Genomic DNA, 72,089 nt, shown 5'->3' on the forward strand with positions numbered 1-72,089 from the left:
TTTGAAAATCAATGCGTCTCTTTAACAGTTAATGCAGAATGACGACTCCCAGCATGCCCCGCTAGCCAATGCTGAGTGTTGTAGTTTTGCAACAGCAGTGGGTCACATTATAAAGGTGTCGACCCCCGAAATGTGGAACTTTGGTATGTTCCACTTCTACACTGCATAGAGCTACAGCAGGGCAGAGACACTTCCATTCACCCCTGGGGGGGGGGGGATGTGAAATAAATGGAATACCTTTAATTAATGTAAATCATTAATAACTTGTCTGTAAATGACCTGACACATGTATAGGTAATAACTGCAGCCAGAGAACCCCGCAGCCTGCGTGCATCATACTATATAGTGCTGTGTACATGGTATATAGGGGTGTATATATACATTAACCCCTCATATACCGCATATCTGTTGCTGTACATCCGAATTTTATCCAGATTTGACATATTGCACACACCTGGATACAACTGTAACAGTTATGCCCCCCTAACACCGGAATACAGGCCCAGCACCGCCCAGCAGCCCTATTCTTAGCTCATTCCTGTATCTCCCGCCCACAGACAGTAGCACCGCGCCCTGCAGCCGCCATAGTTGTCCCACAGCTCGTACACAGGACACATCGGGGGTCGGAGACCCCAAAACTCACCATAGTGTCTCCTCTCAGCGTCTCCCTCCAGTCATGTGACCTGCAGACACGGGCCCCGCCCTTCCCTAAGAAACCGCGCTCGTCATTGGTCAACTCCCGCAGACAACTGTGCTCTAAGCTGATTGGAGGAGGCACAGATGACAGACGGCGATTATAGCCAATCAGAACGCGGCAAGTCTTCCCGGCGCGTCAGACTGGTACTGTATTTGTCAGGTGTGTGTGCTCTGCCCGGTGGTATCCCGTCTGCACGGAGAGCGGTATCCAGAATAGACTACCTCTGAAATACACCAATAACGCTACTAAACCGCATCTAAGAATAAAAAAAAAAAAATGACTATGGACCTTGTCTCCTAATGAAGTGCCTACTTTTTCGTCTGAGTGCCACATTGTCATACTGATAAAATCCCAAGGGCAGTAAACAAAATGAAAGCTGTGCTTGTAAGAATATATCATCAGAATCGCTATCAGTACATGAATACATCACCACAACCACCGTCGGTAAGTCACTACAACGCCAGAACCACCATCAGTACATGAATGCAGTGCTAGAACCACCGTCGGTACATGAATACATCACCAGAACAACTGTCAGCACATGAATACATTGGTCAGAACCACCATTGGTACATGAATGCAGTGCTAGAACCACCGTCAGTACATGAATACATCACCAGAACAACTGTCAGCACATGAATACATTGGTCAGAGCCACCGTTGGTACATGAATACAGTGCTAGAGCCACCATCGGTATATGAATACAGCGCCAGAACCACCATGAGTACATGACTACATCACCAGAACCACTGTTAGTGCATGAATACATCACCAGGACCACCGTCAGTACACGAATACATCGCCAGACCCACAGTTGGTAAAAACAGTGCCAGAACTACCCCCAGTACATAAATACATCACCAGAACCACCTTCAATACGTGAACACAATGCCAGAGCCACCGTGAGTACATGAATACATCGCCAGAACCACGGGCGGTTAATACAGCACCAGAACCACCCTCAGTGCATAACTACATCACCAGAACCACCATCAGTATGTGAATGCAATGCCAGAGCAACCGTCAATACATGAATACAGCGCCAAAACCACCGTTGGTACATGAATACAGAGCCAGGCTCACTATCAGTACATGAATACAGTGCCAGAACCACCATTGGTACATGAATACAAAGTCAGGCCCACCATCAGTACATGAATACAGTGCCAGAACCACCGTCAGCACATGAATACATCACCAGAACCACCATCAGTTCATGAATACATCACCAGAACCGATTTAGAGAGTTTCTGCTGCAAAAAAAAAATGTCAACACTGTCTAACTTACACAAAGTTTCTGGAGCACAAACCGTGCAGAAATATTTCAAATCCTTCAAATACTCCCAAGCTTTGAGGATTTTTTAGAGTTTTAATATAGCCATGTTGCTTGACATCTGACCAGTTATGGATTGCTGCAAAGGTGGAAGATTAGAAATCTCATCAGTACATAAATCCATCACCAGAACCTCCATCAGTACATGAATGCAACAACAAAACCACCATCAGTACATGAATGCAGCATCGGAACAACCATCAGTACAGGAATACAGCCTCAAAACCACTGTCAGTACATCAATGCAGCACAAAAAAACCACCATCAGTACATGAATGCAACACTACAATCAACGTCAGTAAAGAAATACAGCACCATCATCTGTACAGGAATCCAAAACTAGAACCACCATCAGTACATGAATGCAGCCTCATAACCACTGTCAGTACATTAATGCAGCCTCAGAGCCACTGTCAGTACATGAATACAGCACAAGAACCACTATCAGTACAGCAAACAATTGTAATGTCAGATCAGCCCCATATTTCTTGAACTTACAACTCCCAGTATGTCTTTAATAATAGTAAAGAGATGCTGGGAGCTGTTACCAGTCATCATCAGACTGCGGGCCATACAGGAACCACAGTACTGATAAGACACAGGCAGTGTAACAAATAAACATTTACATCCAGGTACCTTATAGGTGACATCTCTGATTGTAAACATTCCCATCACTTTTGTCTCCATGTAGTAAAGACGCCATGATGAGATAACATGCCCAGAGCTCGTCTCTGCAGACTTCCATCTTCTCTGGTCTTCTGCCGCACGTCTTGACACAGTGCACTTAAAAAAAAGTATCATAATGACCCTCACGCACTATGGTCTCAACACTGTCCTCCCTCATGCCCTCCCTATTTTCAGTGTCCCGCTAAGCCTCCACCACTCCATACTGTCCCCCACACTCCGACCACTCCATACTGTTCCCCCATGCTCCCACCACTCCATGCTGTCCCAAACGCCCCTGCTACTCCATACTGTTCACACTCCCACTACTCCATACTGTCCCCCACACTCCCTCAACTCCATACTGTCCCCCCACACTCCCACAACGCCATATTGTGCCCCATGCTCCCACAACGTCATACTGTTCCACCACACTCCAACTACTCCATACTGTTCCTTCATGCTCCCACTATTCCATACTGTCACTCCATGCACCCACACTCCATACTGTCCCCCCACGCTCCTACGACTCTATGCTGTCCCAAACGCCCCCGCTACTCCATACTGTCACACGCTCCCACAACTCCATACTGTTTCCCCATGCTCCCACCCTCCATGCTGCCATACTGTTACCCCACACTCCCACCACTCCATACTGTCCCTCCATGCTCCCACTACTCTATACTGTCCCCCCACCACTCCATACTGCCATACTGTCCCCCACACTCCCACCACTCCATACTGTCACCCCATGCACCCACAATTCCATACTGTCCCCCCAGGCTCCCACCACTCAATGCTGTTCCAAACTCCCACCATTCCATACTGTTCTTCCACGCACCTACCACTCCATACTGTCCCCCCATGCTCCCACCACTCAACACTGTCCTTCCACGCTCAACCACGTCATACTGTCCACCCACACTCCCACCAATCCATACTGTCCTTCCATGCTCTCATCACTCATGCTGTCCACCCACACTCCCACCGTTCCATGTCCTTCCACGCTCCCACCACTCAACACTGTCCTTCCATGCTCCACCACTTCATACTGTCCACCCACACTCCCACCACTTCATACTGTCCTTCCATGGTCCCAACACTCCTTGCTGTCCCCACATGCTCCCACTACTTCACACTGTCCTTCTATGCTCCCACCACTCCACTCTATCACCCCAAGCTCCCACCACTCCATTCTGTCCCCCACACTCCCACCACTCCTTGCTGTCCTCCCATGCTCCCACCACTCCATGCTGTCCCCAAACGCTCCCGCCACTCCATGCTGCCATACTGTCCACCCACACTCCCACCACTCCACACTGTCCCTCCACTACTCTATACTGTCCCTCTATGCTCCTACTACTCCATACTGTCCCCCCACAACTCCATACTGTCCCCCAACACTCCCACAACTCCATACTGCCATACTGTTCCCCCACACTCCCACCACTCCGTACTGTCCTTCCACGCTCCCACTACTCCATATTGTCCCCCATGCTCCCACAACGCTATACTGTCCCACCACAGTTCAACTACTCCATACTGTCCCTTCATGCTCCCATCACACCATACTGTCACCCCATGCACCCACAATTCCATACTGTCCCCCCAGGCTCCCACCACTCAATGCTGTTCCAAATCCCCCGCTACTCCATACTGTCCAACCACTCTCCCACCACTCCATACTGTCCTTCCATGCTCCCAACACTCCATGCTGTCCCCACATGCTCCCACTACTCCACACTGTTCTTCTACGCTCCCACCACTCCACGCTGTCACCCCAAGCTCCCACCACTCCATACTGTCCCCGACGCTCCCACCACTCCATGCTGTCCCCCCACGCTCCCACCACTCCATGCTGTCCCCAAACGCTCCCACCACTCCATGCTGTCCCCAAACGCTCCCACCACTCCATGCTGTCCCCAAACGCTCCCACCACTCCATCCTGTCCTTCCATACTCTCATAACTCCATACTGTTCCCCCAGTCTTCCACAACTCCATACTGTTCCCCCACACTCCATACTTCCCGTCATACTTCCACCTCTCTATCCTGTCCACCCACGTTTCACCTCGCCATGCTGTCCACCCATGCTCCCAAAACTCCATACTGTTACTCCACGCTCCCACCACTCCATCGTGTCCTTCCACGCTCCCATCACTCCATGCTGTTCTTCCACGCTCCCCTCACTCCATGCTGTCCTTCCACGCTCCCACCACTCCATGCTGTCCTTCCACGCTCCCACCACTCCATGCTGTCCTTCCATGCTACCACCACTCCATACTGTCCTTCCACGCTCCCACCACTCCATGCTGTTCTTCTACGCTCCCACCACTCCATGCTGTCCTTCCACGCTCCCGCCACTCCATGCTGTCCTTCCACGCTCTCACCACTCCATTCTGTCCTTCCACGCTCTCACCACTTCATGCTGTTCTTCGACGCTCCCACCACTCCATGCTGTCCTTCCACGCTCCCACCACTCCATGCTGTCCTTCCACGCTCCCACCACTCCATATTGTCCTTCCACGCTCCCACCACTCCATGCTGTCCTTCCACGCTCCCACCACTCCATGCTGTCCTTCCACGCTCCCACCACTCCATGCTGTCCTTCCACGCTCCCACCACTCTGTACTGTCCTTCCAAGCTCCCACCAATCCATGCTGTCCTTCCACGCCCCCACCACTCCATGCTGTCCTTCCATGCTCCCACCACTCCTCCCACCACGCTCTCTGGGCATCGGCGTCGCTCTCTGGGCATTGGCCGTCGCTCTCTGGGCATCGGCCGTCACCCGTCGCTCTCTAGGTATCACCCGTTGCTCTCTGGGCATCAGCCGTCGCCCGTCGCTCTCAGGGCATCGGCCGTCGCCTGTCGCTCTCTGGGCATCGGCCGTCGCCCATCGCTCTCTGGGCATCGGCCGTTGCCTGTCGCTCTCTGGGTATTGCCCCGTCAGTCTCTGGGTATCAGCTGTCTCCCGTCGCTCTCTGGGTGTCGCCCTCCATGCTATCTTTTCACACTCCCATCACTCCATACTGTCCTTCCATGCCTCCACCAATCCATGCTGTCCTTCCACGCTCCCACCACTTCATGCTGTCCTTCCATGCTCCCACCACTCCATGCTGTCCTTCCACGCTCCCACCACTCCATGCTGTCCTTCCACGCTCCCACCACTTCATACTGCCTTTCCACGCTCCCACCACTTCATGTTGTCCTTCCACCCTCCCACCACTCCATACTGTCCTTCCATGCTCCCACCACTCCATGCTGTCCTTCCACGCTCCCACCACTCCATACTGTCCTTCCAAGCTCCCACCAATCCATATTGTCCTTCCACACTCCCACCACTCCATGCTGTCCTTCCATGCTCCCAACACTCCTCCCACCACGCTCTCTGGGCATCGGCCGTCGCTCTCTGGGCATTGGCCGTCTCTCTCTGGGCATCGGCCGTCGCCCGTCGCTCTCTAGGTATCACCCATCGCTCTCTGGGCATCAGCCGTCGCTCGTTGCTCTCAGGGCATCAGCTGTCGTCCGTCGCTCTCTGGACATCGGCCGTCGCCTTTCGCTCACTGGGCATCGGCTGTCGCCTGTCGCTCTCTGGGTATCGCCCGTCGGTCTCTGGGTATCGCCCGTCGCTCTCTGGGTATCGCCCGTCGCTCTCTGGGTATCGCCCGTCGCTCTCAGGGTATCGGCCCGTCGCTCTCTGGGTATCGCCCTCCATGCTGTCCTTTCACACTCCCTTCACTCCATACTGTCTTTCCACGCCCCTACCACTCCATGCTGTCCTTCCACGCCCCCACCACTCCATGCTGTCCTTCCATGCTCCCACCACTCCATGCTGTCCTTCCACGCTCCCACCACTCCATGCAGTTCTTCCATGCTCCCATCACTCCATGCTGTCCTTCCACGCTCCGACCGCTCCTTTCTTCTACGTCCCACGCCCCACACCACTCCATGTTGACCTTCCATGCTCCCACCACTCCTCCCACCACGCTCTCTGGGCATCGGCTGTCGCTCTCTGGGCATTCGCCGTCGTTCTCTGGGCATCGGCCGTCGCCCATCGCTCTCTAGGTATCACCCTTCGCTCTCTGGGCATCGGCCGTCGCCCGTCGCTCTCAGGGCATCGGCCGTCGCTCTCTGGGCATCGGCCGTCGCCTGTCGCTCTCTGGGTATCGTCCGTCACCCGTCGCTCTTTGGGTATTGCCCATTGCTCTCTGGGTATTGCCCTCCATGCTGTCCTTTCACACTCCCATCACTCCATACTGTCCTTCCACACTTCCTCCACTCCATGCTGCTTTCTACGCTCCCATCACTCCATGCTGTCCTTTCGCGCTCCCACCACTCCATGCTGTCCTTCCATGCTCCCACCACTCCATACTGTCCTTCCACGCTCCCACCACTCCATTCTGTTCTTCTACGCTCCCACCACTCCATACTGTCCTTCCACGCTCCCACCACTCCATGCTGTTCTTCTACGCTCCCACCACTCCATACTGTTCTTCTACGCTCCCACCACTCCATGCTGTCCTTCCTCGCTCCCATCACTCCATGCTGTCCTTCCACACCTCCTCCACTCCATGCTGTCCTTCCTCGCTCCCACCACTCCATGCTGTCCTTCCATGCTCCCACCACTCCATGCTGTCCTTCCATGCTCCCACCACTCCATGCTGTTCTTCTACGCTCCCACCACTCCATACTGTTCTTCTACGCTCCCACCACTCCATGCTGTCCTTCCTCGCTCCCATCACTCCATGCTGTCCTTCCTCGCTCCCATCACTCCATGCTGTCCTTCCACACCTCCTCCACTCCATGCTGTCCTTCCTCGCTCCCACCACTCCATGCTGTCCTTCCATGCTCCCACCATTCCATAATACGTGAATACATCTGAATACAAGAAGATCTCTGAGGGCTGCGTTTCAGTAAATATTTCGAGAGATCGGACGTTTTCGGACACGACAGCACCACTTGTTTATTTTTAAGAAGAGTTGTGCTCACAGATTATCTAGACTGGATACAATTGGAAAAATCTAGCACAGATTATCATTCACGGACTGCAAAATGAGATCTTGACGATACTGAAAAATTTACTCTCAAAGGACATGAGAAAATGAATATAACAAGAGCTGAAGGGGGCTGGTTATGGAGTGGGGGCTTTTTTTTTCAGTATGGAGGTCCTTTGCTGTTGTTGGAGCACACTGGATTTTGTCATTGGGAGAGGCCAAAATTTAAAGGTGATTTTTTTTGTGAGAAAAAAAAAACTTATTCCATGTCCAATCTCCTTGTTAGCACTCACAAGTGAGCAGAGCAGCCTCCCTTATAGAGCAGCTTCTCTTTCACTTGTGCTATAGTGCAGTAGCTTCATAGAGCTGACCATTTCCGGGTTCTGGCATATCACGTGATGATATTTCCATACCGCACTGCACGCCGGGCACTTCCTTTTTCGAACGCTGCCGCACAAGATTCCATTCACAGTCCGGCTGGCCAATCAGCGCCGGGGGGCACGGCTAGCGCGGACCAATCAGCAGCGGCTGCGAGGATTTCCCGCGAAACCTGCAGCAGAAGCACAAGCTGATGATGGAGGCTGAGACTCTGAAGAGGCTGGCACCGAAACTGGGGATCACTTCTGCCAGGGTGCTGGGGTACGTGTGCAGCGGCGATGCCCCCAATGCAGGGAGGGGCTGCTGCGACTTGTAGTTCCACACATTCATTTAAGACTTGTGGCTCCAGTCAGCTGTCATTAGATCTAATGGGGGTAGTAGTGATCCTGTGTCCTGCAGTTTGCAGCAAGTGCTGCCATTTAAAGGGACACTGAGCCTGAAATCTCTGTGTTATCTATTTTTCTTTTCAAATGAATGTAAGCTATTGATCTCTGTTATCAGCTATCACCTGTCGCCCCCCTGGGCGTCGTTCCGTCGCGCCCCTGGGCGTCGTTCCGTCGCGCCCCCCCCCCCCTGTGCGTCGGGCCGTCGCCCCCTGGGTATCGTCTATGGCTGACCAGTGCTCAGCAATGATTGACTTTTCTGTAAGTGATCACTGGACCCTGTATTATGGTGGCCACAAGGTGTTACAGAACTACAAGTTCCAGCATGCCAGGAGAAGTCTAATTAAAAGCGTTAGATGGGGACAAGTGTTGAGGACCACGGTGCCTGCGGGGGGCGCACTCTATCCAGGCGTCTACTTGCAGCATCCGCCATACATGTGTGCACTGCAGGTCTGGAGCTGTGTTCCACAGCCGGCACCTGACTATCTCCTGCCAGCGGTGTAACCTCCTACATGCCGCTGTCAGTGGTGCCCGTGGTATCGGAGAGGTTGGATACGGTGGGCAGATCTGATACACAACGTTTTTGGGTGCAAGTTGCTCCGTGAAGCTTAATCCGTTTCCTCTGATGTCTTGTACGTGAGCCGTGACTCCTGCTGCCGTTTCAGGAAAGCGGAGGAGTTCCTGCGCCTGTCCCAGGTGAAGTGCACCGGACTGTCATCACTGACCACAGCGACCAGCAGCGCCGTCATGTGTCTCCAGCTCGCAGCCGCCTCGCTGAATCATCCCATCGACAAGGTGCCGTCACCCATCAGTCTCAGAGATCGCTGCGGGGCGTCTGCTCCGGATCTCCGGGCCGTCGGCTGAGCGATCCTCTGTTCTGTAGTTGTGATTGCTCCTCTATAACTTTGATGTGATTTTTAATTTAGTTTTTTCTTTTCTTTCCTTTTTTCAGGACTATCTGATTCGATTATCCGGATTGAACAGGAAGGTTTACCTGAGCTGTGTGCGGTCGTTCGAGTGTTTGCTGGGGGTGGACGCACGGCTGAGCCTGAGGGACCTGGCGATACAGCACGGCTGCCTGGAGGCTGTGAGCGTCGCCGCCAAAATCCTCAACAGGTTAGAAAAATGCAAATGGCGGAATAGGATATGTGATCTGAGCAGGACGTGCCATTTAAAGGGTTAAAGAGATTTGGTTCATGGGATGAATCCACTCGGGGATATTTGTAAAAGCTTTTGGCTGTCGAGTCAGGATTCGGCGCGTTTCTCACTGATCTTTCCATTATCCGCCGTTCTTCCCTGTGCAGGTACGAGTCCGCCCTTCCCCAGGCTCAGCAGGAAGACCTTGATTTATCGAAACCCTTGTTCATCACGGCCGCTCTGTTCGCAGCCTGCAGGTGGGAATGATTCATTTAACTGCATACAAGCTGATTTCTTACAGTTTTTCGGGGCTTTTCTGCCACCCCACAAAGCAATCATGGGGGTATATAGGTGCACGGACCTATGTGGCCTCTTGACCGTTATCATACACTAATGGGAGTGATCCGTCCAGGGAGCAGTATAATCCGAGTACAGTCGTGTAGGGGGCATCACCTCTATAAAAATCGCCCCTTTAGTGTCCTAATCGCTGCCTCGATTTATGAATTTTATGCAAATTTGAGTGTTTGGTGCGCCCTGGGTGTGGCCAAGAGGCTTGGTGCGCCGTTCTACCCACTGGCTTTGCATGTCTCCACCTAGTTCTCTGGCTTTCCTGAGTTTTCCTTACAGACGGTGCACACTCCAGACAAGGCTGTGATGTCGATCACCAGTGAAGGAGGTAGAGACATGCAAAACCAGTTGGTGGAACGTTGCCTCTTGGCCACACTCGGGGTGCACCGAGCCTCAGTAACAATGTATCGGCTACTGATACAATGAGCTGCTATAACTGAATGTATGTGTAGATAGAACCAGGATTCGCCTCCTGGTCATTCACTTCTGAATTGTGTCCCAGGTGCCTGAAGTTTAAAGTCGAGAAGAATAAATTACTGGCCGTCTCGGGAGTGAAGAAAACAATATTCGAGCGATTGTGCGTTCAGCTGGAGAAGATCGGAGCCGAGATCTGCCGTGAGTTCAGCCTCAATTTCTCCACTTTAGATGGAAAATTATTATGGGATTTGTTATTGTGACGAGCAGCGCACAGTTTATAGCCGGGATAGTGATCTCGGGTCTGTGGTGCACAGGTTATAGCCGGGACGGTGAGCCGGTGTGATCCCGGGTCTGTGGTGCACAGGTTATAGCTGGGACGGTGAGCCGGTGTGATCCCGGGTCTGTGGTGCACAGGTTATAGCCGGGACGGTGAGCCGGCGTGATCCCGGGCCTGTGGTGCACAGGTTATAGCCGGGACGGTGAGCCGGCGTGATCCCGGGTCTGTGGTGCACAGGTCATAGCCGGGACGGTGAGCCGGCGTGATCCCGGGTCTGTGGTGCACAGGTTATAGCCGGGACGGTGAGCCGGCGTGATCCCGGGTCTGTGGTGCACAGGTTATAGCCGGGACGGTGAGCCGGCGTGATCCCGGGTCTGTGGTGCACAGGTTATAGCCGGGACGGTGAGCCGGCGTGATCCCGGGTCTGTGGTGCACAGGTTATAGCCGGGACGGTGAGCCGGCGTGATCCCGGGTCTGTGGTGCACAGGTTATAGCCGGGACGGTGAGCCGGCGTGATCCCGGGTCTGTGGTGCACAGGTTATAGTCGGGACGGTGTGCCGGCGTGATCCCGGGTCTGTGGTGCACCGGTTATAGCCGGGACGGTGAGCCGGCGTGATCCCGGGTCTGTGGTGCACCGGTTATAGCCGGGACGGTGAGCCGGCGTGATCCCGGGTCTGTGGTGCACAGGTTATAGTCGGGACGGTGTGCCGGCGTGATCCCAGGTCTGTGGTGCACAGGTTATAGCCGGGACGGTGAGCCGGCGTGATTATGGCTACGTGATGACAAGCGATTTGACTTCCATTTGTTTTTACAATTTAGAGGAAAACGCAGCAATCACACAGCAGCCGCGGAGGAAACCGAGAACCTTACTGGAGAGTATAGAGCGAGGTGAGCGAAGGGAACGAAACCGCAAAATGTCCGAAATTGTATGTAATGGTCATTGTACAGGAGGGGGAGGAGGTGAGCTGTGATATCACCTATTGTGAATGGTGAATCCTGTATTTACTGTATATAGAGGTGTTACCAGTCATTGTACAGGAGGAGGAGGTGGTGAGCTGTGACATCACCTATTGTGAATGGTGGATCCCATGTTATCTACTGTAAACCAGCAGTCCCATGTAACTGCGATATTGCGTTCTCTCCCCTGAACAGCATCCGATGAGGAGGAAGACGAGGAGATCCCACGTAAGCAGTCGCGCACCGACACCGCAGACAAGGAGGAAGACTATGAGGAGTGGAAGAGAAAGATACTGGAAAATGCGGCCAAAGCTGCCAAACCAAAATAGCCGAATACAGGGATGTGACTGAGCATGGACCTATGAGGAGCGTCTCCATCCTGTCCCCACGTTCGGTGCCACGATGGAAACTCTGCAGTTACTGTGAATCTCCTCCGATGGAGAAGGAACGGACTCGGTTGTGAGAACCCGGGCGTCTTTTTCACCGCTCAATTCCAACTTATTTTAAGTTCTGATCTCGTCAAGTTTCTGTTTTTTGTTTGGTTTTTTTTTTTTTTTTTTTTTTTTTTTTTTTTTGTGCCCGCCCGAGCCCTATTCTCGAGCAGTGGGACCTGTATCCATAGAAGAGACGACTCCTGTCCATCGATTTTTTTTTTTTTTTTTTTTTTTTTTTTTTTTTTTTTTTTTTTAATAAAACATGGCTGCTTCCTTTTGAGAAACTACCCCGGTCCCATTGATGGGTTGTGCCTGTTATTAGTTTAGCCTCATTGAAATGAATGGGGTTAAACTGCAATACTGCCCACAACCATAGATAGGGGGTGGCGCTGTTTTTGGAAGACCAAACTTTAGCCCTGTGTTTTAAAGGAGTTGGTGGCCCAGAGGGATCCCTTTTAATCTTGGGGGATGTTAGATTACACCCTTGAATTGCTGTATGATTGGTTTCTCCAGTCCCTTGTGCACGACGGCTACTTATTATATCGTTATTTAGGGGGTTTTTTGTTGGTTTTTTTATGGTTGAATTTTCTGTTAAAAATAAAAAACTAATTCTGTGCAGATATACGTGTTTTTGTTTTTTTTTCCCCCTATCCTGTATCCAAGGCTCCTTGTTCTGCCATCTGGCACAATAAGGTCATGATCCGCGAGGATTGCCGGAGACATAATACAGCTGTGTCAGGAAATATCTTGATCAGACAGAACAGAATCTGTATTCGGCCGCTGTCACGTCGAGCGCAGACACAGTGATTTATATGGGCCGTGTAAACATACCGTTATCACATTAAATAAACCTGATCCCCCGCAGCTCGGCTTAATCGCGGCTCTTCTCTCCGCAAATCTGCGGTCACCAATCACTCACTGTTGCAGCAAGAGAATACGGAAAGTACTGGCACCCTTGAAATTGTCCCATGACCTAGGACACAAACATAGCTTTCTGACATTGAGCACTATATTGCGACCCAAAATCCTTTTGGTGATCTTCAGATTTCATAATGTGTTGTACACAGTCAAGGCAGCCAGTGCCAGAGGCAGCGAAACGACCTCAAAACATCTTTGAACCTCCACCATATTTGACTGTAGGTACGGTGTTCTTTTTTGTAGGCTTAATTCCGTTTTCGGTAAACAGTAGAATGATGTGCTTTACCAAAAAGCTCTATCTTGTTCTCATCTGTCCACAAGATGCTTTCCCAGAAGGATTTTGGCAAACTTCAGTCTGGCTTTGTCTGTCAGCAGTGGGTCTCCTGCCATAGCGTTTCATTTCATTCAAATGTCATGGATAGTTTGCGCTGGCACTGATGCATCCTGATCCTGCAGGACAGCTTGGATTTCTTTAGAACTTGATTGCGGCTGCTTATCCACCATCTGGGCTATCCTGTATTACAATCTTTGGTCAATTTTTCTCTGCCGTCCACATCCAGGGAGATTAGCTACAGTGCCATGGGTTGTGAACTTCTTGATTTAAGTTGCACACCGTGGACAAAGGAACATCAAGATTTCTGGAGATGGACTTGAAACGTTGATATTGAATTTATTGTCTATACATGTCCCTGCTTAATTGTAAAGTGCTGTGGAATATGTTGGTGCTATATAAATGAAAATTATTATTCAACAATTTTGGTTCCCAAGTCCTCAGACAGTTCTCTTCTCCTCTTTCTGTTCTCCATGCTTAGTGTGGTACACACAGACACACAATGCAAAGATTGAGGCAACTTCTCTCCTTTTTATCGGGTTTCAGGTGTGATTTCCATATTGCCCATACCTGTTCCTTGCCACGGGTGAATTTTAGCGAGCATCACATGGTGGAAAGTTGTTTACCCCCAATTTTGTCCGGCCCATTTTTGTGGCTTTGTGTGAAATGAAGTCCAATTTGCCTTTTTTTTTTGTGTGTTCCAATACACACAAAGGAAATAAACCCAGTAAATTATTGCAATTACACGAGAAATGGTAAACTTTCTGGAACAATTTCAAGGATGCCAACACTTTCGGCCATGACTGTAGGATGTTTACATTTGAAAGGTGTTTTGTTTTATTTTTTTATGCTGGGATTTAAAAAATAATTTAAAAATCCCTTTAAAGAGGACCTGACACTTCCCACATGTAAATTTTTGTTATCTGGTGTAAATGCCGCTGTTCTCCTGAATCCGGCGATGTTTTTCTTTTGCTCCTGCGCCTCTCAGTTCCTGAGATACGGGCCCTTCTTCCCGGTATATAAATTTAGACTTGTTTTCCAAGTGGGCGTGGCACTCAACCCCTTTACTGCTGCCTACTTGGCAAATAAGACTAGATGTATTGCCAGGGAAGAGGAGGTCATATCTCAGGAACGGAGAGGCGCAGGAACAAAAGAAAGACATCGCCGGATTCAGGAGAACAGCGGCATTTACATCGGGTAAAAAAAAAAATTACATATTTGTCTTTTATAAGATGAGGGTGAGTTACATCAGCATGGGCCAGGAGGTGAACTTATGTCTTTACAGTAGCCGGTTATTATTCAACAGGACCAATTTTTCTGACATTGTGCTCATTCGTTGAGCGATCGCTCATTTGTGCTGCTAGGTTTTATAAATATGGAAACTATACACATAGCAAATACGTACTCATGTATATACAATGGATATAAAAGTCTATCCATCCCTGCTAAAATGGCAGGTGTTAGACATGTAAAAAGGAAAAATTCAGAACTTTTTTTTCACCTTTAATGTCACCCATAATCTGCACAAATTCATTGAGAAACAACTAAAATAATTTTGAGAGGGAAAATAAATGTAAAAATGTGGGTGCATAAGTGTGAACACAATCAGATTTACCCTCATGTTCCATAGTAGTCAGAACACGGCCCACATTATTTACAGGGATTCTGATTAACCCCATAGAACATTTCGCTGTTCTAGGAGGATTTTCCTGACATTTTCTTAGTTGCGTTTTATAGCACAAATCCATGGTGTGTAAACAGCTGACAACACAGCAAAAGGATCTCATTGTTGAAAGTTAAGTCAGGATTCAGGAGAAGAGTACAAAAAAAATTCCAAGGCCTGCCATGTAACACTTGAGAAGTCATCAAGAAGTGGCTCAAAATGGCACAACCGTGACATTACCTAGAATTGAACATCTCAAAAAATTTATTAAAAGAGAAGAAAACTGGTCCAGGAGGCTGCCAAGAGGCCAACTGCAACATTAAAGGAGCTGCATAAATGTCTGGCAAGTACTGGTTGTGTACTGCGCATGACAAAAATCTCCTGTATTCTTCATACGTCTGACTTTTTTTGGGGTACGGGGGCAAGACCAAAGCCTTTTCTTACAAAGAAAAACATCTAAGCTTGGCTATGTTTTGCCAAAATCTACAGAAAGTCTACCAGAAGCATGTGGGGAACGTGTTATGTCTGATGAGAGCAAGGTGGAACTTTTTGACCATAGTTCCAAAAGGTGCAAAGCCAACATTGTGCATCGTTGGAAGATCACCATCCCCACAGTGAGGCATGGTGGAGGCAGCATTATGCTATGGGGCTGTTTTTCAGCAGCTGGAACTGGGGCTTTAGTCAAGGTGGAAGGAATTATGAACAGTCCAAATATTAGACTATTTTGTATCAAAAACTTTCGGCCTCTGCTAAAAAGCTGACGTTGAAGAGGAATTTCATCTCTCCGCATTATTTTGCCCTTAAGCAGCCTCCAAATATAAAATAACGGCTTCACTGGAAAAAGATTACTGTCCTGGAATGGGCCAGACCTGAATCCAAGTGACAATATGTGGGTGACCTGAAGAGGGCGCTGTACACAGGAGATGCCCCCGTATGACAGATGTGGAGCTACTGCAGGGAACAGCTGGCAAAGATCGTCAATTCTAGATGTGCCGTGTGATAGACCTTGACCCAAAAAGACTGAATGATGCCAGAAATTCACATGGGACTTAAAGTATTATGGTGTGTATACTTATACAACCACATTATTTTAACTCTTTATTTTTATTTTTCCATCTTTCCTTTGATTGTGCAGATTATGGGCAACATTAAAGGTTGAAAAAGTTCTTAAATGACAAAAACCTGGTATTTTAACAGGGGTGTGTAGACTTTTTTTTTTAATATCCATTGTTTACAGAGTGCACACACACTATAGAGGACTTACCAGTCTCTCTCCTCCTATTCAGTTCATCTAGACCCCCTGCAGGATACAGGACCTTTGGTCACATGACTGTCACAAGGTCCTGCTGCACTTTTAACATCGGAAACTGCAGGACTGCTATTATTTTTATGAGGATGGAGCCCTTGACAGTTGCCCATTTTGCCAGTCTTGCCAATTTGTTAGAAGGCTCCAGAAATAATAAACTGATCACAAATTGTTCCTCTTGCTGCGATTCCCAGTGATCACCTAATCTGTGGCCTGCAGCATCACCACTGGTGGAATGAGGAATTACACCGTGCCCATTCGCATCAATGCAGGAGCGAGAGAAGCTCAATATCAGGATTCTGGAGGACCACACTATTAATGCAAAAACTTTTTTGTAAATTAGACAACTCCTTTTAAAAAATAAATAAATCTCCGGTCTATTTCATCAGTTTATTAATTTACAAAGAACATCGATTTTTCACCAGAACGATTGCACACAACAATGGCCTTTATATCATCTAAACTTCACAATAAAGAAGGAAATGTCTTAAAAGTACCGAAACCTAAACAAAATGTCTCTAAATTTCTATACAGCCCCCAACAGCGCAAGGCTAAGCCTGTGTTCACATTCACCTGTACATGCCACATAGCTATAGGCTTCCAATCACCCAATGGAGGCCAAAATAGTATTCTCATGGTCACCATGGCGTTGCATGTGTGGTCACCATGGGGTTGCATGTGTGGTCACCATGGGGTTGCATGTGTGGGCACGCTTGTACAGTGGTAAATGTTGGGAGCTTCTGACGCATACCTTCGATGTAATGTGAACAGAGACTTAGGGGTCAGGCCAAGACCCCACTACAAGTAATCATCATACTAATGCAATAAAAAAGGCAGATTTCATGCATTTTTGGGGGGCTTTTTTTATTTTATTAAAGTGCATGCATCTCTTAAACCCTTTGCAATATGTTGCAAATGATCCTCTAGTTGATACAATGTAGAAGCCATACTGTTATTGTTCACTAAAGGAAATGCAGATATGATGTTGGGTAGCCCAAAAGGCTGCTTCTTCTCGGCCGTGGGCTGACAATGCACTCGCTGTCCTCACAGTCCTTACTGGAAAGCCGAGAGTTTGGCTGGTAAAGTCTACTGATACTATAATCCAAAATTACTATGTTTGTTCTGTGTTCCTGAAGCTGCAAAGGAGCCAAACTCTCAATGTCTTTGTGTCGCTGCAGTTCTCGCAGCATCCGGTGACCAGACGGCTGCTCTGTGTGTAGCCCCCCCATCCGTCCTTATTCTAGGAGGGCTTCAGGGAAAGAAGCTGGAACTTCCTGAGACGATTTGCAGCCGTGACCACGTAGAAATGTTTCTGGAGAAGACAGTCAGCAAGAGGTTAATATATTTTATCTACATTTATGGTTTACAGCCCAAAGGATGGGACAAGTGACATTAATGTAAGGTGCAGAGACCACCGACCTACTGGTCATCACCCACCACAGAGCGAAACCATACAGAGTAATGCAGAGGAAGTGCACTGTGTATGGGGAGGACTCTCGGGCAGGCACAGTGTATGGGGAGGACTCTCTGGCAGGCACCGTGTATGGGAAGGACTCTCGGGCAGGCACTGTATATGGGGAGGACTCTGACAGTCACTGTGTATGAGGAGGACTCTCTGGCAGGCAATGTGTATGGGGAGGACTCTCTGGCAGGCACTGTGTATGGGGAGGACTCTCTGGCAGGCACTGTGTATGGGGAGGACTCTCTGGCAGGCACTGTGTATGGGGAGGACTCTGGCAGGCACTGTGTATGGGGAGGACTCTCTGGCTGGCACTGTGTATGGGGAGGACTCTCTGGCAGGCACTGTGTATGGGGAGGACTCTCTGGCAGGCACTGTGTATGGGGAGGACTCTCTGGCAGGCACTGTGTATGGGGAGGACTCTCTGGCAGACACTGTGTATAGGGAATTTTATTGTACCCTCCCTGAAAAAGTCCACATTGGCATTGGCGCTCTCTGAACTATAAGTCTGTGCACTCTTCTCTAAGAGTTAACCACTTACTTTCCATTTCTTCTGTGCCATGTATCTCTGAAGCAGGACCTGCGATTTAAGACGCACTTTGTATTTTTGGGCTTTTAAAGGCAAGTTGACGAGCCACTCGTGCTTCAGGCACTGACCGGCGCTAAGTCTGCAGCTAGAAGACAGGAAAAAAGAAAAGCTCAGAAGCGAGGAGCTGGTGCTTAGTCACAGGGTCACCCAGGCTTTATAGAGATGCGCAGCCCCTGCTGGCTCCTCCCCGCTGGCTCCTCCTTGCTGGCTCCTCCCTGCTGGCTCCTCCTTGCTGGCTCCTCCCTGCTGGCTCCTCCCCGCTGGCTCCTCCCCGCAGGCCCCTCCCTGCTGCCTCCTCCCTGCTTGCTTCTCCCTGCTGGCTCCTCCCTGCTGGCTCCTCCCTGCATGCTCTTCCCTTCAGGCCCCTCCCCGCTGGCTCCTCCCTGCCGGGTCCTCCCCGCAGGCCCCTCCCCACGCTCTGTGACTCCTCCCCTCACTCTGTGACTCCGCCTCCTACACTGATTACAATGTAGTCCTGAGCGATGGTTGGACATCCCCTTTAAGCAGATGATTGGGGTCATCGCTGCTTTACCTTTTCTCCTTCACTAACAGTCTGGAGATGAAATCTTTGGCTTCTTCCGACACTTGATCAAATGTCTCGGAGTCAAAGTCCCAGTTACAGTTCACGATGTAGTTCATGGTCTCAGCATCACTTTCACCCAAAAACGGAGACAGACCACTGAGGCTACAAAAGAAACGGGCATGAGTGCAGGGGAGGTAACAGGGAAACAGTCAGTAAGTTCAAACTTTACTCCAAGCTGGGTCTCTCTAGGAGTTATAAAACTACTACTCCCAGCATGCCTAGACTACAGCACTGTGGAGTCAGCCTTAAAGGGGTCTAATACAAGATCTAGTATTAATGTCTAATAGATGCCTCCAGAATGGGGGTCCCATGTAGCAGCGGCTGCTGTAAATCCTAGGTGGGACAGGGTTGGAAACCTACATAAATGTCTAAGGTGTGAATACCCTTTTAAAAGGGGTCTAGCTCAAAAACAGCGCCACTCTTGCCTAAAGGCTGTGTCTGGTAGTGCAGCTTATCCCTAATAAAGAGTTTTTTTTGGAAAAAACTTTCTTTCTAATAACGGAGAACTCATTTAAAGGGGTTGTCCAGAAGTCAGAGATTAATGTCCTAGACTTAAGGATAGGTCATCAATATCAGATAGGTGGGGACCCTCCACCAATCAGCAGTTAACAGGAGCAATGACCACAGGAAGTTTACAGTAAATAGATCTGGAGTGACTCAGCTGCATACACTCAACTCCCATTTACTTCAAGGGGAACTTAGCTGCAGTACCTAAGTTTGGCCACTACATGGTGAATGGCGCTGTTCTGGCCTGAACAATCCCTTTAATGTGCTACACCCCCCTCCCCGCAAGGTTTTGTGCAGATGATGTTGAAAATCACTAGAATATGTGACTCCCAAGCCAGCAGATGACTCACAGCATGTAGGTGATGACTCCCACACTCCACATGTCCGTGGGGAAGGACACAAAATCGTAATTTACCACTTCTGGAGCCAAAAACTCCGGAGTCCCAAAATTCACTTTTAGCTTTTCTCGTGGCTTGTACCTAGAAATTACCCCCCCCCCCCCAAAAAAAAAAACATTAATGTCTCAAGTGGTATCTCAATCGGGTCATGGGACGCGGTGGGGGGTGCGACCACTCACCTCCTCGCCAGCCCAAAGTCAATGATCTTGATCTGGTTTCCTGTGCGGCTGACACATAGAATATTCTCCGGCTGAAGGATACAAAGTATCAGAGTCAGGGCATCTTCTTACTTAACTCCTTTCTAAAAAAAAAATCTCATTCGTTTTTGTGTATACAGCTCCAGTGCAGAGCTATGTGCCCCTTTCCGTCGATTCATACGCTACGTACTTTTTCCCTGCAGATGTCACAGTGGGATTGTGGTGTGGATTTCACCCCAAAAATTGAAAGGGTGTAGCAAAACCAGGAGGAAAGGGAGTGGAGGAAACACATGATTGTATTAGTCTTTTACCATGGAGACACATAAGTCTGCATAGGAGCTGCATACACAAAACAGTAGTGAGGTTTCTAAGAATTAAAAATATTTCTAAAGTTGGTTCATTTTTTTTTGTTACATTGGATCTATACCAAAAATAGCTGCAAGAGTGGACATTCCCTTTAAGGTGAATTAAAGGGGATGTCTTGCCAAGACATCCTTATTGCAGTGCATTACCTTGAGATCCAGATGTAGAATATACTGTTGGTGCAGGTAGTAAATCCCTTCGCAGATCTGCTTGGTAAACATGATGGCGTCCAGCTCTGTGAGGTGGTAACTCTCATCTGTGATCCTGTCGAATAATTCGCCTCCGTCCAGACTGGAGAGAGACAAACAGAAAACTGATTGAAACTTCTGGAAAATCTTATTGACTTCCAATATGGCCAACATTAAGATATGTCTGATCACTGCTATAAAAAAAAATAGCATTCTGGCGCTCAGTTGTTGTCCCAGTAGCTAGACCTCCACTGAGCGCCAGAATACTCCTAGACTGGAGAGAGACAAACAGAAAACTCATTGAAACTTCTGGAAAATCTTATTGACTTCCAATATGGCCAACATTAAGATGTGTCTGATCACTGCTAGAAAAAAAAATAGCATTCTGGCGCTCAGTTGTTGTCCCAGTAGCTAGACCTCCACTGAGCGCCAGAATGCTCCTAGACTGGAGAGAGACAAACAGAAAACTCATTGAAACTTCTGGAAAATCTTATTGACTTCCAATATGGCCAACATTAAGATATGTCTGATCACTGCTAGAAGAAAAAAAAATAGCATTCTGGCGCTCAGTTGTTGCCCCAGTAGCTAGACCTCCACTGAGCGCCAGAATGCTTTTTTTTTTCTAAAACCATTTTGAACCTTTTTAGAACAAAAAAAATCACATTTCCTTTTAAAATGTCAAATGTTAGTTTCAACTAATGTATCAGTGGTTTTTGGTTTCCAGATATTTGCAGCTGATTCATTAATTGCAACTTTTTAAAAAGTCACCAAACTTTGGCCCAAATGTACTTTAAAACCCCCCTTGATTGACATTTTAGTGGATCATTTTGCTCTAAAAAATGAATGGTGTCAATCAAAACAGATCCAGACATAGAAAAGTTATGGACTCTCGGATCAAAGATGAAAAAAAATATGAAAAATTCCACGTGTCATTTTTAATTTTTCATATTCTCTTAAAGGGGAAGCGTTCTGTAATGCTGCGGACCCCCTGCCCAGATGATACATACTACTCCATGATTAACGTCAGGTCGTTTTTGCATTCGAAGGCGTCGTATAATTGTATCAGGTTGACGTGATTTAACTGGTTCATGACATTAATTTCATTCTTCACCTCGTCCTGGAAGAAAAATAACAAGTCACCATGAAAATAAAAAATTCTGACGGTCTCCCTCCTCCAAGTAACGAGATGAGGGGTCTGGAGATCCAGGTGTCTGTGGAGGGGTAAATAAATGGATAATTAGGGGCCGGCGGGGGCCCGGATGACTAGCGGCAGTGCCAGCGTGCCCTTTACTAGACCCCCATCTGCGGAGCACTGACAGCATCTCCCGCTAAGAGGCTCATGAATATGCAAAATGTGTTCCAAGAGCTTGTCAGAGCCCCCCGGCCCCCCGCCATACACCTCTGCATTAAAGGGCAAGTGCCTCCCCCCCCCGGCAGCTGAAGTGCACATCAAACTATTAACATGCCCAATAATTCAAGAAAAATGGCCAAAACTACAGCGAAACTTTAGTGCATGTCCGAAATAAATAAAGGAAAAGCAGTTTTATACTATTTCCGCCTCCAAATTCATTAGGTATGGAGAGGAAATGTAAATAAGTGATCACCGTCGCTGCTGCAAACGCTGCATAAATCAATAGTACAAGCGGAGATAAAACTTTATAATACTTCTTTATCAGAGAAATACAATCTTTCTCCACTTATGAGCCCCTTCTCCTCTCTCTACCTCCTGAACTCATTATTCACTTCAGAAACAGGCAAAATCCTTCTTGCCTTACACAAGACTGCCAGCTTACTGAGGAGTCAGATTACAGCTGCCTATTGCAGGCTATGTAGAGTAGTGTGAGAGTGGTACAGACACACATTGCAGACTTCTAGTAAGCGTTTTATGTCACCACAGAGCTGGATTCATGGCTACACTGCTCACTACTGCTATATAATGTCCTCCATGCTGCAGGTTTTTGGTAAGTGTTTTATCTCACTCCAGTGCTGGATTCAAACCTACACTGCTCAGTACTGCTGTATAATATCCTACATGCTGCAGGTTTCTCATATTTTATCTCATGTCAATGCTGGAGTCACAGCTACACTGCTTAGCACTGCTGTATAATGTCCTCCATACTGCAGCTCTCCAGTAAGTGTTTTTATCTCACTCCAGTGCTGGATTCACATTTACACTGCTCAATAGTGCTGTATAATGTCCTCCATGCTGCAGCTCTCTAGTAAGTGTTTTATCTCACTCCGGTGATGGATTCAAACCTACACTGCTCAGGACTGCTGTATAATGTCCTACATGCTGCTGCTCTCTAGTAAGTGTTTTATCTCACTCCCAGTGATGGATTCAAACCTACACTGCTTAATACTGCTGTATAATTTCCTACATGCTGTGACTTTCTAATATTTTGTCTCACATCAATGCTGGATTCACATTTACACTGCTCAGTAGTGCTGCATATTGTCCTCCATTCTGAAGCTCTCTAGTAAGTGTTTTATCTCACTCCAGTGATGGATTCAAACCTACACTGATCAGTAGTGCTGTATAATGTCCTCCATTCTGCAGCTTTCTAGTAGGTGTTTTATCTCACTCCGGTGATGGATTCAAACCTACACTCAGGGCCAGCGTCAGCACCCGGCGCACCCGGGCGAGTGCTGGGGCCGTGAGCAGGCGGGTGGGGCCCACTCACCGTCGGGCACCCCTCCACGCTATGGGACTCGTGAGCTGAGGAGAGCGGTGTCAGCGCCCGCTCCCCCCCGCTTGTTCAGGACCCTGGCAGCCGGCACAATACTTACCCCTCTCCGTGCCTCCGCAGCAGGTCCGGTCTCTTCCGCATCCTCTGACTGGCGTCTCAGGTCACAGGGTGCGGTGACATCTTTACACCGCGCTCTCTCCTGAGCCGTCACAGCACAGAGCGGGAAGACGCCGGCGACGCTGAGGAGTCCGGAGCAGCGGCAGCAGGTGAGAAGTGAGGTGAGTGTTTGATTTTTTTTTTTAATGTATGGAGTCATGGGGCATTATAAGGAGGGGAGAGGTGACATCCTGCATGGGGCATTATAAGGAGGGGAGAGGTGACATCCTGCATGGGGCATTATAAGGAGGGGAGAGGTGACATCCTGCATGGGGCATTATAAGGAGGGGAGAGGTGACATCCTGCATGGGGCATTATAAGGGGGGGTGACATCCTGTATGGGGCATTATAAGGAGGGGAGAGGTGACATCCTGCATGGGGCATTATAAGGGAGGGGGGTGACATCCTGCATGGGGCATTATAAGGGAGGGGGGTGACATCCTGCATGGGGCATTATAAGGGGGAGTGACATAATGCATGGAGCATTATAAGGGGGGGGTGACATCCTGCATGGGGCATTATAAGGGGTGTGACATCCTGCATGGAGCATTATATGGGGGGAACAGCCTGCATGGGGCATTATAAAGAGGGAACAGCCTGCATGGGGCATTATGTGGGGGGAACAGCCTGCAATGAGCATTATGTGGGGGCACAGGCTGCATGGAGCGTTATATGGGGACCAGTATCCTGTATGGAACGTTATATGGGGGCCAGTATCCTGTATGGAGCTTTATATGGGGGCCAGTATCCTGTATGGAGAGTTATATGGGGGCCAGTATCTTGTATGGAGCGTTATATGGGGGCCAGTATCCTGTATGGAGCGCTATATGGGGGCCAGTATCCTGTATGGAGCGTTATATGGGGGCCAGTATACTGTGTGGAGCGATTCGCCGGTTTCTGAGCTATTGTAGAATTTACAATAGATATCACTCATGTAATGTAAGAAGTGAAATCTTTGTCCTTGTACTATATATATATATTTCTCTGCGGTATCTGTGCATCATGAATCATGATATGTGTTAAAGGGGCCCACTGAGACTCTTTCACCCAGGGCCCACAAAAACCAGGGACCGGCCCTGCTTACACTGCTCAGCACTGCTATATAATGTCCTCCATGCTGCTGCTGAACATGTGTTACATGAAGACAGGAATCCCTCATGTCTGGGTGTGCTGTGTATGGTTTACATTATAGCAGCTTGTCTCCACCCACCAGCTCAGAGACAACTGAAAATTAGAAAAAGACTCTGCAGAAAGGAAAGCTTGTAAAAAATTCAGGATATAAGTTATATAATGGCCATAAATGATCTTCTACAAGCCTATATTTATCTGCATATATATATATATATATATATATATATATATATATATATATATATATGTTAAAAATAATGTTACAAAGAAGAGATGTTTGCATCATTTATTTTGTTCACAGACTGGATACAATTGTAGCGAACCCTTTATTGTAAAAAGGTTTGAACAAGTTATCAGCATCTGGATGTAACTAATAGGTTGCAAGCAGGTAGAGATCTTGGAAACGGCGCTGAATACAAAGTTAAAGCATATGATAAAGTTATCAAAGCTGGAAAACCCTCGTAACCAGTTCCCGTCACATAAATATTGGTGACCTCAGTTTCACCACTACTTACCCTTTCTTTGGGCGCTTTCACTTTGATGATTTTTGCAGCCAGACGGAGCCCAGATGCAACCTCCACACATTTGTGAACTTGACCAAAGCGCCCCCTAGTGACCAATATATGAAAATGTCAAAAGTAAATTCACGGTATAAGAAAGTTTATGTCAATATTCACATCCCTCCCTTGCATTTTAGTTTTTAACTTTTTCTAACCACCAGATGGCGCTGTTGCTGTGACAGCAAAATAATTAAAAAAAAAAAAACACTTAAAGGTAAAGTCCACCTTATTAATTTGGAAACTTCAGGATTGTTGCAGTGCATAAAGCTGAAATAAAGAGCAGTTGTCAGTTTGAAGAACCCTTTGCATTATACATTTGGTCCATTGATATGGATGGGTGCTGCGTAACGCTTCATTTTCTGCATAATGCCAATGCATTGCTGTCCCAATGATCAGCACTTTAAATAGTAGCAAAAACTTAAAGGGATTGTCCATAATTAGAAAAACAAGACTGCTTACTTAAAAAAAAACAGTGCCACACCGGTCTGCAGTATGTGTGAGGTCCTACAGCTCAGCTTCATTGAAGTGAATGGGCTTTAGCTGCAATGTCACACACGACCTGTAGACAGGCATTGGTTTTGGAAAAAAGCAGCCATGTTTTTCTAACCCTGGGCAATCCCTTTAAATAAAAAAAGAGCAACAGGCTATTACATAGATATAGTCTAAACAAAGCAATAGGGGCAGTGCTCATTTTGGGCAGACTTGCTCTTTAAAGAAATCCTGTCATTTGTCGTTAATATGTATTTTTTCTTTTGCCCGGTGTAAATGTCGCTGTCCTCCTGAATACAGAGGATTTAGTGAGATCTTATATGTGTTTGACTTTACTACATTTTATATATATGTTTCTCTTAGTAACAGGTAAAACACTGACTTAAAGGTGACCTATCACTTGCCATAAATATGTATTTTTTTTTACCCGGTGTAAATGCCGCTGTTCTCCTGAATCCGGCGATGTTTTTCTTTTCTTCCTGCGCCTCTCCGTTCCTGAGATATGGCCTCCTCTTCCCTGTATATAATTCTAGCCTACTTAGCTAAGTGGGCGTGGTCCTGTCAAACACGCCCACAGAGAAGAGTGGATGACCACGCCCACTTAATAAGCAGACTAAATTTATATACAGGCAAGAGGAGGCCATATCTCAGGAACGGAGAGGCGCAGGAAGAAAAAAAAAACAGCGCCGGATTCAGGAGAAAAGCGGCTATTACACCAAATACAAAAATGACATATTTATTTTATATCACAGTTCCCCTTTGAGTCAGTGTCAGAAAGAAAGAAAGTCAAACGCATGAATAAGATCCAATCGAATCGTCTGTATCCACTGTGGGGGGGAGTGGCAAGATGTAGGATGGAACAATTTAACCCCTCCTCTGCCACAGAAACAACGGAACGGAAAAAGTTGCACAATCGGTGTGTGTGCTGTTCCTATGTTTAAGGCGAGACCTCAGAGATGTTTTGGGAGTTTGTCAAAGTGCTGTTGTTATCGCTGATTATAAATAGCCCCGGTACATGGTAAACACCATTGAAAGACCAGAAGCATAAATCTCGTCTTTCTCATGCTTTACAATGGATTAGCCCCTGGGCCAGCTGTCCACTAACCGTGTAATGCAATGTTACAGTGCTTTCTGTATGCCACGGTCACATGCCGAAGGGTGTAAATATATCCACTGCCGAAAAACAACTTTACAAGAACATTATGGCCCATACACAAAGGCGGTGATGTATCAGAGCCGGTATCCATTTCCAGCATAATGGTCCCCCCCACCCCCCCCACCCCCCGAGTACACAGATAGCGCATGATTAAATCTTTCACATATTTCCCCCCTTTCCTTGCCTGTCTTTATCCTGACGGGGTTAAAGAAGCCTGTTCAGCATAGAGAGGCAGTCTACTGTATAGCTTATAAATGCTGCATGATTTTTTTTTTTAACCAGTCTTTTTGTAATCCACATAGCCTGAATTAGAGGGAACTTAAACAAGTCTGTGCACAACAGAGAGACAGTCTGTTGTATAGCAGATAAAAGGAAGCTAAATCATTTCATGTCCAGTCATTTCTTAATTCACGACGCCTGCGTTACAAGTCTGTGTACCATAAATAGGCAGTTTATTGTGTAGCGGATACAAAGAAGCCGATCGATTTCTTAAATAGTCTTTTCTTAATTTTTTAAGAGGGAACTAAACAAGTCTGTGTACCATAGAAAGGCAGTTCATTGTTTAGCAGATATATAGAAGCCGATTAATTTTTTGAACAGTCTTTTCTTTTTTTTTTTCTTAATTTTTTTTAAGATGGAATTAAACAAATCTGTGTACCATAGAAAGGCAGTCTATTCTATAGCAATAAAATAAAAGGCTAATAAATTCATCACTAGACTTTTCTTAATTTCTTAACTTATGATGCCTGAATTAGAGGTAAGTTAGACAGGTCTGTGCACCATGGAGAGGCAGTCTGTTGTATAACAGATGAAAAGAAGCTAAATGATTTCTTAACCAATCATTTCTTAATTCATGTTGCCTACATTAGTGGGAACTAAATAAGACTATGCACAAAAAAAGAGGCAGTCTATTGTATAGCAGAAAAATAAAAGCCACATGAATTCACCAGAATTTTAATTTTTTTAACTTATAATGACTAAATTAGAGGTACAGTGGGTGCGGAAAGTATTCAGACCCCTTTAAATTTTTCACTCTGTTTCATTGCAGCCATTTGGTAAATTCTAAAAAGTTCATTTTTTCTCATTAAAGTACACTCTGCACCCCATCTTGACTGGAAAACCCCCAGAAAAGTAGAAATTTTTGCAAATTTATTAAAAAAGAAAAACTGAAATATCACATGGTCATAAGTATTCCGACCCTTTGCTCAGACACTCATATTTAAGTCACATGCTGTCCATTTCCTTGTGATCCTCCTTGAGGTGGTTCTACTCCTTCATTGGAGTCCAGCTGTGTTTAATTAAACTGATAGGACTTGATTTGGAAAGGCACACACCTGTCTATATAAGACCTCACAGCTCACAGTGCATGTCAGATCAAATAAGAATCATGAGCTCAAAGGAACTGCCCAAGAAGCTCCGAGACAGAATTGTGGCAAGGCACAGATCTGGCCAAGGTTACAAAAGAATTTCTGCATTACTCAATGTTCCTAAGAGCACAGTGGCCTCCATAATCCTTAAATGGAAGAAGTTTGGGACCACCAGAAGTCTTCCTAGACCGGGCCGTCCAGCCAAACAGAGCAATCGTGGGAGAAGAGCCTTGGTGGAGAGAGGTAAAGAAGAACCCCAAGATCACTGTGGCTGAGCTAAAGAGATGCAGTAAGGAGATGGGAGAAAGGTCCACAAAGTCAACTATCACTGCAGCCCTCCATTAGTCGCGGCTTTATGGCAGAGTGGCCCGACGGAAGCCTCTCCTCGGTGCAAGACATATGAAAGCCCGCATAGAGTTTGCTCAAAAACACATGAAGGACTCCCAATGAGAAATAAGATTCTCTGGTCTGATGAGGCCAAGATAGAACTTTTTGGTGATAATTCTAAGCGGTATGTGTGGAGAAAACCAAGCACTGCTCATCACCTGCCCAATACAATCCCAACAGTAAAACATGGTGGTGGCAGCATCATGCTATGTGGGTGTTTTTCAGCTGCAGGGACAGGACGACTGGTTGCAATTGAAGGAAACATGAATGCGGCCAAGTACAGAGATATCCTGGATGAAAACCTCCTGCAGAGTGCTCTGCACCTCAGACTTGACCGAAGGTTCACCTTCCAAAAAGACAATGACCCTAAGCACACAGCTAAAATAACAAAGGAGTGGCTTCAGAACAACTCTGTGACCATTCTTGACTGGCCCGGCCAGAGTCCTGACCTAAACCCAATTGAGCATCTCTGGAGAGACCTGAAAATGGCTGTCCACCAACGTTCACCATCCAACCTGACGGAACTGGAGAGGATCTGCAAGGAAGAATGGCAGAGGATCCCCAAATCCAGGGGTGAAAAACTTGTTGCATCATTCCCAAGAAGACTCATGGCTGTACTAGCTCAAAAGGGGGCTTCTACTCAATACTGAGCAAAGGGTCTGAATACTTATGACCATGGGATATTTCAGTTTTTCTTTTTTAATAAATTTGCAAAAATTTCTACATTTCTGTTTTTTTTCAGTCAAGATGGGGTGCAGAGTGGACTATAATGAGAAAAAAAATGAACTTTTTAGAATTTACCAAAATGGCTGCAATGAAACAAAGAGTGAAAAATTTAAAGGGGTCTGAATACTTTCCGTACCCACTGTAAGTAGACAGGTCTGTGTACCATGGAGAGGCAGTCTGTTTTATAGCAAATGAAAAGAAGCTAATTGATTTATTTTCCAGTCATTTCTTAATTCATGATGGCTACATTAGAGGGAACTGAACTAGTCTGTGTACTATGGAGAGGCAGTCTATTGTATAGCAGAAAAATAAAATAATTATCAGGCTTTTCTTAATTTCTTTACTTACGATGCCTGAATTCGAGGGAACTAGACAGGTCTGTGTAGAATGGAGATGCAGTCTATTGTATAGCAGAGAGAAGCTGAGCAGTTTATTGATATTGAAACATTTCTGTGCACCATGGAAAGGCAGTGCACTGTACAGCGGTTAGATGTCATGTCTTCTGTTGATACATGTAGAACTTGTGCGGAATGTGTGATCGTTAGTTTTCAGTAAATATTGTCACTTAGGGAATTGCTTTCCTAGAATATCTGCGCTCATGACGGAGAGTAATTAGGCGCCGCTGTTTCGGCGGGACACTAAACGGTTAATCGTTCCGCTGTCTCACGCTGGGATCCGGGTGACATTTACACATCGGCCAACACAGACAAGATGTAGGGGTCTCTAAACAGACGGTCAAAGTCATTTCTGTTTTCTAACTCAATTTCACGGCCAATGTGTAAATGTCACGGTGAATTAACGCTTTCTGCCATATGTCCTACACCCCCAATATGTCTTAAGAAAAGCAGAGCGTTGTAAACTTTGTTTCTATTTTTGCATTGTTTTGGTTTTATTTGTTTATTGTTATGAGAATGCCGCCTGCAGTGTAAAGCATGGAGGTTTTTTTTATTTTTTTTTTATTTCTGGTAGCCACGACTCACCCTCCCAGGACCTCATGTTGGCACACGGTGTAGCAGGATGACAGGATGGCTTGCTTGATGCTGACAATTCGGTGGTTGAACGGTGCGGCAGGGGGCGGACAGTCATCTGTTAAGGGAACGACACACAAGTCTGAGGACAGCGATGGTCTGCACATGTGTGAGTGTATGATTCACGTGATTTGGACTGGACGGTGCTGTTATGGGCAGCAGGTCTCTGCCGCCACACTCCTCTCCTGAAATACTCTGTGCTGCTATGAGGCCTGTACCTCTCATTTGTTTTATGTTTCCCTGCTCGTATAATGACTCAAGTGCAAACCTGTCCTCGCTAATATTATCACATCACAGGTCACACTGGCCCTGCAAGATCAGAACATTAGTCTCCTGAAATACTCTGTGCTGCACAGGGGACTCTGCTTCATCCACTGTCAGTCTGGGACCTCCGCCTTGTCCCTATTGTCCTCACATTATCACAGCACCCAGCACTGTCCTCTTTAAAATAATCACTCATTTGACCAGCACACTCCTCCTGAAATAGTCTGGGCTGCTCTGGTGCTTCCTCCTGAAACCCTCTGTGCTGCTCTGGTGCTTCCTCCTGAAATCCTCTGTGCTGCTCTGGTGCTTCCTCCCTAAATCTTCTGTGCTGCTCTGGTGCGTCCTCCTGAAATCCTCTGAGCTGCTCTGGTGCTTCCTCCTAACATCCTCTGTGTGGCTCTGGTGCTTCCTCCTGAAATCCTCTGTGCTGCTCTGGTGCTTCCTCCTAACATCCTCTGTGTGGCTCTGGCGCTTCCTCCTGAAATACTCTGTGCTGCTCTTGTGCTTCCTCCTGAAATCCTCTGTGCTGCTCTGGTGCTTCCTCCTGAAATCCTCTGTGCTGCTCTGGTGCTTCCTCCTGAAATCCTCTGTGCTGCTCTGGTGCTTCCTCCTGAAATCCTCTGTGCTGCTCTGGTGCTTCCTCCTGAAATCCTCTGTGCTGCTCTGGTGCTTCTTCCTTAAATCCTCTGTGCTGCTCTGGTGCTTCTTCCTTAAATCCTCTGTGCTGCTCTGGTGCTTCCTCCTGAAATCCTCTGTGCTGCTCTGGTGCTTCCTCCTGAAATCCTCTGTGCTGCTCTGGTGCTTCTTCCTGAAATCCTCTGTGCTGCTCTGGTGCTTCTTCCTTAAATCCTCTGTGCTGCTCTGGTGCTTCCTCCTTCGACTTAATCTCCCCCTTTTCAGATCACCACACTGTCCTTATCACATACTTCCCTGATCCTGCATCATCACATGATTGGACAGGTCACTGCCCCCTACAAGATCAATGTGCTCCTCTCCTGAAATACTCTGTGCTGCTGTCATGATCTTATTCAGTACAGATGTAGAAGAATAACAGTTTCTCCCTATTTAATGAGTTGTAATAGGTCAGCCACAATACCCAGCTTTTCTAACATCCAGATCACTGTTGGTGGAGGGTATAATATTTTTTGGGGGGTGGCAACATTATCAATGAACCCGAGTGACTACGTAGTATCAACCCACCGATTATATGTAGAGAAGAGGCTTCTGGCACTATGGTGGCATCACCCGGGGTCCGATCTTTCGTCTGGGGGGCATCGTCGTCCTTCTTGCCCTGGTCTTCTTTTTTGGGGTTCACCCCAGTTTTCCCACCTTGGGCGGCTTCACTCCTTCCATGTTCTCTTCCTTTGTCCTCACTGGTTCCCTTCTTGGCCGGACGGTCGCGCCTCTGATCCTCTACTGTCTCGTCCTTAATGGTGACCTCTGCACCCTGAGGTGCCGGTGCTTGCCCCCTCGTGTGCGGGGTCTGTGCATTTGTCTTGGTTTCTGCACCCGGGACTTGTTCTTCTTCCTTCACTTGTATTTGAGATGATTCCCTGAAAATGACAGATCATTAAAGGGGTCTTCCAAGAATAAATATTACAGTCCCCATAAACCGGTCCCTAATCTGGGACCACCCTGCTGCCCACCAATCTGTCAATTGGAGAATGTATGGAGGGGTAGTCACACTTTTCCATAGCTCCATTAATTTCTATGGGGAGGGGGTAGTGGCTCTCTTTATGGAGATCAACTGTGTTTGGAGCGTTGACAATGCTCCATGGGATACAAATATGCAAATTAGCTCTCTTCCAGAGTGAAAGAAAACTATCTAGTGCCACCTAGTGGAGAAGCTAAGCCCATGTTATCCCTAAGACCTTGATGACTTCTTCACTTTTCTGGGAGGTCTCTGCCCGACCGTAAGCTGCTGCCTAACCGCAGCCGCGATCCTCCATGATGGGTTTTCTTTACCTTGGGAGCTGAATTTCGATACATGGTGGGGATATTACAGAGACAGATTCCCTGTTGAGGGCGCTCTGATCCCCCCCAGGTTCTTCTGGCATCTCCGTAGGTTCCTCCAACCTGTGGTCCGTTGGGCTGTGATGGACACCTGGGTTGACATGGACCCTTTTCTCTTGAGGCTTTTCACCTGCTACTTTCTGAGCCCATGGTTTGGGGGTAGGAGATATTTCCAGACATTGGATTATATCTAGAGGGGTTTGCCCAGCTGTGGTTGGGGGGCTGCTGCTCTTCGGGGTCTTTACAGGGAGCTTTTTGTCTTCCGAAGAATTGCTTTTATGGAAACCTATATTGTAGACATAAAGGTATCATGAATTAATTCCAACCATTATCATCATATGATACATTGTATCCATCCAAGCATCCATGTTTGCGTCATACCTGGGCCCCAGGGGCCCTAACTCCAGCCTCAATCACATCCATAGAGGTTACCTGTTGTGGAGCGCTGCATCTCAGCCTGGGAGTCTCTGCTGGGGAGCACATGCTTTGGTTTTGTCTCTTTTTCTTCTGATTTTTCTTTAGCCTTAAAAAAAAAAAAGAGAAATACATTTTTCCATTACTTAATAGGAAGAATTTTGTACATTTTATGTTTTTTGTTTTTTTTATACAAAGTTGCAAATTCACAAAGCTAAACATTTACCTTCTTCCCACTGTCACCACTAGAGGGAGCTAAGTGTATACGGATTAGTCATTGAACTGGATAGTAAAACTGTCTGCAGTAAAGTTGTAAAGATTTTTAATTGTTTCCATTCTTCACTATTTGTAAATACTTCACTTGCTACAAGTGAACTGAAACATTGTTTTTTCCGTGTCTCCTGTCAGTGACTCATTACAATGTTTCACTGCTCATGTATCTGTGATGAAGCGGGTGTCAAGCTCTGGATCTCAACAGCTTCATTCACTGAAGAAAGCAGAGATATTATACAAGATATAATAATTACTGCATATCTGTCATTTCCAGAATAAGCTGATGGGTATGTACATGAGGAATAACTATTTTTTGCCCATTAAATGACCTGTATCCTGCATTTTTCATCACTTTTACCCTCGTTAGCTAATGTTCAGTTGTCTCTGAGCGAGTGGGTGGAGACGAGCTGCACTGATGCACACAGACATTAGGGATTCCTGCTCTCCTGTCTCTATGTAGCACAAGTTCAGAAGAAGCAGCAGCAGCATGTAGGACATTTTTCCACAGTACTGAGCAGTGTAGCTGTGAATCCAGCTCTAGGGTGAGATAGAACACTTACTAGAAAGCAATATCAGCACCAACTCTCTACTTCTCTGTCCCACCTTACCGTCCGCTCATAGACTTCAATAGGCAGCTGTAATCTGATCTCTCAGTAAGATGGCAGATGGATTGTAGCAGTTTTTCAGAGTGAATGATGAGTTCAGGAGGCAGAAGTGGCTCATAAATGGAGAAAGAAACTGTACTCAGAACCTGTGCCTCCTCAGCTGGTGCAAAACTACAACTCCCAGCATGCACTGACACCACAGCAATAGTTCCCAACTTGTGGCTCTACAGCTGCTGCAAAACTACGACTCTCAACATAGCCCCAACCTGTGCCTCCTCAGCTGGTGCAATACTACAACTCCCAGCATGCACTGACACCTTACAGCAATAGTCCCCCACCTTTGATATCCCAGCTGGTGTGAAACTACAACTCGCAGGCTAATCACCAAACTGTGCCTCTTTAGCTGCTGCAAAACTACAGCTCCATCATAGTGCCCAACCTGTGTCTCCAACAGCTGGTGCAGAACTACAACTCCGGCTATTGGATATTTGATGACCCTCCAGAAGTTCAAAAGAATCCCACCTTTCTTTTTATTAATATTCGAGATGTTAGGGTTAAGGGTCCTAAAAGTTCCCCAGAATTTGCCCCTTATCGTCTTATATAGATTCTGGATTTTAGATATGTTGGCTTTGCCTTCTGAGATATTTGCTGACCATCCAGGAGTTCAGAAGAATCCCAGCCTTCCCGTATAAATATTCAAGACGTAAAGGATACCCAGAATTTGTCCTGTGCCATCTTATATATAGTTAAGAATTTAGGTTTTGTGGATTTGCCTCCATAGATATTTGCTGTCCCTCTAAGAGAGCAAAAAATTCTGCTCTTGCAGGTTTAGTGGCCCAAAATGGTCACCAGAACTGGAGCCTTTCTATCTTATACATTCAAGGCATTAGGTATGGTGATCTTGCCTTCGTAGATATATGGTGGCTCTTGTAGAGATGAGAAGAATTGTCCCCTTCCCTTCAAAAATATTCAAGGCTTTAGGTTAGTTGCCCTCTATAAGGTCACAAGATTTGGATCCTTGACTTCAATGGACTTGGGCCCTTGAATCTACCAATTTTGGACCCTTGACTCTATAGATTTAGACCCTTGACTACACCAGATTTGAACCCGTGAATCACTAGTTTTGGACTTTTGATTTAACTAGATTTGGACCCTTGAGTCCACCACATTTGGACCCTTGAGTCCACCAGATTTGAACCTTTGAGTTTACCAGATTTGGACCTTTGAGTTCACCAGTTTTAGACCCTTGACTTGCTAGATTTGGGTCCTTGATTTCACCAGATTTGGACCCTTGACTTCACCAGATTTGCACCCTTGAGTCCAACAGGTTTGGACCCTTGACTCCATCAGATTTGGACCCTTCACTCACTAGATTTGGACCCTTGTCTAACTAGATTTGAACCCATGAATCACTAGATTTGGACTTTTGCTTTCACTAGATTTGAACCCTTCACTCACTAGATTTAGGTCCTTAATTTCACCAGATTTGGACCCTTGACTCACCCAAATTTGGAACATTGAGTCCACTAGATTTGGACAATTAACTCACCAGATTTGGACCCTTGAATCTCTAGATTTGGACCTTTGACTCGCTAGATTTGGACTCTTGACTTCATGATTAAATAGAAAATAACCACCCACCTCTTTATGTGTCTCCTTCCTCCAGGGCACTGTACCTTTCAGAATGAAGTCCACAATCTTAGAGTTTCTCAACGTGTCTCCTACGAATTCCACCACCTTGTCCATAGTGGAAACCACTTTCTGAAGCCCATCGATCTTCTCTTGTTGGATGACAGAATCCATATGTAACACTTTCAGTAAATGGATTAACTCATTGAAGCCTCCTTGCTCCTTGACCTGCTCATGACCATCCTTGGTGTCACACTGTCCTTCCACCTTCCTTAGACAAGGTCCTTGAGAAGCTGATAATCTGTCCATTCCTCTCTCCAGAACGTCCATGCCGTGATAAACCATCTCCAGTTTTCCCATAACGTCCTCCTGAAAGTTTAAGAGTTTATCCATCTTCTCATTGAGTAGGTTGAGTTTCCGGTCCATGGTGTTGACCCCTCCGGGAGACTTCACCGGGGATTTTCCAGTCCCGGTAGAATGGTCGAATTTGCTTTCATACATTTTGGCCAAACAAGATGCAATTGAATCCTGCTTGCTCATTTTCTCTTCCGGCAGTGGGCAAACTCTCTTAATCTGTATGTGTCCTGGTAATCCTTCTCCTAATTTTCCGTCTACGAGGAGGATTTAGGTTTATACGGCGGTAACCTTAGCCGGCCGAATGGGCGTTAAATTCCTTGTGTGCAAACAGATTTAACCGGTGCTATCTGCCTTCTCATTGTGAGGCCTCGAAACAACTGTCTAAACTTGGCCACTGAACTTTTTTTCGGGGGTCCGTTGACGTCACAGGGACATTTTAAATTCTTTCTTGAGAGGGTGGTGATGGATGAGCACGTTAAGAATCGGCAGGGTTCCTGCCTGACAATAGAAGAGGGAGGACATCGGACCACCAGAATCCAACTTATATAAAACTTTTCTACTACAGGGACCTGTGTACTTGTTGCGGGAACCAGAAAACATCATGAAAAGTATTCTGTAGTATTATAACCGGCCATTATGAAAGGTCTACGGCACAACCGAGCAGTGACGAAGCTGAAAAATTCGGCTGTGGCTTGTGCCTATAAATAGACAACAATGACAAGTATACACAGCTCACATAGATCTGGGAGTCTGACGAGGGGCCCGCTGCGCTCCCCTACAAATAAAAGAGAGCAATTCATTTGTTCCTGTTTTTATTACCTCAAGTCAATAATTTTTTGAGGCATTAAAAAACATTTAATTTTTGGAAAATTTTTAGAAAACTTTTTGTTTACCTGAAAAAGTTTTGAAAAGTTTGGCTATGTGCACATAGAGTTTTCCGAGGAGTTTTTGGAGCAGAAACCGAGCAGGAAACTTAGAGAAAACTCTCCAAATCTCCAAATTCCTTTAAAAAATCGTCAGAGTTGCTGTCTGACAATAGAAGAGGGACCTCGGACCATCAGAAACTTTTCTAATATAGGGACCAGTGTACTTGGTATGGGGGCCAGAAAAACATCACAAATATTTTTCTTTAAGTTATAACTGGCCATTATAAAATTTCTATAAAACTCTCCAAATCCTCCTCCAAATCTCAAAACTTCTCAAAAGCTTGGAGACTTCACTCAGCTTTTCCTCCGAAAACTCATCAAAAGACTCTTGATTTTTGGAGTGTTTGGCTGAGTTTTGGAGCAGAAACTGAGCAGAAGTTTTTGAAAAGTTTTGAGTTTTATAAGGACAATCTTGGAGATTTTCTGCTCAGTTTCTGCTCCAAAAACTCAGCAAAAAAGACTCAATGTGAACACACCCTTGGAAGAGTTTTTTTCTTGTATTAAGCAAAGTGTTTTTTAAGGAGTTTCTGGAGAAGGAACTGAGAGGAAAATCTCCAAATTCTTTTCCAAATCTCAAAACTCCACTCAATAGTTTCTGCTCCAAAAGCTCAGCAAAAAGAGTCAGTGTGCACAAAGCCTTAGTTGTTGCAGCCTTTTAATTTGACAGTGCTTAATTTGGGGGGAAAGCAGCAGGGTCCACGTCAAAGAAATGACATGCGCTTTTGTCTTTGTGCAGATGGAGCTTTGTGCTCCAAAAAAATCACTTATAGAACAATCGATTTACTCTTCATGCTCATTTTAAAGAACATCTTTAATAATTTTCCCATAGAATCAAACAGGAAGAGTTTTCCAAGTGGTTTTGAGGAGGAAAAAACATTTCCAAAATTTTTTTTTTAAAAAAAAAAATCTACATAGAATTTTTCCAGGAGTTTTTGGAGCAGAAACTGATCCGAAACACTATGAATCCCTCAAAGATGTTGAGATTTCGCTCATTTTTCTGCTCTGAAAACTCATCAAAAAGACTCTGTGCGCACATGGCCTTAGCATTTCACCAAGTCTACATACTTAAAAAAAAAATCACAAAAATAGAAGAAGATTAAGCTTTGAATTTTCATGAGATAAGCAGTGCCAGATGTGTCTTGGTCACTGCTTATCTCCGTCCAAAGATAAAAAGTGATCAGCTATCTTATTCTTATGTCTATGATCCGCTTTAAAGGGGGTGGTATAGATCCAAAACAGAGACTTAAATGCAGCTCTGCTGAAATATGAAGTTCTGAGCTGCAATACCGCGCACAACCTGTGCACAGGGGTGGCGCTGTTTATGAAGGGAAGCAGCCAACTTTTTCTCATTTTGCAACTTGGTAAAAGTAACCATGCACACAATGCACTTGTCTTTCAGCAACATTGCATCCAATTGTAACATTGTGTCATTTCTTAGCATAGGACGGTGCCGCAGTTTAGCTTTATAGGACGGTAGAAGCTGCAGGGAATGTGACAGTACCTGACCCCTGAATCAGCATTGTGACACCCCTAGGTGTGGAAAGCCTTATCTCCTGCCAAGGAAACATACTGCCAACCCCTCCGCCCGGAGGGCCCTCCCAATCAGGGGTCTCTGTTTTCCAGAACTCAGTGTATAGCGGATGTCCAGTTAGTTTTTATACTTTGCTAAAAAAAAGGACCTTTAGCAAATATTTATATTACGCATGTAAAAAATAAATAAAGAAAAAATCCCTCTGTTATTCCTCTGTAAAAAATAAATAAAGAAAAAATCCCTCTGTTATTCCTCCTGGAAATGTATGAATAAATTGACAATTGTGAGTTCATTACACAAGGGGGCGCTATCCATAAGTGCTAACACCCCTTTGAAACAAGTCAATGCAATCATACATTTCCAGGAGGAATAACAAAGGGATGTAACAACACAGATGTACATTTTTTTTTTATTATTATTTTTTTTTTATGATGAATGTAAGTATCAATAAAGCAGACAAGAACTTTATCCATAGTTTGCTCCTAGGGCCCCCTTATCGTGAATTAGTAGGTGGGATTACCTCACTGCACGGCCTTAAAAGTTACCAATCAGGAAGCAGGATACATGAGGTGTGCCATGTGACTGGGAAAATGGACAAAGGGGTGGGTCATATGTGAATATCTGCTTTCCAGTTTCCTGATTGACAGGCGGATTAGAGAGAGTTCATATAGGAGGTTCCTCTTCCCAAGGACAGGTTCCCTTTAAATGTCCCAGACGTCGTTATTCACAAGGACATCAATTCTCCATTTGCAAGAAATTCATCAAACAAACTATAAACTGACTTTGATCAAAAGATTTATTGTCTCTTTTTCTTTGAAGTCGCTGAGATGTGACAGGGATAATGAGCCGACGGTTCATCTCCTAGTAATTCCGGGAAGTTTCTATAGAATTCTGTTATTTCATGTACTTTCCTGAGCACGACATGTAAGTGCACTTATTACATCACCTTCCCATTCACCTGCTCTACAGTGCATATATAGTAATAGAGATGGTAATAATACTGCTCTACAGTGCATATATAGTAATAGAGATGGTAATAATACTGCTATACACTGAATATATAGTAATAGAGATGTAATAATACTGCTATACAGTGCATATATAGTAATATAGCTGTAATAATACTGCTCTACAGTGCATATATAGTAATAGAGATGGTAATAATACTGCTCTACAGTGCATATATAGTAATAGAGATGGTAATAATACTGCTATACACTGAATATATAGTAATAGAGATGTAATAATACTGCTATACAGTGCATATATAGTAATATAGCTGTAATAATACTGCTATACAGTGCATATATAGTAATATAGCTGTAATAATACTGCTATACAGTGCATATATAGTAATAGAGATGGTAATAATACTGCTATACAGTGCATATATAGTAATAGAGATGTAATAATACTGCTATACACTGCATATATAGTAATATAGCTGTAATAATACTGCTATACAGTGCATATATAGTAATAGAGATTGTAATAATACTGCTCTACAGTGCATATATAGTAATAGAGATGGTAATAATACTGCTCTACAGTGCATATATAGTAATAGAGATGGTAATAATACTGCTATACAGTGCATATATAGTAATAGAGATGGTAATAATACTGCTATACAGTGCATATATAGTAATAGAGATGGTAATAATACTGCTCTACAGTGCATATATAGTAATAGAGATGGTAATAATACTGCTCTACAGTGCATATATAGTAATAGAGACGGTAATAATACTGCTATACAGTGCATATATAGTAATAGAGATGGTAGTAATACTGCTCTACAGTGCATATATAGTAATAGAGATGGTAATAATACTGCTCTACAGTGCATATATAGTAATAGAGATGGTAATAATACTGCTATACAGTGCATATATAGTAATAGAGATGGTAATAATACTGCTATACAGTGCATATATAGTAATAGAGATGGTAATAATACTGCTATACAGTGCATATATAGTAATAGAGACGGTAATAATACTGCTATACAGTGCATATATAGTAATAGAGACGGTAAAAATACTGCTATACAGTGCATATATAGTAATAGAGATGGTAATAATACTGCTCTACAGTGCATATATAGTAATAGAGATGGTAATAATACTGCTATACAGTGAATATATAGTAATAGAGATGGTAATAATACTGCTATACAGTGCATATATAGTAATAGAGATGGTAATATTACTGCTATACAGTGCATATATAGTAATAGAGATGGTAATAATACTGCTATACAGTGCATATATAGCAATAGAGATGGTAATAATACTGCTATACAGTGCATATATAGTAATAGAGATGGTAATAATACTGCTATACACTGCATATATAGTAATATAGCTGGTAATAATACTGCTATACAGTGCATATATAGTAATAGAGATGGTAATAATACTGCTATACAGTGCATATATAGCTGGTAATAATACTGCTATACAGTGCATATATAGTAATAGAGATGGTAATAATGCTGCTATACAGTGCATATATAGTAATATAGCTGGTAATAATACTGCTATACAGTGCATATATAGTAATAGAGATGGTAATAATACTGCTATACACTGAATATATAGTAATAGAGATGTAATAATACTGCTATACACTGCATATATAGTAATATAGCTGGTAATAATACTGCTATACAGTGCATATATAGTAATAGAGATGGTAATAATACTGCTATACAGTGCATATATAGTAATAGAGATGGTAATAATACTGCTATACACTGCATATATAGTAATATAGCTGTAATAATACTGCTATACAGTGCATATATAGTAATAGAGATGGTAATAATACTGCTATACAGTGCATATATAGTAATAGAGATGTAATAATACTGCTATACAGTGCATATATAGTAATAGAGATGGTAATAATACTGCTATACACTGCATATATAGAAATATAGCTGTAATAATACTGCTATACAGTGCATATATAGTAATAGAGATTGTAATAATACTGCTATACAGTGCATATATAGTAATAGAGATGGTAATAATACTGCTCTACAGTGCATATATAGTAATAGAGATGGTAATAATACTGCTATACAGTGCATATATAGTAATAGAGATGGTAATAATACTGCTATACAGTGCATATATAGTAATAGAGATGGTAATAATACTGCTCTACAGTGCATATATAGTAATAGAGATGGTAATAATACTGCTCTACAGTGCATATATAGTAATAGAGATGGTAATAATACTGCTATACAGTGCATATATAGTAATAGAGATGGTAATAATACTGCTCTACAGTGCATATATAGTAATAGAGATGGTAATAATACTGCTCTACAGTGCATATATAGTAATAGAGATGGTAATAATACTGCTCTACAGTGCATATATAGTAATAGAGATGGTAATAATACTGCTATACAGTGCATATATAGTAATAGAGATGGTAATAATACTGCTATACAGTGCATATATAGTAATAGAGATGGTAATAATACTGCTATACAGTGCATATATAGTAATAGAGACGGTAATAATACTGCTGTACAGTGCATATATAGTAATAGAGACGGTAAAAATACTGCTATACAGTGCATATATAGTAATAGAGATGGTAATAATACTGCTCTACAGTGCATATATAGTAATAGAGATGGTAATAATACTGCTATACAGTGAATATATAGTAATAGAGATGGTAATAATACTGCTATACAGTGCATATATAGTAATAGAGATGGTAATATTACTGCTATACAGTGCATATATAGTAATAGAGATGGTAATAATACTGCTATACAGTGCATAAATAGCAATAGAGATGGTAATAATACTGCTATACAGTGCATATATAGTAATAGAGATGGTAATAATACTGCTATACACTGCATATATAGTAATATAGCTGGTAATAATACTGCTATACAGTGCATATATAGTAATAGAGATGGTAATAATACTGCTCTACAGTGCATATATAGTAATAGAGATGGTAATAATACTGCTATACAGTGCATATATAGTAATAGAGATGGTAATAATACTGCTATACAGTGCATATATAGTAATAGAGATGGTAATAATACTGCTATACAGTGCATATATAGTAATAGAGACGGTAATAATACTGCTATACAGTGCATATATAGTAATAGAGACGGTAAAAATACTGCTATACAGTGCATATATAGTAATAGAGATGGTAATAATACTGCTCTACAGTGCATATATAGTAATAGAGATGGTAATAATACTGCTATACAGTGAATATATAGTAATAGAGATGGTAATAATACTGCTATACAGTGCATATATAGTAATAGAGATGGTAATATTACTGCTATACAGTGCATATATAGTAATAGAGATGGTAATAATACTGCTATACAGTGCATAAATAGCAATAGAGATGGTAATAATACTGCTATACAGTGCATATATAGTAATAGAGATGGTAATAATACTGCTATACACTGCATATATAGTAATATAGCTGGTAATAATACTGCTATACAGTGCATATATAGTAATAGAGATGGTAATAATACTGCTATACAGTGCATATATAGCTGGTAATAATACTGCTATACAGTGCATATATAGTAATAGAGATGGTAATAATGCTGCTATACAGTGCATATATAGTAATATAGCTGGTAATAATACTGCTATACAGTGCATATATAGTAATAGAGATGGTAATAATACTGCTCTACAGTGCATATATAGTAATAGAGATGGTAATAATACTGCTATACTGTGCATATATAGTAATAGAGATGTAATAATACTGCTATACGGTGCATATATAGTAATAGAGATGGTAATAATACTGCTATACAGTGCCTATATAGTAATAGAGATGGTAATAATACTGCTCTACAGTGCATATATAGTAATAGAGATGGTAATAATACTGCTCTACAGTGCATATATAGTAATAGAGTTGGTAATAATACTGCTCTACAGTGCATATATAGTAATAGAGATGGTAATAATACTGCTCTACAGTGCATATATAGTAATAGAGTTGGTAATAATACTGCTATACAGTGCATATATAGTAATAGAGTTGGTAATAATACTGCTATACAGTGCATATATAGTAATAGAGATGGTAATAATACTGCTATACAGTGCATATATAGTAATAGAGATGGTAATAATACTGCTCTACAGTGCATATATAGTAATAGAGATGGTAATAATACTGCTATACAGTGCATATATATTAATAGAGATGGTAATAATACTGCTCTACAGTGCATATACAGTAATAGAATGGTAATAATACTGCTATACAGTGCATATATAGTAATAGAGATGGTAACAATACTGCTCTACAGGGCATATATATAGTATTATAGCTGGTTATAATACTGCTATACAGTGCATATATAGTAATAGAGATGGTAATAATACTGCTATACAGTGAATATATAGTAATAGAGATGGTAATAATACTGCTATACAGTGCATATATAGTATTATAGCTGGTTATAATACTGTTATACAGTGCATATATAGTAATGGAGATGGTAATAATACTGCTCTACAGGGCATATATAGTATTATAGCTGGTTATAATACTGCTATACAGTGCATATATAGTAATAGAGATTGTAATAATACTGCTATACAGTGCATATATAGTAATAGAAATGGTAATAATACTGCTCTACAGTGCATATATAGTAATAGAGATGGTAATAATACTGCTCTACAGTGCATATATAGTAATAGAGATGGTAATACTGCTATACAGTGCATATATAGTAATAGAGATGGCAATAATACTGCTATACAGTGCATATATAGTAATAGAGATGGTAATAATACTGCTCTACAGTGCATATATAGTAATAGAGATGGTAATAATACTGCTGTACAGTGCACATATAGTAATAGAGATGGTAATAATACTGCTCTACAGTGCATATATAGTAATAGAGATGGTAATAATACTGCTCTACAGTGCATATATAGTAATAGAGATGGTAATAATACTGCTATACAGTGCATATATAGTAATAGAGATGGCAATAATACTGCTATACAGTGCATATATAGTAATAGAGATGGCAATAATACTGCTATACAGTGCATATATAGTAATAAAGATGGCAGTAATACTGCTATACAGTGCATATATAGTAATAGAGATGGTAATAATACTGCTATACAGTGCATATATAGTAATAGAGATGGTAATAATACTGCTATACAGTGCATATATAGTAATAGAGATGGTAATAATACTGCTATACACTGCATATATAGTAATAGAGATGGTAATAATACTGCTATACAGTGCATATATAGTAATAGAGATGGTAATAATACTGCTCTACAGTGCATATAAAGTAATAGAGATGTAATAATACTGCTATACAGTGCATAAATAGTAATATAGATGGTAATAATACTGCTATACAGTGCATATATAGTAATATAGCTGGTAATAATACTGCTATACAGTGTATATATAGTAATAGAGATGGTAATAATACTGCTACACACTGCATATATAGTAATAGAGATGGTAATAATACTGCTATACAGTGTATATATAGTAATATAGATGGTAATAATACTGCTGTACAGTGCATATATAGTAATAGAGATGGTAATAATACTGCTATACAGTGTATATATAGTAATATAGATGGTAATAATACTGCTGTACAGTGCATATATAGTAATATAGCTGGTAATAATACTGCTATACAGTGCATATATAGTAATATAGCTGGTAATAATACTGCTATACAGTGCATATATAGTAATATAGCTGGTAATAATACTGCTACACACTGCATATATAGTAATATAGCTGGTAATAATTCTGCTATACACTGCATATATAGTAATATAGCTGGTAATAATACTGCTATACACTGCATATATAACAATATAGCTGGTAATAATACTGCTATACAGTGCATATATGGTAATATAGCTGGTAATAATACTGCTATACAGTGCATATATAGTAATATAGCTGGTAATAATACTGCTATACAGTGCATATATAGTAATATAGCTGGTAATAATACTGCTACACACTGCATATATAATAATATAGCTGGTAATAATACTGCTATACAGTGCATATATAGTAATAGAGATGGTGATAATACTGCTATACAGTGCATATATAGTAATATAGCTGGTAATAATACTGCTATACAGTGCATATATAGTAATATAGCTGGTAATAATACTGCTACACACTGCATATATAACAATATAGCTGGTAATAATACTGCTTTACAGTGCATATATAGTAATAGAGATGGTAATAATACTGCTATACAGTGCATAAAGATTAATATAGCTGGTAATATTACGGCTATACAGTGCATAAATAGTAGTATAGCTGGTAATAATACTGCTATACAGTGCATATATAGTAATATAGATGGTAATAATACTGCTATAGAGTGCATAAAGAGTAATATAGCTGGTAATAATACTGCTATACAGTGCATATATAGTAATATAGCTGGTAATAATACTGCTATACAGTGCATATATAGTAATATAGCTGGTAATAATACTGCTATACAGTGCATAAAAAGTAATATAGCTGGTAATAATACTGCTATTCAGTGCATATATAGTAATATAGCTGGTAATAATACTGCTATACAGTGCATATATAGTAATATAGCTGGTAATAATACTGCTATACAGTGCATAAAGAGTAATATAGCTGGTAATAATACTGCTATACAGTGCATATATAGTAATATAGCTGGTAATACTGCTACACAGTGCATATATAGTAATATAGCTGGTAATAATACTGCTATACAGTGCATATATAGTAATATAGCTGGTAATAATACTGCTATACACTGCATATATATTAATATAGCTGGTAATAATACTGCTATACAGTGCATATATAGTAATATAGCTGGTAATAATACTGCTATACAGTGCATATATAGTAATATAGCTGGTAACAATATTGCTATACTGTGCATATGACGCGCCCCCTGGGCCGTGTGTGGGGGAATACCCGGAGCCGGGTCTCTGTGTAATGCTGGGGGTTTGTAGTCTTCGTGGCGGCGACCCGGTCCCGTGGCTCAGGGTGGTCAAACCAGTGGCGGATCTGTTTATTTGTTTTTTTAATGTTTAAATGTCTGACTACGCCACCCGTGGATTGCGGTCACTGAGAACCGCCGCTGCAGGGCAGACCGCTGAGGCTGATGTTGTGTGCGCAGCAGAGGGTAGTATAACTCCCCACAGGAGGAGTATAGCCTCAGGGCAGTGAGTGCAGATGGTGGGGGTGATGGTGCGCGGGAACAACAGTAATGACTCAGAGTCCAGTGATGCAGTCCAGGGTCTTTACTCACAGTTTTACACTCCAAGCCACTTCTGCAGGTAATGGCTGCCCACGTCGTACTGTCCTCACCAGGTGAGGGGCTCGGCCAACTCCCAGGTACCTTTGGAATGCTTTTCAGGACCCCCTTCGTGTGTCCTTTCTCTGGCCTGTTGTACCCCACAATTGATCACGTTTTTGTCCAGCTACCTCGGACCTTGGCGGGCAAACGTATGTTCCGTTTCCCTGGGTCCTATATGGTGCCTTCCTAATGGGTGTAGTGAGGGGCCGTGCACGTGCAATGCCACGGCCTCCGGTTACTAGCTGAGGGTAGTTGCTCTCCTCCACTAGATGAGGGATCCGGTTCCCTTTCTCGGCCTGACCCCCCTACTCTGGTAGCGGTGGGCGTACGGTGGCGACTTGCCGGTCCGCACCCCTGGGGTCCTTTCACTCCACTCCTGAAGCCTCCTCCGTTCCTCTCCTTTCTGTTTTCTCTCTCCAGGCTCAGGCCTTGAGGCTGGGCCTGCCTGCGGAGCAGAGCTCGTACAGAGCCCCTGCTCCCAGCCGCCTTCTCTCCCTGCTCTCTCTCCTCTCTCTGACTCCAAGATGGTGCCCACCTTATATACTCTTCCTTCCCAGTGCACCCTGAATCTACTCTCCCCACCCACACATTACCGGGTTCCCCCTTTCTAGGTGTTCCCTCCCCCCACTCCAGCCAGGGACAGGGGCAGTTGTGCTCACGCTTGGGAGCATTGTCGCCCTGCCCCCCAGAAATGTGGTGTAGTGCATGTGGGTGTTAGGGTCCTGATCAACACTCCATCCTTACCTGGAAGTGAGATATCACACCTCTGGGTGAGATGCAATACCTCTGTAGCGACCGAACCCTCCGGGCGCTACATTCCCCCCTGGTAAATCACAGCACGTCCACGGGCTGGAACAGAGCAAAAGACAATTGATTTCAAGATATGCAGAATTAAAGTTTTTTTTGTTGTTTTTTTAACGTTACTTGTCATAAAACTTTTCTCTTTTTATAGCTTTCGATATACACATATAAAACATTCTTTTAAGTAGAAAATATAAAACATTATCAGCAATATTTCAACGGCGAATTCTCTTTAATAGGCCACAGTCCTTGCCGCGACCAGGTGTCCATGTCACCCAACTAGGTGCAATTTTACTAAGTGCAAACTTTCAAACACCTTCAGGTGTCTGTTGGGGAAGGCGTTTATAAAACCAATAGGGGGCACTTTAAGAAGTGCAACTATTTACAAGGGTTGGCTGCTCCCAGTCCTCAGCTGGATAGTTTACTGACCTTTTCCGGGTAATTTTAACAAACAAACTGACAACAATCCCGAACCGGGTGAACTTTTTTTTATAATCCGCAAACGGGCGTGACTCTTCCTCTTCCACCCTGACGGGTAACTATATACAGTGCGTGCTGCTCTCTAGTAGCGGTGTCCCCCCTGTGGACGTTCCTGCTCCTCATACTCTTCAGACCCGTCCGGGTCCTCCATGTAGCAGGATTCAGGGTAGCGCTGTTCTTCTACCTGCTGGACGTTGAGGGCGTACCACCCCCGCAGGCCTCGATGTCGGGTGTATGACACCTGATCCCCCGGGAACAGATCCAGTTTCGGGTGACCCGCGGGCAGGCGACTCGCCACATCCCTCTGGTTAACAAAGAGGTCTGTATTTGTCGTCGGGTCCCGAATGAACCCCCACCCCTTCTCCTGGTGGAACCTGACCACAATCCTGGTGACTTTGGGACTGCGTGCAGCCTGGGGGTCTCGGCGGGTCCGGGTCTTTTCCTCCGCGCTCCGGGCCTGTAGCTGCTCCTGTCTTTGGCGCCGCTCCTGCCTCTTCTTTTCTAGCTGCGCTATCTCCCGGTGGCAGAATTCTCGCCTGCGGGCTGCGTCCGCCCGTGTCTTTTGCGAGAACCCCATCAGGTCCTCCCCGGTCTGATCCTACTCAATTTGGACCTCTTCATCTGGGAGCTGGGGAATGGTGATTGGCTGCGGAGCGGGCAGGAGCGGAGAAAGCGGGGCTTTGGCCTCCGCGGATGGGTCCCTCCGGTGGCAAGGGCGAACTCATCCGCATAGTAGGGGGACCGGCTCTCCATCAGGACCGGTAATCTGACTGTACAAGTCCGTGTCCAAGGGTGGTAACATTGGGACCGGGGGCGCTTGTTGGTGGAAGGCGCCCGGGGGCATCAGACCTTGCTACCAGGCTTGGAGCGGGCCGCTTCCGGCCGCACCCGGTATCAAGGGGCACGGCCTGGAGCGTGGTCCGGCGGCTGCGTTCTGGGCTTGGGGCCTAGGTGTAGGCAGCGGGAGCGGAGGAGGTGCAGCGACTCCCGGGGCGATCGGCTCCGCGACGGGGTCCAGGGGCAGGCTAGTAGCGTCCGGGCTTGTAGCAGGGGCGCCCCCCTTACCTGCTCCCATTGCAGCGCTGCTCTCAGCCTCCGGTGGTCTCTCTCTGTCCTCAGGGGCAGGCACGCTGTCGGGTGCTGGCAGCGCCACTTGCTGCCGGGTCGCGAACCGCCGGTCCATTTCTTCCTTCCACCCCGCGATGGCCTCCCGCTGTGCCTGGACCATCCTCCGGTCTAAATCCTCCAGTCCAGCCCGGAGGAATTCAGGGTCCTCTCCGGGGAGCTGGGCCATCAGATCCGCGAGGCTGTACGGAGCGCTTCGGCCTGCAGCAGGCCATCGTGAGGGTACCGGGACTGGTGCTCCTCGCGATCTCCGGATGTGGTCTGACAAGACTGATCCAAACCACACCCTGCCCTTCGGTTTTCTTTCCCTTCCGCCCCTGTTGGGGGTGGTCCCGGGGCAACCTGCTGGCAATCACTCTCAGGGGCAGCCCCCCCACGTTGATACACATCTCTACAGCCGCACTCATGGCCGTTGGGGTGGGCTCCGTCTTTGGCGCCATTCTGGGACCTGGCCCATGATGGGAGGTGGCTTCCTGTTGTCTTTTGGCGCGCACATAATGGAGTCCGTTCTTCTGGGGCGGGCGCCACATTCAATACAGTGAAACAGTCTCTAGGCACACAATACCCGATGATAACGGGATGGTTTCGATCCTGCCGACTACGCCGAAGTTGACGCGCCCCCTGGGCCGTGTGTGGGGGAATACCTGGAGCCAGGTCTCTGTGTAATGCTGGGGGTTTGTAGTCTCCGTGGCGGCGACCCGGTCCCGTGGCTCAGGGTGGTCAAACCAGTGGCGGATCTGTTTATTTGTTTTTTTAATGTTTAAATGTCCGACTAAGCCACCCGTGGATTGCGGTCACTGAGAACCGCCGCTGCGGGGCAGACCACTGAGGCTGATGTTGTGTGTGCAGCAGAGGGTAGTATAACTCCCCACGGGAGGAGTATAGCCTCAGGGCAGTGAGTGCAGATGGTGGGGGTGATGGTGCACGGGAGCAACAGTAATGACTCAGAGTCCAGTGATGCAGTCCAGGGTTTTTACTCACAGTTTTACACTTCTGCAGGTAATGGCTGCCCACGTCGTACTGTGCTCACCAGGTGAGGGGCTCGGCCAACTCCCAGGTACCTTTGGAATGCTTTTCAGGACCCCCTTCGTGTGTCCTTTCTCTGGCCTGTTGTACCCCACAATTGACCACGTTTCTGTCCAGCTGCCTCGGACCTTGGCGAGCAAACGTATGTTCCGTTTCCCTGGGTCCTAAGTGGTGCCTTCCTAACGGGTGTAGTGAGGGGCCGTGCACGTGCAATGCCATGGCCTCCGGTTACTAGCTGAGGGTAGTTGCTCTCCTCCACTAGATGAGGGATCCGGTTCCCTTTCTTGGCCTGACCCCCCTACTCTGGTAGCGGTGGGCATACGGTGGCGACTTGCCGGTCCGCACCCCTGGGGTCCCTTCACTCCACTCCTGGAGCCTCCTCCGTTCCTCTCCTTTCTGTTTTCTCTCTCCAGGCTCAGGCCCTGAGACTTGACCTGCCCGCGGAGCAGAGCTCGTACAGAGCCCCTGCTCCCAGCCTTCTTCTCTCCCTGCTCTCCCCTCTCTCTCCCTGACTCCAAGATGGTGCCCACCCTATATACTCCTCCTTCCCAGTGCACCCTGAATCTACTCTCCCCACCCACACACTACCGGGTTCCCCCTTTCTAGGTGTTCCCTCCCCCCACTTCAGCCAGGGACAGGGGCAGTTGTGCTCACGCTTGGGAGCATTGTCGCCCTGCCCCCCGGAAATGTGGTGTAGTGCATGTGGGTGTTAGGGTCCTGGGCCACACTCCATCCTTACCTGGAAGTGGGTTATCACACCTCTGGGTGAGATGCAATACCTCTGTAGCGACCGAACCCTCGGGGCGCTACACATATATAGTAATATAGCTGGTAATAATACTGATACACACTGCATATATAGTAATATAGATGTAATAATACTGCTATACTGTGCATATATAGTAATATAGCTGGTAAGAATACTACTATATAGTGCATAAAGAGTAATATAGCTGGTAATAATACTGCTACACATTGCATATATAGTAATATAGCTGGTAATAATACTGCTATACAGTGCATATATAGTAATATAGCTGGTAACAATACTGCTATACTGTGCATATACAGTAATATAGCTGGTAATAATACTACTATACAGTGCATATATAGTAATATAGCTGGTAATAATACTGATACACACTGCATATATAGTAATATAGATGTAATAATACTGCTATACTGTGCATATATAGTAATATAGCTGGTAAGAATACTGCTATATAGTGCATAAAGAGTAATATAGCTGGTAATAATACTGCTACACATTGCATATATAGTAATATAGCTGGTAATAATACTGCTATACAGGGCATATATGGTAATATAGCTGGTAATAATACTGCTACACATTGCATATATAGTAATATAGCTGGTAACAATACTGCTATACTGTGCATATACAGTAATATAGCTGGTAATAATACTGCTATACAGTGCATATATAGTAATATAGCTGGTAACAATACTGATATACTGTGCATATATAGTAATATAGCTGGTAATAATACTGCTATACAGTGCATATATAGTAATATAGCTGGTAATAATACTGCTCTACAGTGCATATATAGTAATATAGATGGTAATAATACTGCTACACACTGCATATATAGTAATATAGCTGGTAATAATACTGCTTTACAGTGCATATATAACAATATAGCTGGTAATAATACTGCTATACAGTGCATATATAGTAATATAGCTGGTAATAATGCTGCTATACAGTGCATATATAGTAATAGAGATGGTAATAATACTGCTCTACAGTGCGTATATAGTAATAGAGATGGTAATAATACTGCTATACAGTGCATATATAGTAATAAAGATGGTAATAATGCTGCTATACAGTGCATATATAGTAATATAGCTGGTAATAGTACTGCTATACAGTGCATATATAGTAATATAGCTGGTAATAATACTGCTCTACAGTGCATATATAGTAATATAGATGGTAATAATACTGCTACACACTGCATATATAACAATATAGCTGGTAATAATACTGCTATACAGTGCATATATAGTAATATAGCTGGTAATAATGCTGCTATACAGTGCATATATAGTAATAGAGATGGTAATAATACTGCTCTACAGTGCGTATATAGTAATAGAGATGGTAATAATACTGCTATACAGTGCATATATAGTAATAAAGATGGTAATAATGCTGCTATACAGTGCATATATAGTAATATAGCTGGTAATAGTACTGCTATACAGTGCATATATAGTAATATAGCTGGTAATAATACTGCTCTACAGTGCATATATAGTAATATAGATGGTAATAATACTGCTACACACTGCATATATAACAATATAGCTGGTAATAATACTGCTATACAGTGCATATATAGTAATATAGCTGGTAATAATGCTGCTATACAGTGCATATATAGTAATAGAGATGGTAATAATACTGCTCTACAGTGTGTATATAGTAATAGAGATGGTAATAATACTGCTATACAGTGCATATATAGTAATAGAGATGGTAATAATACTGCTCTACAGTGCATATATAGTAATAGAGATGGTAATAATACTGCTATACAGTGCATATATAGCTGGTAATAATACTGCTATACAGTGCATATATAGTAATATAGCTGGTAATAATACTGCTACACAGTGCATATATAGTAATATAGATGGTAATAATACTGCTACACACTGCATATATAGTAATATAGCTGGTAATAATACTGCTTTACAGTGCATATATAACAATATAGCTGGTAATAATACTGCTATACAGTGCATATATAATAATAGAGATGGTAATAATACTGCTATACAGTGCATATATACTAATATAGCTAGTAATAATACTGCTCTACAGTGCATATATAGTAATATAGCTGGTAATAATACTGCTTTACAGTGCATATATAGTAATATAGCTGGTAACAATACTGCTATACTGTGCATATATAGTAATATAGCTGGTAATAATACTGCTATACAGTGCATATATAGTAATATAGCTGGTAATAATACTGCTTTACGGTGCATATATAGCAATATAGCTGGTAATAATACTGCTATACAGTGCATATATAGTAATATAGCTGGTAACAATACTGCTATACTGTGCATATATAGTAATATAGCTGGTAATAATACTGCTATACAGTGCATATATAGTAATATAGCTGGTAATAATACTGCTCTACAGTGCATATATAGTAATATAGATGGTAATAATACTGCTACACACTGCATATATAGTAATAGAGATGGCAATAATACTGCTCTACAGTGCATATATAGTAATAGAGATGGTAATAATACTGCTATACAGTGCATATATAGCTGGTAATAATACTGCTATACAGTGCATATATAGTAATAGAGATGGTAATAATACTGCTCTACAGTGCGTATATAGTAATAGAGATGGTAATAATACTGCTATACAGTGCATATATAGTAATAAAGATGGTAATAATGCTGCTATACAGTGCATATATAACAATATAGCTGGTAATAATACTGCTTTACAGTGCATATATAGTAATATAGCTGGTAACAATACTGCTATACTGTGCATATATAGTAATATAGCTGGTAATAATACTGCTATACAGTGCATATATAGTAATATAGCTGGTAATAATACTGCTTTACGGTGCATATATAGCAATATAGCTGGTAATAATACTGCTATACAGTGCATATATAGTAATATAGCTGGTAACAATACTGCTATACTGTGCATATATAGTAATATAGCTGGTAATAATACTGCTATACAGTGCATATATAGTAATATAGATGGTAATAATACTGCTACACACTGCATATATAGTAATAGAGATGGCAATAATACTGCTCTACAGTGCATATATAGTAATAGAGATGGTAATAATACTGCTCTACAGTGCGTACATAGTAATAGAGATGGTAATAATACTGCTATACAGTGCATATATAGTAATAAAGATGGTAATAATGCTGCTATACAGTGCATATATAGTAATATAGCTGGTAATAATACTGCTATACAGTGCATATATTGTAATATAGCTGGTAATAATACTGCTCTACAGTGCATATATAACAATATAGCTGGTAATAATACTGCTATACAGTGCATATATAGTAATATAGCTGGTAATAATGCTGCTATACAGTGCATATATAGTAATAGAGATGGCAATAATACTGCTCTACAGTGTGTATATAGTAATAGAGATGGTAATAATACTGCTCTACAGTGTGTATATAGTAATAGAGATGGTAATAATACTGCTATACAGTGCATATATAGTAATAGAGATGGTAAAAATACTGCTATACAGTGCATATATAGCTGGTAATAATACTGCTATACAGTGCATATATAGTAATAGAGATGGTAATAATACTGCTCTACAGTGCATATATAGTAATAGAGATGGTAATAATACTGCTATACAGTGCATATATAGCTGGTAATAATACTGCTCTACAGTGCATATATAGTAATAGAGATGGTAATAATACTGCTCTACAGTGCATATATAGCTGGTAATAATACTGCTATACAGTGCATATATAGTAATAGAGATGGTAATAATACTGCTATACAGTGCATATATAGCTGGTAATAATACTGCTATACAGTGCATATATAGTAATAGAGATGGTAATAATGCTGCTATACAGTGCATATATAGCTGGTAATAATACTGCTATACAGTGCATATATAGTAATATAGCTGGTAATAATACTGCTACACAGTGCATATATAGTAATATAGATGGTAATAATACTGCTACACACTGCATATATAGTAATATAGCTGGTAATAATACTGCTTTACAGTGCATATATAACAATATAGCTGGTAATAATACTGCTATACAGTGCATATATAATAATAGAGATGGTAATAATACTGCTATACAGTGCATATATAGTAATATAGCTGGTAATAATACTGCTTTACTGTGCATATATAACAATATAGCTGGTAATAATACTGCTTTACAGTGCATATATAGTAATATAGCTGGTAACAATACTGCTATACTGTGCATATATAGTAATATAGCTGGTAATAATACTGCTATACAGTGCATATATAGTAATATAGCTGGTAATAATACTGCTTTACAGTGCATATATAGCAATATAGCTGGTAATAATACTGCTATACAGTGCATATATAGTAATATAGCTGGTAACAATACTGCTATACTGTGCATATATAGTAATATAGCTGGTAATAATACTGCTCTACAGTGCATATATAGTAATAGAGATGGCAATAATACAGCTCTACAATGCATATATAGTAATAGAGATAGTAACAATACTGCTATACAGTGCATATATAGTAATAGAGATGGTAATAATACTGCTCTACAGTGCATATATAGTAATAGAGATGGTAATAATACTGCTCTACAGTGCATATATAGTAATAGAGATGGTAATAATGCTGCTATACAGTGCATATATAGCTGGTAATAATACTGCTATACAGTGCATATATAGTAATAGAGATGTAATAATGCTGCTATACAGTGAATATATAGCTGGTAATAATACTGCTATACAGTGCATATATAGTAATATAGCTGGTAATAATACTGCTACACAGTGCATATATAGTAATATAGATGGTAATAATACTGCTACACACTGCATATATAGTAATATAGCTGGTAATAATACTGATTTACAGTGCATATATAACAATATAGCTGGTAATAATACTGCTATACAGTGCATATATAATAATAGAGATGGTAATAATACTGCTATACAGTGCATATATAGTAATATAGCTGGTAATAATACTGCTCTACAGTGCATATATAGTAATATAGCTGGTAATAATACTGCTTTACAGTGCATATATAACAATATAGCTGGTAATAATACTGCTTTACAGTGCATATATAGTAATATAGCTGGTAACAATACTGCTATACTGTGCATATATAGTAATATAGCTGGTAACAATACTGCTATACTGTGCATATATAGTAATATAGCTGGTAATAATACTGCTATACAGTGCATATATAGTAATAGAGATGGTAATAATACTGCTATACAGTGCATATATAGCTGGTAATAATACTGCTATACAGTGCATATATAGTAATAGAGATGTAATAATGCTGCTATACAGTGAATATATAGCTGGTAATAATACTGCTATACAGTGCATATATAGTAATATAGCTGGTAATAATACTGCTACACAGTGCATATATAGTAAAATAGATGGTAATAATACTGCTACACACTGCATATATAGTAATATAGCTGGTAATAATACTGCTTTACAGTGCATATATAACAATATAGCTGGTAATAATACTGCTATACAGTGCATATATAATAATAGAGATGGTAATAATACTGCTATACAGTGCATATATAGTAATATAGCTGGTAATAATACTGCTCTACAGTGCATATATAGTAATATAGCTGGTAATAATACTGCTTTACAGTGCATATATAACAATATAGCTGGTAATAATACTGCTATACAGTGCATATATAATAATAGAGATGGTAATAATACTGCTATACAGTGCATATATAGTAATATAGCTGGTAATAATACTGCTCTACAGTGCATATATAGTAATATAGCTGGTAATAATACTGCTTTACAGTGCATATATAACAATATAGCTGGTAATAATACTGCTTTACAGTGCATATATAGTAATATAACTGGTAACAATACTGCTATACTGTGCATATATAGTAATATAGCTGGTAACAATACTGCTATACTGTGCATATATAGTAATATAGCTGGTAATAATACTGCTATACTGTGCATATATAGTAATATAGCTGGTAATAATACTGCTCTACAGTGCATATATAGTAATAGAGATGGCAATAATACTGCTCTACAGTGCATATATAGTAATAGAGATGGTAATAATACTGCTATACAGTGCATATATAGCTGGTAATAATACTGCTCTACAGTGCATATATAGTAATAGAGATGGTAATAATACTGCTCTACAGTGCATATATAGTAATAGAGATGGTAATAATACTGCTCTACAGTGCATATATAGTAATAGAGATGGTAATAATACTGCTATACAGTGCATATATAGCTGGTAATAATACTGCTATACAGTGCATATATAGTAATAGAGATGTAATAATGCTGCTATACAGTGAATATATAGCTGGTAATAATACTGCTATACAGTGCATATATAGTAATATAGCTGGTAATAATACTGCTACACAGTGCATATATAGTAATATAGATGGTAATAATACTGCTACACACTGCATATATAGTAATATAGCTGGTAATAATACTGCTTTACAGTGCATATATAACAATATAGCTGGTAATAATACTGCTATACAGTGCATATATAACAATAGAGATGGTAATAATACTGCTATACAGTGCATATATAGTAATATAGCTGGTAATAATACTGCTCTACAGTGCATATATAGTAATATAGCTGGTAATAATACTGCTTTACAGTGCATATATAACAATATAGCTGGTAATAATACTGCTTTACAGTGCATATATAGTAATAGAGATGGTAATAATACTGCTATACAGTGCATATATAGTAATAGAGATGGTAATAATACTGCTCTACAGTGCATATATAGTAATAGAGATGGTAATAATACTGCTATACAGTGCATATATAGCTGGTAATAATACTGCTACACACTGCATATATAGTAATATAGCTGGTAATAATACTGCTTTACAGTGCATATATAACAATATAGCTGGTAATAATACTGCTATACAGTGCATATATAACAATAGAGATGGTAATAATACTGCTATACAGTGCATATATAGTAATATAGCTGGTAATAATACTGCTCTACAGTGCATATATAGTAATATAGCTGGTAATAATACTGCTTTACAGTGCATATATAACAATATAGCTGGTAATAATACTGCTTTACAGTGCATATATAGTAATAGAGATGGTAATAATACTGCTATACAGTGCATATATAGTAATAGAGATGGTAATAATACTGCTCTACAGTGCATATATAGTAATAGAGATGGTAATAATACTGCTATACAGTGCATATATAGCTGGTAATAATACTGCTACACACTGCATATATAGTAATATAGCTGGTAATAATGCTGCTATACACTGCATATATAGCACCACAACTGGTAATAATACGGCTATAGAGTCAATTCACTTGGTAGCAATACCACTATACAGCAACTAAATAGTAACACAGATAGAAAGAATACTGCAATAGTGTGAACAAATAGTATCACTGTTGGTAATAATACTACCATATAAAGCATGATAAGTAGCACAGCTGATAATACTGCAATATGGTGCATACATACCAATACACAGGGAGGAAAAACTAGAAGCACAGTTGGAAATAATACTAATATTCTGCAAATAAATAGTTTTATAATTGGTAATAATGCTGCTTACATATTAACATAGCTAGTAAATCACCAAAGTTGTCCCCCCAAGATGTCCCCAAGGGAAAACAAAAAAAAAGAAAGTTTATTTTAAAACTTTCCAATATACTTTGTGTTTTAATTCTCCATTGTTTTCAAGATCTCTGCTTGCTGGAATGAAAGAAGCGTATGGAATCCCTTCCTGTTTTTCTCCCCTTGTCCGCTAATCCCATGAGTGAGCGGCACTGATACACTGTAACAAACCCTGCATCTGTGTCAGTTGGAAAGTAGATCATTCCCATTTATTGACTGTAAGCAGAAATATTAAAAATGGTGAAGAATTTAAACATAAAGTACATTAGTAAGTTGCAGAACTTTTTTAATACAATAATTAGGACTTATTTACAAATAACTGAACGAGCCCCTTTAAGTGGCCCTAATTTACCCTTTCTTGGAGGAAGACCCCCTTTATAACTCAGAACTTAGTGTATAACAAGGGGTAATCATGGAAACCATACAATGTATCTCCCCGAGAGATAAACAAAGAAATCCATTGTGTAAACAATGGAAACATCCAGCACTATCCGCTGGGAGTTGTAGTTCAGCCGTATCTGCTGAGTCAGCGCAGAAATGAACGAGAAGCTGATGTATATAGAAAACTGAACTATTACCGCAAACTTCTTGATATAGTCGGAGACGCTGAATCCCCCCGTCGCCAGCCGGATAGATCTGTGGAGAGTGGAGTCCTGGTACAATGTTCCCATTTTCTCCATATGGAATCCGACCAAGTAGCGGAAAGTTCTCTGCGAAGGAACGAAGGAAAAAAAAAAAAAACGCCGAAGCTTCCAGTCCGATTGGAATTTGGTTTTATCAGACTTCGCTCCGGACGTCACCGCTTTGTCGTGGCCTTATCTCCTGACAAGCGGAATATAGCTTCCTGCAGAGGAGATACCGGCACATGGAGAGAGCAGAACAATATCATGGGGGTCCTGAAAAAAAAAATAATCCCCTCGTTCCCGGAATATTCTGGGATGGGAATGTGATTTACATTTCTAAATATTGGTGACATTTTTTTAGATGGCTGGATGGTGACCTGAAAAGAAGATGGATGGGTCAGCCGGCACAGTCTGGCAAAGTGGACAAGTGCCAGCACCTGAGCGATCCATCTCCGCTCCACCAAAAAGTACATACAAATCTTAGGAAGAAAGAGTCAGCGCTGTAAATTGTTCCTAATGTCTGTTTTATTCCATATAACATGACATCACTTTGTCACATCACCTGTAGCATTCATTTTTTATGGCCTTCGGCTCAATCTCGAGCCATGGCGACTTGATGGTTGAACGTTCTGTAGGAAGATCCTTCATTCCATCTATGCTTGTATAAAATTGTTGATGATTCGTCCTGTAATTTTGATTCCTTCTTCTTTTTCGGCAAGTCCAGCCTTCCTGAAAATACTTAAAGAGATGAACTGGAATATAAGTTGGTGTGCATGCAGCATGGAGGTGCATGTTCACACTGGCCACTAAACAGACAAAACTAAATATAAAAACCTAATAAGCAAATACCCTGCAGTAAATAAATAAATAGCAATAGTGCATGGAAATAGTATAGGGTACTTAGTTAACATAATTTTGATTGAAAAAACATAAAAGCCATCCGACAACGTCACGGTGACCCTATTCGGGGTGGTCCTAACCTCTATTATTAAAACCTTACCATTTGTCAAGTGACTTAACATGAATAAGGGCTGAGAAGGACTGAGACCCGGTTGATGGACACCCAGCCATGGGGAACTACATGAATGTAATGTCCATCTCAAAGAAAAGGGAGGCCATACTCATATTTACACAAAAACTGAAACAAAAACCCAAAGAGATGAACTGGAATATAAGTTGGTGTGAATGCAGCATGTAGGTGCATGTTCACACTGGCCACTAAACAGACAAATACTTTTTTCCTGAAACTACTGTAGCTTCTGCATATAAATTGAAGAGAAATGGTGACCGGATGCAGCCTTGTCTGACTCCTCGCTCCGTGTTGTCGGACTGTTGCTTCTTGGTCGATGTAAAGGTTCCTAATGAGGCTGATCAGATGGTTTGCCACACCCATATCTTTTGTGGTATTCCAAAGTTTCTGGTGATCAACACAGTCGAAGGCTTTGGGGTAGATGATGAAGCAACTTTTTTTGTATTTTTTGTCCTTTTGCATTATCCATCTAATGTTAGCAATCACATCTCATGTTCCTCTGGCAGAGCTTTGTCGACGTAAGTCATTCGGAACTTGGAACATACGAACCATGAACCAAGGCAAACTCAACATCGTCAAAGCTGAAATGGACAGAACAGGACTCGACTTACTCAGAATTAGATGGGACTCAATCCAGACATTTCAAGTCAAGCCAACATTGGGTCTACTATTCTGCAACGATAACCAAAGAAGAAACGGTGTCGCTTTTATTCTCAAATGAAGATTGGCCGGCACTGTCGTGAAGTACAATGCAGTCAGTGATAGAGTCAACTCCATACAACTACATGGAGCGCCAATCCATATCACAGTTATACAAGTCTACTCAACAGATGCCGAGGAGGAGGACGTTGAAGTATTCTACGATCAAGTCCAAGAGGAAATCGACAAGACATCAAAACAAAACTTTCTCATTATCATGGGAGACTTGAATGCCAAAGTGGGCAACGGCAAACATGGAACCATCTACGGCAAACATGGAACCATTGTTGGAAACTTTGGACTTGGTGAACAAAACGAGACTGGAGTAAGATTCATTGACAAATCAACTGTCCTTCATGGACACCTTCTTCCAAAATCACAAACGGAGACTCTACACATGGACATCACCAAAGGGGTCCTATAAGAATCAGACTGACCACATATGTGTACTCCAAAGATGGAGGTCGTCGATCATTACCCTGAAAACAAGGCCAGGAACTGACTGTGGAACCCATAGCAAAGTTTCTGCAATAAGCCCTTCCTCAGATTGGCAGAGTCTGTAATCTCTATGAATGAGACTGTAACTTCTGTGTATGATACTGTAACCTCTGTGAATAATACTGTAACCTCTGTGAATCACACTAACATCTGAATAATATTGTAACCTTTGAACAACTCAAACATCTGAATTACACTAACCTCTGTGAAAATACTGTAACCTCTGAGCGACACTAACATCTGTGAATGACACAAACATCTATGAATAATACTGTAACCTCTGTGAAAGACACAAACATCTGAACGACACAAACATCTGTGAATGACACTGTAACCTCTGTGAAAGACACAAACATCTGAACGACACAAACATCTGTGAATGACACTCTAACCTCTGTGAACGACACTAACCTCTATGATCGATACTAACATCTGTGAATAATACTGTAACCTCTGTGGATGACACTAACGTCTGGGAATGACACTAACTTCTGTGAATCACACTGTAACCTCTGTGAACGACACAAACATCTGTGAATGACAAACATCTGTGAATAATACTGTAACCTCTGTGAATGACACAAACATCTGTGAATAATACTGTAACCTCTGTGAACAACACAAACACCTGTGAACGACCCTAACCTCTATGAACGATACTAACATCTGTGAATAATACTGTAACCTCTGTGAAAGACACAAACACCTGTGAACGACACTAACTTCTGTGAACGACACTATAACCTCTGTGAACGACAATAACATCTGTGAATAAGACTAACATCTGTGGATGACACTAACTTCTGTAAAGGACACTAACATTTGTGAACGACACTACCATCTAGGAATGACACTAACCTCTGTGAGCGACACTAACATCTGGGAATGACATTGTAACCTCTGTGAACGACAATGAGATTTGTGAACGACACTGTAACCTCTTGGAATGACCCTAACATCTGGGAATGGCACTGAAAATCCTGTGAACGACACTAACTTTAACCTCTGATCAACACTGTAATTTCTGTGAGCGACACAAACATCTGTGAACAATTAAGGCTTATTCTTTGCAAAACTATTTTTGTAAACAATTAATAATCTGGAATCTATCAGGCCCTGTGACTGCAGCATTGTAACTTCACTTTCATATAATTTTTTTCCTTTATCAATTATCTATTTAAAGATCCACCTATTATGCATCTTTCTTATTTATTAATCGTCCATCTCTACATATTCACTTCAGTCTGTGTCTCCTCAAGATTTGCCTATCTACACGAAAAAAAATTTCGTGTTCATCCCAAGCTTCCTAGTTCATCATATCCTTTATCCTAAAAATTCAGAAGAAACGTAACTTTGCCACTTTTATACAAACAAATCTGGAAGAAAAATGGGGGTTCTTGCAACTCTATGGACACTAGGATGGCGCCCCTAGAGGTTATCCTTTGCTCTGACAATGCTCACTGTAATCATCTTTTGTTTGTAGACGGTGGTTCCCAATGAGATCCTTATTAATACCCGAAACACATAAATAGATCATTTTAAAAGGAGAATCTAGAAAAGCCAAACTTTTAAAGAGTCTAAAAATGGGTTGCAGGACAATGCAACAGTGGGCCTTCCCCCAAGCTGCACAATCCCTATTTTGTTCCTTCTAGCAAGTGTCTAGCATTTTCTGTAAATATTTTGTTGTTCTTAAGAAGAGCCACGATCATATTTGAATCTTCAGTTGTTGGAGAACTACAAGATTCAGCATAGAATACCAGACAAGAGTAACCACGACCCGAGATATACTGTACAATGGTTAACAGCTTTATACAGACCGATAAAGGTCGTATAAGAACATTAAACATACCGAATGAGATCCAGGTACATAAATAATACTGCATAATCCGATTTATAAAGCTAATCTTTTATATAAAAGTGTGTTATATTGTAGCATGAAAGGCTTAATCCAGCCCACACTATGGCAGCGGGTCAAGGCACCCAAAGGCTATAAAAGCTGCACTTACAATGGATAGAACATAATCACAACTGTAGAAAAATGAAGAGATAATATTATATTAATTTGATCAAAGAGGAATAAGACATTTAATAATTCATCTCCATCAATATATGAAAATTGTGCTGTGCATTCAGATCTATATTCAAGTCCACAGGAGCAGCATTATAGTAGTTATATTCTTATACATAGGAGCAGTATTATAGTAGTTTTATTCTTGTACCTAGGGGGCAGTATTATAGTAGTTATATTCTTGCACATAGGGACAGCATTATAGTAGTTATATTCTTATACATAGGAGCAGTATTATAGTAGTTATATTCTTGTACCTAGGGGGCAGTATTATAGTAGTTATATTCTTGTACCTAGGGGCAGTATTATAGTAGTTATATTCTTGTACATAGGGGCAGTATTATAGTAGTTATATTCCTGTACATAGGAGCAGTATTATAGTAGTTATATTCTTGTACCTAGGGGGCAGTATTATAGTAGTTATATTCTTGTACCTAGGGGCAGTATTATAGTAGTTATATTCTTGTACATAGGAGCAGTATTATAGTAGTTCTATTCTTGTACATAGGAGCAGTATTATAGTAGATATATTCTTGTACATAGAGGCAGTATTATAGTAGTTATATTCTTGTACATAGGGGCAGTATTATAGTAGTTATATTCTTGTAGATAGGGGCAGTATTATAGTAGTTATATTCTTGTACATAGGAGCAGTATTATAGTAGTTATATTCCTGTACATAGGAGCAGTATTATAGTAGTTATATTCCTGTACATAGGAGCAGTATTCTAGTAGTTATATTCTTGCACATAGGGGCAGTATTATAGTAGTTATATTCTTGTACATAGGGGCAGTATTATAGTAGTTATAGTCTTGTACATAGGGGCAGTATTATAGTAGTTATATTCTTGTACATAGGGGGTAGTATTATAGTAGTTCTATTCTTGTACATAGGGGCAGTATTATAGTAGTTATATTCTTGTACATAGGAACAGTATTATAGTAGTTATATTCTTGTACATAGGGGCAGTATTATAGTAGTTATATTCTTGTACATAGGGCAGTATTATAGTAGTTATATTCTTGTATATAGGGGCAGTATTATAGTAGTTATATTGTTGTACATAGGGCAGTATTATAGTAGTTATATTCCTGTACATAGGAACAGTATTAAAGTAGTTATATTCTTGTACATAGGGGCAGTATTATAGTAGTTATATTCTTGTACATAGGAGCAGTATTATAGTAGTTATATTCTTGTAGACAGGAGCAGTATTATAGTAGTTATATTCTTGTATATAGGGGCAGTATTATAGTAGTTATATTCTTGTACATAGGGGCAGTATTATAGTAGTTATATTCTTGTACATGGGGCAGTATTATAGTAGTTATATTCCTGTACATAGGAGCAGTATTATAGTAGTTATATTCTTGTACATAGGAGCAGTATTATAGTAGTTATATTCTTGTACATAGGAGCAGCAATATAGTAGTTATATTCTTGTACATAGGAGCAGTATTATAGAAGTTATATTCTTGTACATAGGGAACAGTATTAAAGTAGTTATATTCCTGTACATAGGAGCAGTATTATAGTAGTTATATTCTTGTACATAGGGGGCAGTATTATAGTAGTTATATTCTTGTACCTAGGGGCAGTATTATAGTAGTTATATTCCTGTACATAGGAGCAGTATTATAGTAGTTATATTCTTGTACATAGGGGCAGTATTATAGTAGTTCTATTCTTGTACATATCAGCAGTATTATAGTAGTTATATTCTTGTACATAGGAGCAGTATTTTAGTAGATATATTCTTGTACATAGGGGGCAGTATTATAGTAGTTATATTCCTGTACATAGGAGCAGTATTATAGTAGTTATATTCTTGTACATAGGAACAGAATTATAGAAGTTATATTCTTGTACATAGGGAGCAGTATTATAGTAGCTATATTCCTGTACATAGGAGCAGTATTCTAGTAGTTATATTCTTGCATATAGGGGCAGTATTATAGTAGTTATATTCTTGTACATAGGAACAGCATTATAGAAGTTATATTCTTGTACATAGGGAGCAGTATAATAGAAGTTATATTCTTGTACATAGGGAGCAGTATTATAGTAGTTATATTCTTGTACATATGGGCAGTATTATAGTAGTTATATTCTTGTACATTGGGGCAGTATTATAGTAGATATATTCTTGTAGATAGGGGCAGTATTATAGTAGTTATATTCTTGTACATAGGAACAGCATTATAGAAGTTATATTCTTGTACATAGGGAGCAGTATTATAGTAGTTATATTCTTGTACATATGGGCAGTATTATAGTAGTTATATTCTTGTACATAGGAGAAGTATTCTAGTAGTTATATTCTTGCACATAGGGGCAGTATTATAGTAGTTATATTCTTGTACATAGGAACAGTATTATAGAAATTATATTCTTGTACATAGGGAGCAGTATTATAGTAGTTATATTCCTGTACATAGGAGCAGTATTATAGTAGTTATATTCTTGTACATAGGGGCAGTATTATAGTAGTTATATTCTTGTACATAGGGGGTAGTATTATAGTAGTTATATTCTTGTACATAGGGGCAGTATTATAGTAGTTATATTCTTGTACATAGGAACAGCATTATAGAAGTTATATTCTTGTACATAGGGAGCAATATTATAGTAGTTATATTCTTGTACATATGGGCAGTATTATAGTAGTTATATTCTTGTACATAGGGGCAGTATTATAGTAGTTATATTCTTGTACATAGGGGCAGTATTATAGTAGTTATATTCTTGTACATAGGAACAGTATTATAGAAGTTATATTCTTGTACATAGGGAGCAGTATTATAGTAGTTATATTCCTGTACATAGGAGCAGTATTATAGTAGTTATATTCTTGTACATAGGGGCAGTATTATAGTAGTTATATTCTTGTACATAGGGGCAGTATTATAGTAGTTATATTCTTGTACATAGGGGGTAGTATTATAGTAGTTATATTCTTGTACATAGGGGGCAGTATTATAGTAGTTATATTCTTGTAGACAGGAGCAGTAGTATAGTAGTTATATTCTTGTACATAGGGGGCAGTATTATAGTAGTTATATTCTTGTACATAGAGGCAGTATTATAGTAGTTATATTCTTGTACATAGGGCAGTATTTTAGTAGTTATATTCTTGTAGACAGGAGCAGTATTATAGTAGTTATATTCTTGCAGATAGGAGCAGTATTATAGTAGTTATATTCTTGTATATAGGGGCAGTATTATAGTAGTTATATTCTTGTACATAGAGGCATTATTATAGTAGTTATAGTCTTGTACATAGAGGCAGTATTATAGGAGTTATAATCTTGTACATAGAGGCAGTATTATAGTAGTTATATTCTTGTACATAGGGGGCAGTATTATAGTAGTTATATTCTTGTAGATAGGGGCAGTATTATAGTAGTTATATTCTTGTACATAGGAGCAGTATTATAGTCGTTATATTCTTGTAGACAGGAGCAGTATTATAGTAGTTATATTCTTGTAGACAGGAGCAGTATTATAGTAGTTATATTCTTGTAGACAGGAGCAGTATTATAGTAGTTATATTCTTGTACATAGGGGCAGTATTATAGTAGTTATATTCTTGTACATAGGGGCAGTATTATAGTAGTTATATTCTTGTACATAGAGGCAGTATTATAGTAGTTATATTCATGTACATAGGGGGCAATATTATAGTAGTTATATTCTTGTACATAGGGGACAGTATTATAGTAGTTATATTCTTGTACATAGGGGGAGCATTGTAGTAGTTATACGCTTGTACATAGGGGGCAGTATTATAGTAGTTATATTCTTGCACATAGGGGCAGTAATATAGTAGTTATATTCTTGTACATAGGGGCAGCATTATAGTAGTTATATTCTTGTACATAGGGGCAGCATTATAGTAGTTATATTCTTGTACATAGGGGGCAGTATTATAGTAGTTATATTCTTGTAGATAGGGGCAGTATTATAGTAGTTATATTCTTGTACATAGGAACAGCATTATAGAAGTTATATTCTTGTACTTAGGGAGCAGTATTATAGTAGTTATATTCTTGTACATATGGGCAGTATTATAGTAGTTATATTCTTGTACATAGGAGCAGTATTCTAGTAGTTATATTCTTGCACATAGGGGCAGTATTATAGTAGTTATATTCTTGTACATAGGAACAGTATTATAGAAGTTATATTCTTGTACATAGGGAGCAGTATTATAGTAGTTATATTCCTGTACATAGGAGCAGTATTATAGTAGTTATATTCTTGTACATAGGGGCAGTATTATAGTAGTTATATTCTTGTACATAGGGGGTAGTATTATAGTAGTTATATTCTTGTACATAGGGGCAGTATTATAGTAGTTATATTCTTGTACATAGGAACAGCATTATAGAAGTTATATTTTTGTACATAGGGAGCAATATTATAGTAGTTATATTCTTGTACATATGGGCAGTATTATAGTAGTTATATTCTTGTACATAGGGGCAGTATTATAGTAGTTATATTCTTGTACATAGGGGCAGTATTATAGTAGTTATATTCTTGTACATAGGAACAGTATTATAGAAGTTATATTCTTGTACATAGGGAGCAGTATTATAGTAGTTATATTCCTGTACATAGGAGCAGTATTATAGTAGTTATATTCTTGTACATAGGGGCAGTATTATAGTAGTTATATTCTTGTACATAGGGGCAGTATTATAGTAGTTATATTCTTGTACATAGGGGGTAGTATTATAGTAGTTATATTCTTGTACATAGGGGGCAGTATTATAGTAGTTATATTCTTGTAGACAGGAGCAGTATTATAGTAGTTATATTCTTGTACATAGGGGGCAGTATTATAGTAGTTATATTCTTGTACATAGAGGCAGTATTATAGTAGTTATATTCTTGTACATAGGGCAGTATTTTAGTAGTTATATTCTTGTAGACAGGAGCAGTATTATAGTAGTTATATTCTTGCAGATAGGAGCAGTATTATAGTAGTTATATTCTTGTATATAGTGGCAGTATTATAGTAGTTATATTCTTGTACATAGAGGCATTATTATAGTAGTTATAGTCTTGTACATAGAGGCAGTATTATAGGAGTTATAATCTTGTACATAGAGGCAGTATTATAGTAGTTATATTCTTGTACATAGGGGGCAGTATTATAGTAGTTATATTCTTGTAGATAGGGGCAGTATTATAGTAGTTATATTCTTGTACATAGGAGCAGTATTATAGTCGTTATATTCTTGTAGACAGGAGCAGTATTATAGTAGTTATATTCTTGTAGACAGGAGCAGTATTATAGTAGTTATATTCTTGTAGACAGGAGCAGTATTATAGTAGTTATATTCTTGTACATAGGGGCAGTATTATAGTAGTTATATTCTTGTACATAGGGGCAGTATTATAGTAGTTATATTCTTGTACATAGAGGCAGTATTATAGTAGTTATATTCTTGTACATAGGGGGCAATATTATAGTAGTTATATTCTTGTACATAGGGGACAGTATTATAGTAGTTATATTCTTGTACATAGGGGGAGCATTATAGTAGTTATACGCTTGTACATAGGGGGCAGTATTATAGTAGTTATATTCTTGCACATAGGGGCAGTAATCTAGTAGTTATATTCTTGTACATAGGGGCAGCATTATAGTAGTTATATTCTTGTACATAGGGGCAGCATTATAGTAGTTATATTCTTGTACATAGGGGGCAGTATTATAGTTGTTATATACTTGTACATAGGGGGCAGTATTATAGTAGTTATATTCTTGTACATAGGAGCAGTATTATAGTAGTTATATTCTTGTACACAGGGGGCAGTATTATAGTAGTTATATTCTTGCACTTAGGGGCAGTATTATAGTAGTTATATTCTTGTACATAGAGGCAGTATTATAGTAGTTATATTCTTGTACATAGGAGCAGTATTATAGTAGTTATACTCTTGTACATAGGAGCAGTATTATAGTAGTTATATTCTTGTACATAGGGGGCAGTATTATAGTAGTTATATTCTTGTACATAGGGGCAGTATTATAGTAGGTATATTCTTGTACACAGGGGGCAGTATTATAGTAGTTATATTCTTGAACATGGGGGACAGTATTACAGTAGTTATATTCTTGTACATAGAGGCAGTATTATAGTAGTTATAGTCTTGTACATAGAGGCAGTATTATAGTAGTTATAGTCTTGTACATAGAGGCAGTATTATAGTAGTTATATTCTTACACATAGGGGGCAGTATTATAGTAGTTATATTCCTGTACATAGGGGGCAGTATTATAGTAGTTATAGTCTAGTACACAGGGGGCAGTATTATAGTAGTTATATTCTTGTACATAGGGGCAGTATTATAGTAGTTATATTCTTGTACATAGGGGCAGTATTATAGTAGTTATATTCATGTACATAGTAGCAGTATTATAGTAGTGATTTTCTTGTACATAGGAGCAGTATTATAGTAGTTATAATCTTGTACATAGGGGGCAGTATTATAGTAGTTATATTCCTGTACATAGGGGCAGTATTATAGTAGTTATATTCTTGCACATAGGGGACAGTATTATAGTAGTTATATTCTTGTACATAGGGGGAGCATTATAGTAGTTATACGCTTGTACATAGGGGGCAGTATTATAGTAGTTATATTCTTGCACATAGGGGCAGTAATCTAGTAGTTATATTCTTGTACATAGGGGCAGCATTATAGTAGTTATATTCTTGTACATAGAGGCAGTATTATAGTAGTTATATTCTTGTACATAGGGGGCAGTATTATAGTAGTTATATTCTTGTAGATAGGGGCAGTATTATAGTAGTTATATTCTTGTACATAGGAGCAGTATTATAGTAGTTATAATCTTGTACATAGGGGGCAGTATTATAGTAGTTATATTCCTGTACATAGGGGCAGTATTATAGTAGTTATATTCTTGCACATAGGGGACAGTATTATAGTAGTTATATTCTTGTACATAGGGGGAGCATTATAGTAGTTATACGCTTGTACATAGGGGGCAGTATTATAGTAGTTATATTCTTGCACATAGGGGCAGTAATCTAGTAGTTATATTCTTGTACATAGGGGCAGCATTATAGTAGTTATATTCTTGTACATAGAGGCAGTATTATAGTAGTTATATTCTTGTACATAGGGGGCAGTATTATAGTAGTTATATTCTTGTAGATAGGGGCAGTATTATAGTAGTTATATTCTTGTACATAGGAGCAGTATTATAGTCGTTATATTCTTGTAGACAGGAGCAGTATTATAGTAGTTATATTCTTGTAGACAGGAGCAGTATTATAGTAGTTATATTCTTGTAGACAGGAGCAGTATTATAGTAGTTATATTCTTGTACATAGGGGCAGTATTATAGTAGTTATATTCTTGTACATAGGGGCAGTATTATAGTAGTTATATTCTTGTACATAGAGGCAGTATTATAGTAGTTATATTCTTGTACATAGGGGGCAATATTATAGTAGTTATATTCTTGTACATAGGGGACAGTATTATAGTAGTTATATTCTTGTACATAGGGGGAGCATTATAGTAGTTATACGCTTGTACATAGGGGGCAGTATTATAGTAGTTATATTCTTGCACATAGGGGCAGTAATCTAGTAGTTATATTCTTGTACATAGGGGCAGCATTATAGTAGTTATATTCTTGTACATAGGGGCAGCATTATAGTAGTTATATTCTTGTACATAGGGGGTAGTATTATAGTTGTTATATACTTGTACATAGGGGGCAGTATTATAGTAGTTATATTCTTGTACATAGGAGCAGTATTATAGTAGTTATATTCTTGTACACAGGGGGCAGTATTATAGTAGTTATATTCTTGTACACAGGGGGCAGTATTATAGTAGTTATATTCTTGCACTTAGGGGCAGTATTATAGTAGTTATATTCTTGTACATAGAGGCAGTATTATAGTAGTTATATTCTTGTACATAGGAGCAGTATTATAGTAGTTATACTCTTGTACATAGGAGCAGTATTATAGTAGCTATATTCTTGTACATAGGGGGCAGTATTATAGTAGTTATATTCTTGTACATAGGGGCAGTATTATAGTAGGTATATTCTTGTACACAGGGGGCAGTATTATAGTAGTTATATTCTTGAACATGGGGGACAGTATTACAGTAGTTATATTCTTGTACATAGAGGCAGTATTATAGTAGTTATAGTCTTGTACATAGAGGCAGTATTATAGTAGTTATAGTCTTGTACATAGAGGCAGTATTATAGTAGTTATATTCTTACACATAGGGGGCAGTATTATAGTAGTTATATTCCTGTACATAGGGGGCAGTATTATAGTAGTTATAGTCTAGTACACAGGGGGCAGTATTATAGTAGTTATATTCTTGTACATAGGGGCAGTATTATAGTAGTTATATTCTTGTACATAGGGGCAGTATTATAGTAGTTATATTCATGTACATAGTAGCAGTATTATAGTAGTGATTTTCTTGTACATAGGAGCAGTATTATAGTAGTTATAATCTTGTACATAGGGGGCAGTATTATAGTAGTTATATTCCTGTACATAGGGGCAGT

General features: G+C 41.5%; 3 protein-coding genes across 4 annotated transcripts in view; 1 reads left to right on the forward strand and 2 right to left on the reverse strand.

The window, feature by feature from the left end:
• Positions 1–819, reverse strand: part of VPS35 (VPS35 retromer complex component) — a 58,229-nt gene extending 57,410 nt beyond the window's left edge. Inside the window, 1 exon segment of the mRNA XM_073659639.1 lies at positions 644–819. Coding sequence (XP_073515740.1) covers positions 644–646 — 3 coding nt within the window. The 5' untranslated portion in view covers positions 647–819.
• A 7,319-nt stretch (positions 820–8,138) lies between these two features.
• On the forward strand, positions 8,139–12,159 carry ORC6 (origin recognition complex subunit 6). The gene is made up of 7 exons (XM_073659923.1): positions 8,139–8,326; positions 9,114–9,243; positions 9,401–9,564; positions 9,753–9,842; positions 10,436–10,548; positions 11,447–11,515; positions 11,780–12,159. The coding sequence occupies exons 1-7, from the start codon at positions 8,259–8,261 to the stop codon at positions 11,911–11,913; spliced, it is 768 nt and encodes a 255-aa protein (XP_073516024.1). The 5' UTR covers positions 8,139–8,258; the 3' UTR covers positions 11,914–12,159.
• Positions 12,160–16,633: 4,474 nt separating this feature from the next.
• Positions 16,634–59,313, reverse strand: MYLK3 (myosin light chain kinase 3). Of its 2 annotated transcripts, none has more exons than XM_073659640.1 (13): positions 35,418–36,139; positions 32,917–33,007; positions 32,437–32,770; positions 31,672–32,024; positions 30,160–30,265; positions 25,010–25,103; positions 21,528–21,637; positions 20,482–20,623; positions 19,952–20,022; positions 19,725–19,853; positions 18,817–18,969; positions 18,237–18,369; positions 16,634–17,548 (listed from the first exon to the last, which is right to left on the reverse strand). In XM_073659640.1, the coding sequence occupies exons 1-13, from the start codon at positions 35,943–35,945 to the stop codon at positions 17,477–17,479; spliced, it is 2,316 nt and encodes a 771-aa protein (XP_073515741.1). In that variant the 5' UTR covers positions 35,946–36,139; the 3' UTR covers positions 16,634–17,476. The 2 variants fall into 2 exon arrangements, with proteins under 2 accessions (XP_073515741.1, XP_073515742.1); XM_073659641.1 differs by lacking the exon at positions 35,418–36,139 and adding an exon at positions 59,162–59,313 and having other exon boundaries at positions 16,635–17,548.
• Positions 59,314–72,089: the final 12,776 nt, after the last annotated feature.

The sequence above is a fragment of the Phyllobates terribilis genome, unplaced genomic scaffold (genome assembly GCF_046119375.1).
Source record: "Phyllobates terribilis strain yellow unplaced genomic scaffold, ASM4611937v1 Scaffold_14__1_contigs__length_39327217, whole genome shotgun sequence".
NCBI lineage: Eukaryota > Metazoa > Chordata > Amphibia > Anura > Dendrobatidae > Phyllobates > Phyllobates terribilis.

What these genes read in the sequence shown, in the direction of transcription:
- MYLK3 (XM_073659640.1), bottom strand. Translation starts at nt 35,945, where the DNA reads ATGAGCAAGCAGGATTCAATTGCATCTTGTTTGGCCAAAATGTATGAA. An exon ending in GATGCAGCGCTCCACAACAG is followed by an intron (nt 32,771 to 32,916) that starts GTAACCTCTATG and finishes TCTACAATATAG; the next exon opens with GTTTCCATAAAAGCAATTCT. An exon ending in CTGACGTTAATCATGGAGTA is followed by an intron (nt 20,624 to 21,527) that starts GTATGTATCATC and finishes GTCTCTCTCCAG; the next exon opens with TCTGGACGGAGGCGAATTAT.
- ORC6 (XM_073659923.1), top strand. Translation starts at nt 8,259, where the DNA reads ATGATGGAGGCTGAGACTCTGAAGAGGCTGGCACCGAAACTGGGGATC. An exon ending in ACTTCTGCCAGGGTGCTGGG is followed by an intron (nt 8,327 to 9,113) that starts GTACGTGTGCAG and finishes CTGCCGTTTCAG; the next exon opens with GAAAGCGGAGGAGTTCCTGC. An exon ending in GCCGCCAAAATCCTCAACAG is followed by an intron (nt 9,565 to 9,752) that starts GTTAGAAAAATG and finishes TTCCCTGTGCAG; the next exon opens with GTACGAGTCCGCCCTTCCCC.